Here is a 72,089-nt window from a genome sequence, read left to right as displayed (position 1 = left end):
TTCGCCGTACCATTAAAACATTATGTACCTTATTGAATTTGTCATAAAAAAAGAGAATGAAGTTGATCTACAGCTGCAGGTTTCAATGTCGTGACTGGCAGTCGAAGTATATAACTGCCATTTATGGATTCTGCATCAGTGGTAGCTCATTATTAGTGGGCCATTACAGACATGAACTTTATCACGACTGGGAAAAATCTCGTTACCGATGCAATCTTAGTTGTAATCCCAGTATTACAAGCGTCACCTTCATACAGAGCTTAAATAGCATCCACGGAAAATTGGACAGACATTGTTTTATCCCAAGCAACAACAAAAATGCGAAATGGTCATTTGTTCTTCTGGTGGGTTTGAGAGCAGATAAAAACAAACAACAACGAGAAAAAGCATTTCACTGCCAATTGCAAAAAAAAACATTTCCTACAAAAAATGATTCGCTGTCGCATGTCTTGATTAAAACTTCTAAATGTGAAAAAACGGTCAAATGCGCGATCAGCCAGATTGAAACAGATAGCACACGAGATAATAATAATATACCCAAAAATTTAACTTTTTTGTTTCCTCTTTTTCTCTTCCAGCTTTTTTCCTCCGGTGCGTTTTCGATGGTGTTCCTTTTTCCCACTATACAATTTTATTGCAGTTCTTCTTCTCTGTCATTATGGTGACACGTAAAAGCAATATTTTAGATAATTGTTTGTCAGCACGTTGTTATGTACGTATTCCCCATCAATCATAAAATCTTTCGTAAATAAGTTAAGACTTAGTGAACATTTTTATTTCATATTTTTGAGCTAAAAAACTATACATTTTTACTATAACTAAAACGAAAATTTCCTCCTGCTTTAATTTCCTTCATCAGATATATTATCTAATAACTAGCTTCCCTTTTCATCTTTCTTTCTCTATCTCCATTATAATAAAAATAATAATTATCGTTTACTTCTTTGTCCTTGTAAGAAAGCATTCTTCTGTCTGTCCTGTCCTCCTATCCGCTTCGGATATTCTCTATCAATCATTGGTCTGACGTTGAATTCTTTTGCCGCTCTTTTTTTTTCGCCGTTCCTTTTCGTCGACGCTTTTTTCCCATGCGCTTCCCTTTCCTGACCGTTACTTTTGAATTACATTTTTTTTCAGCTATTCCTCTTATGCCGCTTCGTGTGTCGTTTTCTCCGTCTTTTTAATAAGAATCAACCATTATAATCTTAATCTTATTCGTCTTCATTGAAAATTTAATTGAAGTAGTCTAACTACAAAAATGCGCTCAGACCTAATGATTGTAGGGACTGGCATCAAAATGAGGATTTCAATGCCATTGTAAAACTAACAATAAGATCTTTTTGTATACTTTTATTTCTTTTGCATCACTGCTGATTTTGCAGATATATAGTAACTTTATAGGATACCAGGAATGCAAAAATATATGAATTTTGTTTGGCTGTGGACTGTTTTGTTAATTTTTTTTCAATTTTAAATATTTTGGAGGTATAAATATTTTCTGTTTCCAAAAAATGTTTTACATTTTTGGATAACGTTATATGCAAATACATAAGAATCCTTGTAATCGATCATTGATAGGTATCCTAGAACGTTACAGCAATTGGTCGATATTAGCCAAATTTATAGGTCTGCAGGCACGTTGGTCATTTCTAGTCACGGCCAATGTATTCAACGCTAATGTTTCAAGCTTGGTTCCGATTCCAGCTCGGCCAAAAATACAGTGAACATGATTCTACTTTGATGGGTAAAGAATGAAACGAAATTATGTCGGCTTGAATCAAATATCGAGTATGTACCAAAGATTAACTGAGCTTCTCTCTAAACCAAATTTAAAATCTGTTCCCTTTTAGATCAATAGGAATGTCTTAATTTGGTTTTAAGCCTGATAAGTAAATAAAAAAAAGATTACCATAGAGGTTATTATTTTCCATCTTTTTTATTCAAGCATACATTAGGAATGAGTGGCATTAATGATATTGCACTTTTTCCTTATAATGTCACGTTGTCGGAGGAACTGTTTCCGGTAGTTGAGTATGGCAAAGGGTTGAATACCTCAACAGGTCTCGCGCTTTTCATTTGGATCCGCCATCTGAGGCGGCTTAGAACCTATTGAATTGTTCAACTATGCCTGCCTGGTGTTCTGGAGAAAACTTGAACAACTCCTCATTACAGGATGATTTGTATTTTGAGCTTTTCAATTCGAGTGCGCCTCCCGCTACCTTAACCATTTCTCTGGTAAAAGAAAACGAGACGGCATCATCACCCACCCAAATGACTGCCGCATTGGATGTAGAAGTTTCTTAGGCTGGAACAATATCCAGATCATCCACCACTGAAACGGCTACTTCTTCAACAACAGCCATCAAAAGAAATACGAATTGTTCTTATGGAGCGGAAGAAAAAAAACAAAAAAGAAAGATGATTACAAATGTTTAACTGGTAAATGGGTGTTTGCAAAAAATACAACCTCGACACACATTTAGAAACACATTTCCAAAGTCGAGTGAAACTTTTAGCTTGCACTGATTGCCATATGTCATGATCCTGTCACATCTTATGCCCCAAATATGCAATATGAGTAACCAGCTTTCAGACTCAATATGTATCATTGATCTGTCAGCTCTTTAAATCCTTTGTCATGATGCACATAAGCTAAGACTAACTTTTGTCATTGCTTATTCTTTTATTTAATTTCTTGTTTTTCTTTCTCTATAAATATAGCTGATAAATTTCACTTCTCCCAGTTTTCTTTATCAGATATATTTCATAATCATCTTCTCTTTTCTTTCCTCCCTTTTATTTTTAAATAAATAACCTGCTTCAGGAAGCTATTCATTCTCTGTCCTGTCCTGCCTGTCTCGTTCCTCCCTCGTTCCTGAAACCATATGCCATTTAATCGAAAGTCACATCTGACAAGACATGGCAAAACAGTACATAAGCAAAAAAAAGGTCATGTCTGTAACCACCACGCTACTCCGTTCACCCGAGCTGATAATATTAGAAAACACACTAAAAAGAAGGAAGCGAATAATTAATTGCTTCTTTTTTCACTTCTTATACGTTATTTTCTTTGCTCTTTTCCACTACACAATTTACGCCCTCACATTCTCCTTTTTTTCCAACTGTATGAAGATCCCCATCGCATCAATTAAACTACTTAAAAACACCGTAAGGATTGCGTTTATCTTATTTTTTGGTTTGAAGTCCTTATGATGTATTTGTAATGACAGTACCGGACTTAACTCAAAGTAGTAAAAATTTAAAATTATTTTGTTTAGATAAAGTGGTTTATTCATATTTCCTAGTGGGCATCTATTCTATAATGAATAATTTTCGTTAAAACGGACATTTTAAGAACTTAAAATTCCGACTTTTACACTGGTGATTTGCATATTTTTTGAAACAGGAATGTAATGTTGGGCGGGAATTGACATTCTCTGATCGTATGATGTTGATGAGAGATATATTTAGAGGGGATTCAGGCTGTAGCTTGAATAAATGTATGGTTTCTATCATATATTCTAACGGATCACGTCACAATAAAGTCGAAGTTTCTGATTTGGATCTTAGTTTAATCCCTTTTGAGTCAAACTGGCTTATTCTGCACTTTTGTAATGTGCCTGACGTGACACACTATTATTGATTGTAGATAGTATCAACTTTAAATATAAAATAAGATAACTTTTGTTTCTTCAATTCATTTCTGATATTTAGAATGATATTTCGAAACTAATTTATTTAGACTGCACTAAATCTTTAGTTTGATTAGCGTATAAGCTAAATCCTTAGTGTCAGCCTAAGTCTACATGACACTTTATTCTGAAAAGGCTAATAACGATTAAAAACTATAACAGGAAAGAACTATTGTTTTATTGTTGCTGTGTAATTTGTTACAAAACTTAATTGAGTTACACAGAAGATCTTTTAGCTAAGCTCAAATTCTTAACAGGAAACGAACTTATAGCGGGAAAATGTTTAACCAGGATATGTCTGATAGATTTTTATGATTATTTGCACTGTAAATCACCTCCCGGACATCTTTGTGTCTTCCCACTGTAAATGGCAAATTGTGTTTTGCCATGTTTAAAAAAAAGCTGTGTGAAAAGAAAAAAAATGGGCTTAATGGTTTATGAAGAATTCTCTAATAAAGAACATAACAAAGCCGGATTTTTAATACATGTTAAATTCATCAAGGAGATAGCGATTTCCTTTTTTTTGGAAATCGGAGCCAAAAATATTTCATTATAAAATAGATGCAGTGTACATAATTTTTTTGTTAGATTTTTCAGAGACAGATCCTCATCACCGAGAAAAAGGGCATGTAGCACGAAAGAGACCATGCTGAGATAATAGGAGCTATTAATGTGTTTGATTGACTCCTGCTCTTCACTATTATTATTCAAAGCTTGTCTTATCTGATTTATTCCAGGCAAAGATTCATTACCATCAGCTGTCACTGCACTTTCAATACATGAACTGAATGGACGAATCACATTTGCATATTGTCAGTAATCCTTAAAAAATAAATCGTTATTCTGGTCTTTCTCTGATTCGCTCTCTTTAAATTGAGAAAAATAAAGATTATTATTACCACCGTCATTAATATTAAAAGTTGCAGATCCGGGTAATAATTTATCGCTAAACAGATTTAATTAGCGTCTATTCTAAAAGTTGAACGTTTGTTATATATATCCTGAATCGAGATCATCATCTACAAGTACATCATAAGTTAAATGAGTTTCCATTATACCATCCATTGCCGTAAGGGGGGTTGATAGGTCCTTATTGTCATTGTCTTCAACGAAAGAATGAAAATAATGACCAACACTGGTAGTATTCCGTCTTCTACAGGAAAATACAACGCATTAGGTATTAATGAGGGATGATATAGTATTGCATATTTAATATTACCTTCTTAATTTTCTCTAATGTGCTCTTTTTTAAAACTATTATACTGCTTGGGTTGGTGCTTTTTGACATGTCTCAAAAATGATTCCAAACGTACATACTCAGATTTGCCACCACTTTAGCGACAGTCAGGCGTACTGCTACATCTTCTAATTTCTGATATACAGCTGTCAGTTATGAAACGAGTGCTGCCTTCAGTTTGATTATTTTGATTCGACATCGTTTAAAAATATGAAAAAAGCAAAAATAAAAGTTCAAAGTAACAAATTCTCTAAAAAAGTCTATAAGTACCCTAAAATTATGTGAAAGATATAAATTTTTTTTCTGCGATAACAGAGTCCAAAAAACTTGACATAATACATGCTTCTCTTCCTTATATTCTTTAGAAATTAAGTAATTTCTGTTATTTTGTTCTTTTCAAAGAAAGATTTACATGATTTGTAATAGATTTTTACTCTAATTATTTTAATCCTTCATATTTCGTCTCAAATTCTTCATGGCAGTGCATTAGTATTTTCCTTTATTTTTAAAGTAGTTCCTAACGAACGCGTTTTTGTATTTTAGGTTGATTCCCCTATGGAAGGTTTTATCCTCCATTTTTTAAAACTCAATACATTTTATATTTTCAAATTCATGAGTGGGTAAAAAGAATATATACAATAGTGGACTCCTGGAGAATTCCTCTGTTGTAAAGAACGTCATTTAAAACATTCTGTATGCTTGTTACATTAGAATTGCGTCTGTAATCATAAAATTACCAACCTCTAATTTGTAAGCACGACCGTAATTACCATATATTGTAGCAATTTGTGTAATTCAGCAGGCATAGCGAGCAATTTACTAGTTTTCTTTTCACATAACATGGCAATGATCCCTCGAGTAGGAGATCTGATTTGTAACGCATTAGGTCCAATGAACAGTATATTGTAAGGTAATGGACAAAATTTTGTAACATTAAGACATAGTTAGAATAATGTACCTTGGCGGTGATGGCGTCCATAAAGTAAAAAATAATATGTACCCAGAGGCATCGCAAAATGACGTCATAGAATACGCTCTTATCATTTGGATAGGAAGATATTAATTTTATTTTACAATGATACGCGATAAATCTTCTAATATAAATGGGTGCCGGCGTGTAATTTTATTTTTATTTTTCTTCAGGAATATTCATAATGGTCATAAACGACATCACTGATTTTCCTTGCAATGCGACATGGGTGGATGAGTTGTTTTTAGGAGTCGAATACGGAAAAGGGTCGACTAATTCAATAGGTCCGGCGCTTTCTTCTATAAAACTGCCATCCGAGGAGGAGCGTGATTTGCTGGATTATTTTTTCCTTCCTGCTTGGTCTCCGGGAGACTTCTTAGAAAATAGTTTGATGCGAAATCAAGGCTTATTTGATATTTTTAATTCTTCTTTGTCACCCCTACGGGCTACTGATGAACCAAAGATCAATGAGACGGCAGCGACAGTCAGTGAAATACCAGATAAAGAAACGCACGCATAAACAGCATCTACATCCACTCCGAAAAGAAAAGTAAACAAGTGTCTTCCTCGAAAACATTATGCAACAAAAACCAGAAAACAAGTGTGGGATAAAAATGCGCAATCTGCCAACATGTTTTCAGTAAGAAATTTAATTCAAATACACATTGGGAGAGCACACAACAAAAACAGAATCAAAAATCACCGACGTTCACATTGCAATATACTTTTCGATCGCAGCACATATATAAAATGACATAACGAGATTGTCCATCAACAGCTAAAACACATAATTGCACTTGTTACAAATCAAAATACACTCGGGCAGAAATTTAAAAAGCATGTCGCTAAAAAGCTTGCTGACATTTAGTTCTTATATTTTTTTGTTTTCCCTCCCCATTTTCGCTCTTCCTAATAAATAATTTTTTGTAAACGATGTTTTGAAGGACGTTACAAAACGTCATCATGTCGTGTCCTAAAAACGTAGTAGTAAAACCATAAATTTACTCGATAGACAATCACGACCGTAGTAGTCCTTACAAATTTCATTTTCATTACGCTATGAATTTTACATTGCTGGAATCGTTTTTTAATCCATCATCGGTATATGATTTTCCTAGTAGCGTAGATACGAGTAGTCCTATCTTTGATTTTTTTGTTGTTCGAGGTATACTTTTTATAAAGTTTAAATAACAGACGAATCATTTATACGATGTGATCAAATTATATGTCTGTCACAACATAATCGTAGAAAGAAGAGTAAAAAAAAAGAAACCTGTAGCATGTCTTCATTCCTAAATTTTCTCCTAATTCGACCATGGTACTTATGAAATGAGGTTACTGTCAGAATAATAAAAAAAATATATTTTTAGGCGAGCTCAAATAGAACTTGATATAACTACCAGATAGCTTCACAATGGAGAACTTGTCGTCAGCGACATACTTCCGCGCTATAGCAGCATTACGGACTATAATCGTAACATGATTATTTAATGGAGCGTGATAGTCTCGTGTTGCATTTTGAATCTAAATTGGTAATTAATCAGTATATAAGGGATTCATATAAGAACTTCCGCGTGTTTAAAAAACTAATAATTTTGACATTAGACAATTTTGTTTTTATAAAAAAAAAACACTGTAAAATGCAATTATGAAAACATTTACGTCAAAAAAGAAGAGCGATGTTAAAGTCAACTTTTATACCTAATGACTAGTTTTTTATTGATTTCAATGTTGAAAAAGTTAAAAAAAATAGCATCACCATCTAGTGAGTTAAAACTTGGCTTTACGAAGTAGATTAGAAATGGCAAAGAGAGAAATGACATCGGAACAGAATTTGTTTACGGAATGCATTTTTTGACAGTTATGTGAGAACTAGAGTTATCGTACCATGGTGGAGTACTCAATTCGAATGAACTTTTTTTTCGCCATTCCTCCATTTTTTTTTATATTTATAAAAAACCAACATGCTAAAGAGAAGTATAATCCTGTGTCAATATTCTTTGAAAATATCTGCCCCTTAAATTACCGCCATTTTCTGAATTTAATAGAAACATTTCCATGATAATGTCCAGACATTTTGCATTCTTATTCCCAATGGCTGCCGAAATTATTAAAATGGACATAAAAGACTGATAATTAAGACAAAATAAAAAATTTATTTTTTGAGCAAAAGCTCACGTACAACCAGAAAACCCAAAGTCCACCCCAACAGGCACGACAGAGTTAAACTCGGCGTAATGTGGCTTGCCCACCGCCCACGAAGAAAAGGAGCCACACAAACCACCTCCAAAAGCAACAGGAGCAACTGCAAAACCCACAGCAGACGCAGGTTCAACCTCGTCCAGGTCCATTTCATCTTCCAAAGAAGGCTCGACTGGACAAGGAGCAAAAGACAAAGAACCGGACAACAAAGCGCCACCAGCAGCAAAAGGCGCAAGGGCCCGAGCAACAGCAGCGGAAGGGGAAACGTCATTATCTTGTTCCAAGAGAGGAAACAAGAAAGAAGACGCCGAAAAGGTCAAAGACCAGAATGAGCCAACTCGAGGCACAACAGGATCAATTTCCATATTGTCATCTCCCAAAGAAGAACAAGAGAGAGACGAAGGAAAACTGTCGGCCGTAGAAGGCGAAACAGGAACAACGAAAGCAACTTCCGAGAGAGGCACAACAGGCACAACAGGAGCAACCGCACTACCTTCAGCAGAGACAGGTTCAACATCGTCAAGGTCTATTTCATCTGACAAACAAGGCTTGACAGGACGAGGAGACAAAGACAAGGAACCAGAAAACAAAGCGCCACCAGCAGCAAATGGCGCAAGGGCCCGAGCAACAGCAGCGGAAGGGGAAACGTCACTGTCTTGTTCCAAGAGAGGAAACAAGAAAGAAGAGGACGGCAAGGTCAAAGACCAGAAAGAGGGAACACCAGACACAACAGAATCAATTTCCATATTGTCTGCTCCCAAAGACAGACAGGAGATAGACGAACGCAAACTGTCTGCCAAAGAAGGCGAGACAGGCAAACATGCAGCAACGGGAGCAACAACGGGAGCAAAGGGAGCAACAACGGGAGCAACCCAGACATTTTCAAACGTAATTCTGTGAATGCTGAAATTAGAATCCATAATCATGTCATCATCTTGAATTTATGTATTACTTACTGGTCTGCGAAATGGTGGTAATCAGTCATATTTTTATAAAAAAAAGCAGTAAAAGAAGGGTTAAAAAAAATTTTTTTCTAACATCTAAACAACAAAAAAAAGTGACGGTTTTCATAGTAAAGCCACTGAAATATATTAGTCACAAAATCATAGTTTACAAAAATACACATAAATATAAGCCACAAGAAAATACACTTAAATATAAGCAACAAAAAATGTTCACCTAAGATTCAATTATCCTTTGAATAAACTTATTGAGTTCTGATAACACTCGTACTTTTTTTGCATACCGCTCGTAGCGGTTATGACTGTGTAAATACTTATTTTGACGGATAATAACCGGACTCTGTTAAATATACAAGTAGCTGGAACTCCCGCTTTGGCCGTCATCTATTGTAATGCTGGTACAATCTTATACAGTCTATTACCTTAACAGCCCCACCATCAATTTGCTGTAATAAAGTTAAAAACTGTGTCATCGTTATGCAGTAATTAATTTCATAGCCAGCCTATCTTAAACCAGTTATTACCATAATGCCCGGATGTATAGGATGGTGTCATTGGACAAAAATATATAGATGGGGACAAGATAATGACTGCATCTATGATAATTCAGATTATAGCTCAACTATGACTGGTTTGATATTCGTTATATGTTATAAAAGATCGAACATCATTCGCTTTGCGAATCAAGCTGATGAGGAATTGAATTTTAATAATGGATTAATTATAGCATATATTCGGACATGCTATAGAATCATAGGATGAAACTATAGAAAAAGTTGTATTCAAAAGGGTTTAATATTAGGATTTCTGGGATGCAATCCTTTTAATGTTGTACAAAAAAACATATACAAACTACGTATACTTACGCATTGGAAATAATAAACCTCACCTTTTTATGTGTCTTTTTTAGATCCTGCAATGATCACCGGAATTGCAAGAATATATCGTTTTGTACCCATAGTGCTCACGTTAAATATATTATACAAGTAAAAAGCAGCTTTACGTAGATATATTCACTAAAAAAAGCTAATGTCGCACTGATGATAGTGAGACAGAGTATCAGCAAGACGATTAAAAAACTAACAATCTTAAGGCGAACATACGTTTAATATTGCTGGTACCCAGCGTACATACAGTTGTGGACTACGGTTGTATTTAAGCCGAATCCACAAGGGTGCTTAAAGATGAGGGATAGCTCGGTAATTTATTTTTAAGACAATACGATATATAAGCCAGACAGTGTATTATAAGGCTTACCCTGAATAAAGTCAAAACCTAATCATAAAAGGCTATTTTACTATTATTAAATAGACGAAATTTAAGATGGTACAGTGAGTGGACAAAACTGTTCGAGTGTTTAGAAAATTTCAGTCCCATCTTTGTCAACAATGTGTAAACTCCTCGAAATAATTTCAAATTTTGACAGATACCAGTGCACGCGTTGCTACACCAGCAATAACGTTTTTGTATTTTTTGCGTCACAGGAACAGCGGATATTCTGGGTTTAAAACTGCTTATCACTCGAACAGTTATGTCCAGTGCTGAAATTTTTTAGAAAACCATAAAAATCTTTCGAAAAAACAGTCATATAAGCCCCAAAAAAAATTTTCAGACAGGTTTTGGTGGCTAGTCCACATATTATTTTTTTCTCTTTATTTTCGTAATATAAGACTTTACTCATTAAGATGACAAAAAGCATTTCTTTGACATTAAAAAACGAGATCATTAAATTACTAAACGACGGGCTTTCTTTTCGAGAAATAGCAAAAAAAGTGTCTGTTAGTTTGTCAACCATTGCAAAGATAAAAAAACAAGCTAATCTCGACATTCACAAAAAAATTGGTGGAGCACCTCGCAAGATTTCAACATCAACAGGTCGCTCATTGATTAGAGGCTTCAAAACAAATGTGAACAAGACTGTCAAGGATGCTGTTGAGGCTCTAAAAAAGGAAGAAGTGTTTGTCTGCGGAAGGACTGTTCGCCGCATGTTGAATTCGGCCGGGATGAAGGCTGAACATAAGCCTAAAGTACTGCCATTAACACCAAGCCGTAAAAAGGCGAGACTTTCTTGGGCCAAGGTCCACCAAAACTGGACTGTTGATGATTGGAAGAATGTTGTTTTTAGTGACGAAACGAAAATAAACCGTATTGGCTCTGACGGAGCTCAGTGGTTTTGGAATGCCACAGACGAAGAGATCCGAGATTGTCATCTCCAACATTTGTACAAGCATGGTGGTGGAAACATAATGTTGTGGGGTTGTTTTCTCTGGGAAGGTCCTGGATACATTGTTCGTATCGATAGTACTATGGACAGCAAGTTATACTGTGATATTTTGAGCGACGATCTAACGGCCAGTGTTAGTTACTACAATCGAAGTATCAAGGATGTCGTATTTCAGCAGGATAATGACCCAAAACATACCTCGAAAATGGCAAAAAACTGGTTTCAAAACAATGACGTACGCGTATTAGATTGGCCCTCATATTCCCCAGATCTAAATCCGATCGAGAATCTCTGGGCGATAATAAAAAAACGACTTTGCGCCTACGAAACGGCCCCAAAAAGCTTAACCGAGCTATTCGACCGGATCACCCAGGAATGGGACAAAATTGCCCCAAAGTTATGCCAAGACCTTGTAATATCTATGCCAAAAAGGATTGAAGCGGTTATCAACGCCAAAGGAGGAAGAACCAAATATTAGTCGTAAAATTTTCCATTGGACAAAACTGTTCGAGTGTCCACAAAATTTTATGTAATTTTCGTTACACCAAAAATGGGCCTGAGTTTAAATAAAACCAATTTTTATTTGTAATAGTCAATTAACTATTGTACGTAATTTTCGCGGATTTTTTGTATGCTATTACGATATGGAAATAAGAGAAAATGTAGCTTTTTAAAAACACTCGAACAGTTTTGTCCACTCACTGTAGCATTAACGTATAGGTAAATAATAACAAACAATTAATATAATTTACAAATGAATAGTACATATTCTTAATCGAAATCGGGTTATAACATGAAGCACATTGTTTGGTTTATTACAGACAATGTTCTAACAGCGTAAAACCTTCCCTCATTACTAAGTTTTTTACTGTTATGAATTCCCAAGTTGACGTAGTTTCTTATTTTGGGGGTGTATTAGGCATCCCCAGGAAGGCTAGTAGTGCCAAAATTAAAGTTATAACAATAATCTTTTACGCATCTATGAAAATGCTTGTCAGTCTTCCAAAGTTTTAAGACGGAATACTTATTTTACCAGTTTGTTTATAATAAAAAAAGTAGTCTGGAACAATGAAAAAAGTCCGGAGTAGTGACGCAAGTAAAAAAGATGCAGATCATTTTGTTAAGAAAGAGCCATCAAACGGAACTAAGACTAAAAAATACTAGACAACGCTTTGTGCCAACATAGAGGACAGATGAACTGTCATAAAAAAAAGGCAGGAAGACGATTTGTACGGAATAAGAGGCGTGGCATTTTTTACAATTCTTATATAGAATCATATGTAGGGCTGTTTTGGTCACCTCTTTCAAATATACACTATACAAGAGTACTGTTACCTGGCATACGAATGTGCCTATAATAAAAGATTATCATTTCAAAAAAAAAGATATTGGGAAATTCGAGAGATATAATAACGAATTAAGAATAAAAATAAGAAATTTGACGAAGTAAAAATTATCATACAAAAATGAACTAATGTCTGTATTATTCAATACATTGGGGTTTTTATATACATATTTAAGGCTGGATAAATGTCAATCATTTGAGTAAAACCTGCAAAATATATAATAGGCGTATTGTCAATTAATGATGGAGCATCTCAAGATACCTTCGAGAATCTTGTTATTGACGAGCGATCATATAATTCGATTGTATTATCTGGAATAAATGTATGACTGTTGTTTTCTATATACTGATAAGTAATCTATGCGTAGTAAATAGAGTGTAAAATAGCATGTATTTAATTTAAAGAATAATGTAATTATGACTTACAAAAAGGTTATCAATTAAAAACGTGACGTTGACGGATGCTTTGATCATTTGCGTATATGGCCATGGCGCTTTGATTATTTATAGACAGCACTGTTAGAGCTGCCTATCAGTCTGTATCGGCAGCAATAAATTAACATTCCCATCAATGCCAGTAACACTAGGGGCCGAAACCGCTATAGTCAAGGAAGCATTAATAGCAACGGTAATAGCATCAACCGAGAAAAATATTTTGCAAGCGCGTTAGGAAACGAAAGAAAAACAGAAGCGAACTACGGATTTGCCTTGGCAGTTTATCAACACGTCCTCTCATGAGAAAAAAATATACTACCACACGTCCCCTCATGAGATCAAAATATACTACCACACGTCCCCTCATGAGAACAAAATATACTACCACACGTCCCAAGTCATAATAAAGACCGTGAAAAACGATTTAAATGTACAGTCTAAAAGTACTGTTATGTTTACAAATGTGACACGAAGAGACATAGAGACAATAAACTCTTTGCCTCTTCATTTGGACTACGTGTATTCTCCCTGACGTTAGTTTTTTCTTTTACTGATTTCAGACGGGTAATTCTCTTCTTCTTCTTATGCTCTTCTTGTATGCCTAATTTTAATGCAGGAACAAAGTCATGTTTGGAATTTGTCATGATAAAGAAAGCTTGAGTAGCTTGTGATTTTGTACCCATCCATAAAATTGTTTAAAACGGTTCTATTGGTACGGTCTCCCATTCGAATATGAAACAACTTTCACACACATTTTTTGATCGCATTTTTACTTATCTCAAAAATATAGTTTTAAACATAGCGAACGAACAAAAATACGTCCAATATACAAATTTAAGGGATTTTTTGCATGTAGAGAAAGAATGCTTCACTACACTCATTGTTTTGACATTCACTTATTTATGGATCATTAGCTGCCATCTGGCTTCATTAACATTTCGCAATTGTGTTCAGGTCTATATACCGTTTGGGCCAGAAATCAGGCCTTTCGAAAGATAATTCAGATTTAATGACTCCTTTCCATAGATCTGCTAGTGATGTCTAGCACGGTAAGCAGTCAAAATATTACGTTGAGAAATAACAGTAGAACATTTTTCGGTGACTTCAAACGATGCCATATATGATGATTAAAAGTTGTTTCAGGACTTGACTACTTTTATTTATACTAGAGTAAGATTCGGAGCAGTTTACCAAATTACAAATGCTATAAATTTCCAGATTGGGTGATTCAAAGGAGTCGAATGACAAATCGGTTTATTTGCCTAGACTTTACAAATTAGGAAAAAGAATGAATGTCGAAACAGGTCCCATTCCGTAACATTTTCTGAACAACTAGAAGATTACGTTGCTTATAGTAGAATGTCACACCAAAAGGCGTAAGTACTGCGACAGACAAAATGCGGTATTTCAAAAAAATACTGTAAGAAATGTGGTTTCCAATATATTTGAGATCCGAACATCGTGCAATTACACTTTCAGCAAGACAAGGCATCATTCCATGCTGAAAATTAAAATCATTTTGACTAATTGACAGAGTTGTCTGTTTCGTTAATTATATCTGGACTTTCAAGTCGTTTAATAATAAGCAAAAAATAAGACCGCCAGGCTTTTATTATAAAAGGCCTTGAGTAATGCTTTGATATACTGAGTACGTGTCAGAAATCAAGTTGAAAGTCAGTTTCTCCTATCGTCCAATTGGAATGAGTTGACTTTGTTCTATACTGATAGGTAATAAAAGTTAACTAAAAGAGTAGCGCTATTTTTTTCCCTTTTTTTTCTTTTGTGTATTTTTTTTTTTTTTTTTTTAGCATTAGTTGTGTTGAGCATCATGGAGAATACTGAACTTTTTCGCAGTAATGTGGCGTTGTCGGAAGAGCTATTTCCAGGAGTCGGGTATGGTAAAGGGTTGAATGATTCGATTGGTCTTGCACTTTCTCGTTTGGAGCCACCATCCGAGGAGGTTCAGGGCCTGTTGGATTATTCAAACCTTCCTGCTTGGTCTCCTGATTCAATGTTTGAATTTTTTAACTTGAGTTCTGCACCTACTCAAGTTAAAATCGTATTGCCGGAAGAGGACCAAACAACCGGATTTTCAGAAAAAATTACGGATAGTTTGGACACACCACCGGTTGCCATCAGAGCAGTATTAGCGGCAGCAATCAACAAAACAGTCTCTTCCAGCTCAAAGGCTCAAAAGAGAAAATTCGTTTCTTCTTCCGGACCAGACGAACCAAAAAAGCGAAGCACAAGCAACGAATACAAGTGCTCAATTTGTGAACGGGTATTTCAAAAAAAGTACAATTTGGATACGCACGTCAAAACCCATGATAAAAACAGGGTAAAAAACTTCAGTTGTACTGATTGCGATATGTTGTTTGATAGAAAATCACATTTAAACAGACATACCAAAACAGTCCACCAGCAAAGAAAAGAACACATCTGCGGCCATTGTGGATCTCAATATACTCGATCCGAAAACCTCAGAAAGCATGTCGATAAGAACCATGGAAACAATTAATGTTTTTTTATATTTTTCCCCTTTTAATATTCCATACCTTTCGTTCTTTAACACTTTTCTCCTTCTTCGTTCCCCATTTCCCCCACCACTTTTATAATAATCCCCTTTGCTTGAATAAAATTTAAAATAACCCGAATATTCTGTGTTAACGTGTCCTTCGTTGGTCGGTAGTCATCCAAACACCAGCCTCACATTAGGCAAATAGTGGGTTTTAACTGTGAAAGGATTTGTATTCGGTTACTATCAATGAAGTTCGGCAAATTGTTCATGAGTTTTTTAGCCACAAAAATTAAGGAAAGAAATAAGAGACATCGAAAAAGCCCGTTAAAAAATTAGTTTTGTGGCCAACATTTGTTTCTTTTGAAGTAATCACATGGCACTGACGCTGGACAAAATATGCACAATTTCACAGCTCAGCTTAGTTTTTCTCCGCTCGTATTGCATACAAAACTGATCGGGCAGCAGACAAGATCTTCGTCACAGGCAACGTTAAATACATAATTTTTGTCTTGTACGGGGATCAGAAACAAATGATGTACATATTACTTTGATGCTCAAATTCAAACAAGATATTACAAAGCTTAAGAATTCCAATACCATAAGACTTAAGCTCATCAGCCAATAAACAATAAAATACGTTTGCTCACTAAAACGAAAAAACAAGATTAGAGATGCCGCCATTTCGTTTGACGTAAAGAAAAACGATGGAAACCCAGATGCTGTTTCAAATCCACCAGTATGAATGGCACAATATTTGCTGAGTTAAAGGGTAAAAATTGATTATAGTGCAAAGTGGATGCGATCAAACCGATTTTCAACTTTTTTTTACTTCAAATGTCCATGACCAAAACAATGATTCTTCCATATTTTGATACTAACCCTAGAAAAATGTTTTCGTAGTTAATATGACCACAAATATGAGTAAGGTTCCACAACTACCCCAAATTCATAACGTTGGGACACTAAATCGCGGTCTGTTCTCCGTACGTTAATCTCACGCCTATTAGCAATTTGCGTCATAAGGCTATTTGCAGTATTTAGTTTGCCCAAAGACAGCACAACAGGCTGCCCCAGTAATAGCAGCAGAAACATCGAAAGAGAAGATAGAATCAGCCAGTTGATAAACAGAATGGCCCGTCCTTGATTGGTTGTAAAGTGAAAAAAACGTACAAAACCTAAAACATTTTAAATCGCTTTTTGCGGCAACTAATAATTCTGCCATTGGGTTATCGAGACAGATATTCTGACATCGGATTCGAAAAGCGTAAATATCTATCGTTCCATGGAGTTGAACGCCGATTTTGACTGCAATTACGACTTTGAATGACCTAAAAACAGTTCTACCATCAAGGTCAAATATGTCTTGTTTGTTTAGACTTTGTCTCACGATGCATCCCCTAAATTAAAGTGCTTTCCAATGTTAGTTAAAAAAAAAACTAGAATAATTTGAGGCCTGAAATAATACGTTTAATATTCTTCTCAAACATTTTATTCACGAAAATTATAAGACCGAGGTTCACTTATCGTTAATGCTTTAATTCTAACAACTGTCCTCCTAGCTTGATATTTTATTCTTTTGCCGAAATTGTATTTGAGTACATAGATTCGGTAAGAGCTTGTGAAAGTAGCTAAATAAAAAAAAAGTATTCGGAAAAGTTTGAAATAAAGTTGGATGAGTTTCTTTTCTACCCAAGTAAGTTGGCAATCCTCGGAACCCTTGACTACAATTACTTAACAATTAAATCTTGGTGACTGTTGGGAAAGCCAAAAAATACATAACTTTAGTAAACCTACAAGGTATAAGGTGATAAAAATGTACGAAGTAATTTGTCATAGAAAGGGTTACATAATTTTTAGCGACATACATCAATCAATCCAAGAGGACCATAATTATATTTATTCCATGGATCAAAAATTGCGTTTTTCTCAACAAATCATCAGATTATACTACATAAATCCTATGAGATTCCAGATTAATTAATGAGCGTGCGATATCATCCGGACCAGCCATCCAGTAATCGTAAAGCAAATGGCATGACTTCAGAGCACAAACCATGCTTAACAGCTGGTCTCCAAATATATTTAATGTCTCTGTTATTTTGGCTTTGAAGCAGCGAATAGATTTATTTTGGCATTTGAGTTCTCATTCCATTATAAGATAACGCTCGTCAATGCCGACAAAAAACCCTGTTAGAGATGCCCGCATGCATATACAGTGAGTGGACAAAACTGTTAGAGTGTTTAGAAAGTTTCAGTCCCATCTTTGTCAACAATGTGTAAACTCGTCGAAATAATTTCAAATTTTGACAGATATGAGTGCAAGCGTTGCTACACCAGCAATAACGTTTTTGGATTTTTTGTGTCACAAAAACAGGGGAGATTCTGGGTTTAAAACTGCTTATCGCTCGAACAGTTCTGTCCAATGCTTAAATTTTTAGAAAACCATAAAAATCTTTCGAAAAAACAGTCATATAAGCCCCAAAAAAAATTTCAGACAGGTTTTGGTGGCTAGTCCATATGTTATTTTTTACTCTTTATTTTCGTAATATAAGACTTTACTCATTAATATGACAAAAAGCATTTCTTTGACATTAAAAAACGAGATCATTAAATTACTAAACGACGGGCTTTCCTTTCGAGAAATAACAAAAAAAGTGTCTGTTAGTTTGTCAACCATTGCAAAGATAAAAAAACAAGCTAATCTTGACATTCACAAAAAAATTGGTGGAGCACCTCCCAAGATTTCAACATCAACAGGCCCCTCATTGATTACAGGCTTCAAAACAAACGTGAACTAGACTGTCAAGGATGCTGTCGAGGCTCTAAAAAAGGAAGAATATTCTGTCTGCGGAAGGACTGTTCGCCGGATGTTGAATTCAGCCGGGATGAAAGCTGAACATAAGCCTAAAGTACTGCCATTAACACCAAGTCGTAAAAACGCGAGACTTTCTTGGCCAAGGTCCACCAAAACTGGACTGTTGATGATTGGAAGAATGTTGTTTTTAGTGACGAAACGAAAATAAACCGTATTGCCTCTGACGGGGCTCAGAGGTTTTGGAATGCCACAGACGAAGTGATCCGAGATTGTCATCTCCAACATTTGTACAAGCATGGCGGTGGAAACATAATGTTGTGGGGTTGTTTTCTCTGGGGAGGTCATTGATACATTGTTCGTATTAATAGTACAATGGACAGTAAGTTATACTGTGATACTTTGAGCGACGGTCTAACGACCAGTGTTAGTTACTGCAATCGAAATATCAAGGATGTCGTATTTCAGCAGGATAATGACCCAAAACATACCTCGAAAATGGCAACAAAATGGTTTCAAAACAATGACGTACGCGTGTTAGATTGGCCCTCATATTCCGCAGATCTAAACACGATCGAAAATCTCTGGGCCATAATAAAAAAACGATTTTGCGCCTACGAAACGGCCCCAAAAAGCTTAACCGAGCTATTCGACCGGATCACCCAGGAATGGATCAAAATTACCCCAAAGTTGTGTCAAGACCTTATAATATCTATGCCAAAAAGGATTAAAGCAGTTATCAAGGCCAAAGGAGGAAGAACCAAACATTAGTCGTAAAATTTACCATTGGACAAAACTGTTCGAGTGTCTATAAAATTTTATGTAATTTTTGTTACACCAAAAAATGGGTCAGAGTTTAAATAAAACCAATTTTTATTTGTAATAGTCAATTTACTATTGTACATAATTTTGGCCGTTTTTTTGTATGGTCATACGAAATCGAAATAAGTGGAAATTTGGCTTTTTAAAAACACTCAAACAGTTTTGTCCAGTCACTGTAGTGGGACTTTGCCGTAAGTTTGAAATTTGTTCAACCAAATGTACAAAGATATAAGATCTGGGTTCTATTGCGCTGAACATACGACTATTTTTTTAAGATTAACTATGTTATCGTGAATACAATAAAAATGTAAATGACAATCATTGGTTATGAACGAAACAAAAATTATTTTAAATGCCGACAAAGCACACAAAGGTACCCTATAGTCAGTATAAACGTCTAAGTTGGAATACGTCTGACGTGACGAAGAGGTAAAACTGAAATCTTAATGCTCTCAGCAGTTTTTGTGATAGAACTATACTAGAAGGTTTGATTCTTCGTCTGATTTTTCAAGAAACTAACTCATTGAGTTGGTATAGCTTATTTTTTTTTGAGATATTCTTTCGAAAAATTAAGAATGGACACTTGATTAACGGAGCCTTTCAAAGGTTTTTTTGCTACAGTTGTAACAAGAGCATTTGTCGTTTATTAAAGCACCGTTAATGACATTCTAAACGGAATTGATAAAACCGAGTTTTCTTGTAAAAGAGAATGCAGTTAGTTTGAATTTCATACTTGTTTTCTCAATGGAGATAAAAAACATTTCACATTCATATAGGACAAGTCATTGTATAGCATAGCCAAAAACGACCGATTTTGTAACCAGAAACAACTTTAAAACTGTCCTGGAAAGTTCAACATGACTTGAGCTGCCACTGTTTTACTATCCATTAGTGGACACTCTTGAGCCCTAATATCAACCAGCTATTCCTGCCTTGTGCTTTGAAGGCACCTCCCCACTAGCTTTAACGAAAGTAGCCATACACCATAATGCAGCAGATTTGCATTCGAAACAGAATCATCTACTACCACACCTGGTTAAACAACAATCAGGGGTACTGGTGTTATTGTAGAATATCAGCGAAGATTAAAAATAACAAAGAGAACGATCGATCTGCTTGAATGTTGATTTGCTTTCAAAAACATGGTTGCAATAGTATCGTTTTACACACTATCCAAATATGATCAAATTGAGCCAGTACCATGTTTGTGATCTTGAGTGTGAATGTAACCTTCATTTTAACCGTCAAAAAAATGAGATAGGCAACTAAATGATACTGTTCTTACATACCTTCTTGACTATATTCATGCTTTCTTATCATTCCTAATTTTTTTTACACATAACTTTGGGATAATGCGGAATAACATTAAAGAAAAATTAATGTTGCCGGAGGTAGTAATATTTACGTCAGTTATTTTCCTTCTTATTGTAATACAGTCAAGTTAAACCACGTCCTATTTAATTATGTTTATACCTTGTAAATACTGACTTCCCGTTACAAAGGTATTTTTTTTTGTTGACTTAAAGACTAGTGATTTTCGCGCATAGTAATTCACTATGACTTACAATTATATCCCCGAACACTATTACGGATATGTTTTACTCTCAATTATAGCCAGCCTGGAATCAGCCTTTGTGTATTTTGAAAAAGGAATAAGAAAGAAACCAATTTTTGCACATTTACTGTTATTATGCGTATTAAAATGTCAATCACTTAATCGTTTACCCTATACCTTTTTGGGAACTTTACAATATCTATTTGTAGCTGGACGACGTGTCTAGACAATATAAGACACTCTGCGTTTGTTGTGATAAACATATAATATACTAAAATGTTGTGATACCCATAATTAAATCATAGTAAGCTTCATTTTTTAGCGTTTGTTCGAAGGGGTATAATATTCCGGAACAAACACAACTTATTTGTGATATAAGAATCAATTCGCGGGTCATGATACTGTTATATCTTATGCCCCAAATATGCAATATGATTAACCAGCTTCCAGACTCATTATTTATCATTGATCCGTCAGCTCTTTAAATCCTTTGTCATGATCCACATAAACTATGACTAACTTTGGTCATTGCTTATTCTTTTATTTAATTTTATGTTTTCTTTCTCTATAAATACATATAGCTGATCAATTTCACTTCTCTCGTTTTTCTTTATCAGATATATTTCCTAATCATCTTCTCTTTTCTTTTACTATATCATTAAATAAATAACCTGCTTTCAAGAAGCGATTCATTGTCGGTCCTGCCCTTCCTGTCATGTTCCTCCCTCGTTCCTGACACGAGGACTCCGGATTTAACATCCTCTCAACTAAATTGTTATGCCGTTTTATGTCCATTCAAGAGGAAGAACAAAAGTAGTTCTTGCTTGGATCAAATCTGTTACCAGACGGTTTTCAAACGGACCGACACAACATCAAAAGCTTAAAATATTTTAAATTGCATTACCCTGTAGACTCAATGCGAATAAGAAAAACTTAATAAACTTACGATAGCCTACTCAATTCATTTCAAGTGATCGATAGAATAATAATTTTAATAATTTGCTTTTAAAAAACGAATGGGGATCGCCCGGTGGATTCATTCTAGACATGCGAATGGGATCTGTATCGTACAAATTCCTCCGTATATCCTTCACGATTTCCAAAAAAAAGTTCACTGATTTAATTCGGACAGCGGTTTCTTATCGGCCAATCGGAATTGACTGGTCTTTAATTATAGTTCTAGATTAGAAACAAAGCAGGGAAATTTTGTTATCCTCTTTTTCCCACTTTTTTCCCTAAAGTTTTTGGAATGAATAATAACGGTGGAATAGACTTTTCTCAAAATCAAGCTAACATCAGTATGGAGTTGTTCTGTAACGGCGAGTATGGCCATGGCTTGGATCAGTCAACTGTTCATGAGTTGCAATTATTGGATACTTCAATAATTAAGACTCTTGAGCAGTTGGCTGGAACAGCCATGCCTGCTCTGCCCGTTGCAGACAGCTCCTATAAGGCAACATCGCCAACCGCTGCAGCAATATCGTCTGTAACAGTGGATGATACAGCAACCCCGACGGTAGCAGCAATCAACCCCACAAGACAAAAAAGAAAAGCAACCTATGCCGCTCCCTCGGAAAACCAAGGCAATAAAAAACAAAAGAAAGAATTTGCTTGTTCGTTCTGCGATTTCGTTTGCAATCGTAAATATAATTTAGAAACTCACATGGTATTGCATAATCCAAATCGTAAAAAAAAATATCAATGTACCAACTGTGGTCGCGGTTTTGACCGCAAAGCAGACGTCAAGCGTCATATTAAAAATGTTCACAAGAAATAAAAAAATCTTCGCCATCCAGGCATCACTGACCCTTTTTTAACGATTCTGTCTCAATGAGTGTTTAATTTTTATTTAGCCTTGAAAGTAAAATAAAAAATAAAACAAAAAAAAAGATCATCAGCTACGATTTATTTTTTTCATTTTTTCGACTTTTTGGGGATCACCATATACACGATCGTTCTCCAATAGAAAAAACACGGAATCTTAACCAACGCCAGTATTACTTACGGTTTAGGATGTCAAATACGACAGTTGAAGGACAATAAAAAAGAAGTCATCGTCAGTCATACCAACCAGGTTATTGCATTACCCATTTAAGATGCCGTCATAAAAAATAATAGATATTAGTAGTTATGTATAAATTAATATCTGGCTGTAATCATTTGGCTAAATATTTGCTGTTTTACCATAGGGCTGACTACTAAATTTAGTGTGTCCACAATTGGGCGAAAGACTCTAATGGTAGCAATCAAGAGATTAACATTGTAAATATTAACAATCATTGGCACTTCTTAACTAACTATTGGAGTCGTGACAGCTGTCGTTTCTTAAATGGTAAGTAAAATGCAGTTTATTTTTTTACAGCATTATAACTATACTTACCGATTGGAATTAAAAGAGTATATGGTTTCCGTTCAATCTGTTTGTTTTCATGATTAGAATGGCCAATTTCGACATCTACGCATGTGTTTGAATGAAACAACAGTAATTCCGAATTTTGTAAAGGACTGAAAATTAGCAGATTAGCTGGAATTCGGGAATAGGAGTACCTTTTTGACAAATGGAATACTCGCAGCACCCACGTCATAAGGGACTACCATTCGGACAGTTTGTGCCATACTCGACCATCGTTTCAAGTTCTGTTAATTAAATGTCCAGCGAGGCTTAATAAGAGCCAAACGACTCCCAAATGTAGAAGAACTTAAAACTATACAAAAACCCAAACCTTAGGCTTAGCCCTTTTGACATGTGTAAGATGAGCTAATAAAAACCAAGATATCCATTGTGCCGATGTTGTATGGCAGCATTTTTTCACTTTGCAAAGATGACAAGGTGCAACGATATATTTTTGGGAAGTATGCAAAGGTTACAAAAAGGCTATTGTAAAGCAGGAAAAACTGTCATCCTTTCCAATTAGAGGCATATCCCGTGCGATAAAAGAAGGGTCGTGCTAATAAGAGGAACGATTTGCAGAATGCATTGTGTGATATTTGGATGATAAAGTGAATAATTTAACACAGGGTCTTTTGTCTAGCAGCGTACGATAAGCTAAAAAAACGCCTATTAAAAGAACGCGCGAAGAGGAGTTCATGTGACAAAAGCGCATTCCATACGTCCATAGTACACGTAAGGTTGATTTGTATGTACAGAAATACATCGAAGAAAAGTTATTAAATAATTTTTTTTACAAATATCTAGAAGCCATGCAAAGTCGATATCATGCACAATAGGTATATCCGTGGAGCCAATTAGTGTTATACAGGTGACCAAGAGGTTCGACATATTAACCAAAACAAAAACCGCATTTACGATAGCTACGTTCCCACTTAATGTTTTAAGAAGCATCGTTCTGCTCCCGGATCCATTTTAATGAACATGCATACCAAACAAAAAATAGTTAGTTTGCCGTTCACGAATCACATAAACATACGTGTAATTTTATCAAAAATAACTACCTAGAACATTACATATGCCGTATAGTACAAGCCCAAGAATTGTTGGAGCAGATTAGGCAATGGAAACAAAAATACTGGATAAATGGGTTGAACGACAATCAAAAACAAATTAAGACTAACGACAACGAACAATTAATAATTAACCGTGTGACTTGAATGAATAAAATGGCAAACAAACCCTTGCTGTGGAAAACGAACTCAATTTAAGACGCAAAGAAAAAAATTGGATTATGGACGAATTCGCTCTTCCATTCGAAGCGATGTGATGCTACATTTTATGTCGTCCAATGCCACTAAATGCTATACTGTGTTTAACAAACACAAAAAAAAAAAGGATTATCGACTGTTCTTACTACAATATTGGTTCCTTATATCTACATTCTTTACTTTCGATAAATTGGATTCTGTGGTTTAAAAAAAATTGAATTGAACAAAAAGCACTGACAGATGACAATATTGGGCTGGTTATAAACAAATTTATGACGACTGGTATTGCTTATTTCATCAATGGTCAACGTAAAGTGAATGGAACATCTGTGACTGGACAAGATCACTTGTAATTTGTACAATTTTTCTAGTTTATTGTACAATAGATAATCATGCGCAAAGTTGATAATACCGCAATTACATCGACGACGATGAATACATGTTGTTCTCGAGACAAGTATTTGCAACAAGCCGATTTAGAAACCTCGCATTTATGGCTATACCTATAACGATAGAATCCATAAAGTAATTATAAGTTCAACCATTACTAACACTTATATCCAAGTCTAGTGAATCAAATTGGCATCCTTTTGATGAATACTTGTTGAAACTATAAATATATCACCGAAAACACGATTTTGAAACGTTTTGTAGTGTGGTGATCCACCTACTGTTGTTACTAATCACACCATAAAACAATATTAAAATTAAATCTCACTTCATCACCCCATACATTATTACATCACAACACGAACTATTTTCTTATACATTATATCATATCCAACTACAAGCACTATTTTAGTGCTGTGTAACTTATCCATCAAACTAAATTCATAATCCGATTTCTCTTAACATATATAAATATGCAAACTGATAGTTAGAATAGAACCCTCTGAATCTTTGAATTTACTTTTACTCTTAAATAAAACTTATAAGCAGTCTCAAAGTATTTTATTGTTTTATCTCTATCCTCAACTATCACATTTTTTACTTTGAATTTTGCAAACATGTCAAACAACTCTGCTGCTACTTCTACCACCTCTGCTGGTTCTCCTCTTCCCTCTTTCGCTGGTTCTTCTCCTCTCTCTTTCTCTGAGAATGCCCATCCTATGGTCAACCCTGAACCCATGGAGGAAGACACTGACAGTACTCCTCAACAGGATACTACTCCTGCTGCACCTGCTCCTGTTGCTCTGGACTCTAAGGCCATCTTGAAGTCTGCCCATGACAACCTGGTCAAATTAGAAGAAAAATGCAACCAAGCATATGCTGCTTACTTGTCAAACCAACTTTTGGATGAAGCTAGTCCTGCCACCAAAGCTTCCTACCAGGATTATCTTTCGGTATTGAATTCGTACACTGATGCCAAGGATGCTTTGACAGCTTACCAGAAGATCAAGTCTCCAAATAAGGTTCAAGATGACAAGAATGCCTCTCGTGTTCCTAAGGATCTCCCTTTCCTCCAACTGACGTCCACTCCATTGGAAAGACCCAACTCTGAGTCTTTTGACTCTGTGTACGACTTCTGTGATCAGTTTCGTACTGTTCTTAAGGCCCATGCTTTAGATTTGAACGCTCACTGGGAACGACTCCTACCCATGAGTCTTAACAAGGATGATCGCAGCTGGTTTCTCGAAAATCTGGACAACAAGGATCTCACCTGGAAGCAAGCTGAAACAATGATCCTTGATCATTTTGATACCCCCTACCGCAAATTCCTATTGATGATTAATGTCAATCGTCTCCGTCAAGCCCCCAATGAATCTTGTCGTGCGTATGGTGCTCGTTTCCAAAAGCTGCGTCGACAAGCGGATATGAAGGATGGTGTCCAACTGGTACTGATGTTCTACTGTTCTTTGAGAGAGCAAGTGAGGGAGAAAACGTCTGGTGCTATTTCCTCTCAGTATGGTACGAAATTACCTTGTAAACTGGAGGACATGATCCAATTGGTTGTTGCCTCGACTCCGATTACCTTTCTTCCGGCTCCTCTGGTAGTTACTCTGTGGTTGGTTCCTCCTCGTCTACGTATGGCAATAAGGACAATGAGCGTTTCAACAAGAAACGCAGTTCCAGCCACTTCGGCTCTAATAAGGATTCTTCGGGATCTAAGAGACCTTTTACCTCGTCCTCTTCTGGTAAGAAACCTTGTTCCTTTTGTGGTAAGACCTGGTTCTATGGTCACCGCTGTGAAGAGTTTAAGCAAGCTCAAAGGAATAAGGTGTCAAGAATGGCAATGAGAGGTGGTGAGCCTTCCTCGTCTGTTGATGAAGATGAGAATATGGACCATAATGTGTCAATGGCGCGTTTAGCTCTTGATTGTAAGTCTGCAAATATAAAAGATGTAACAAGAGATTTTAAAAACATTGATACTGATACTATTACCTTTCCTATTACTATCGATAATTCTATTAGAACGTTCTCCTTATTTGATTGCGGCGCAAATTTTAGTTCGGTGGACTATGAGTTCTGTAGAAAAAATAATATTAAAATAAAGTTTATAAATCATGTTAGTAAAGACCAATTAAATAAGCATAATTTTTATAATTACTTCATTCGGTCTGCGGATAAGAATACTTTTGTAAAAAGGATTGGTACTTGTGAATTAAGCGTTGGTTGTAATAATAAAACTATAAAACGTGTCTTTGAGGTTATGAATCTTGCTCCTGAAAATAACAGTTATCAATTTAGTATTGGTACTGATTGTATGTCATTATTTGGAATCGGAATTTATGGTCTTCCTACCTCGTATGATGATCATGATTCCCAAGAAGCCGTTATTGAAGCTGACAAGCGTTATAACAATACGAGTGAACTTCTTGAATCAATTGAAGCTGAAAACAAATTAAAGGAAAATTGTCCAGCCTGTCCTCCTAATGAATACAAAGAAGCGTTAGATTACATTCAACCTGCTATTAAAGCCAATCAAGCAATCCCTAAAGGTTCATTCTGCACTATACCTGAAAGTGTTGTATCCTTGGATACTCCACCTAATGTAACCGCGTATAGAAAGCCTTATCCAGTCCCTCTTAAGATGGAAAGCATTGTAGACGACCAAGTAAAGGAATGGCTCGATAACGGTATTACTAAAATTGCCCCTGCTAATACAGAATGGAATACTCCGCTAACTGTAGTCAAGAAGACTGATGCTAAAGGACAAGTAAAAGGATATCGCGTCTGTCATGATCCCAGACATATTAATTGTTTGTTAAAATCTATTGACCGTATGCCCTTACCTATTATCAGTGAGCTTCTTGAGGATTTAAAGGGTGCAACTGTCTATTCAACCTTGGATCTTAAGTCTGCTTTTAACTCGTTAAAGTTAAATCCTAAAGATGCACATAAATTAAGCTTTACTTGGCGTGGTGTTCAATATCAACCTATAGGCACTGTTTTTGGCATTCGTCATGTTAGCTCACAATTTCAGAGAACAATGAGTATCGTATTAGAAGGTTTACCTTGTGTCCGATATTTCGTTGACGATATTGTTTGTGCAAGTAAATCCATTGAAGAACATAAAGAACATCTAAATATGCTGATAAAACGATTAACTGAAGTAAACCTGAAGTTGAATCCTGATAAGTGCTGTTTCTTTCAAAAGGAAATTTATCTTTTAGGATTTCGTGTAACTCCTTCTGGTGTCAGCGTTGACAGACGTAAACTTGTAAACGTGCTGGAATTCCCTCAACCCAAAATTGGAAAAGATATCATGCGTTATTGTGGTCTCATAAATTATTTCAGATCCTTAATCCCCAATGTTTCTGCTATAATGTCTCCACTTGACTCCTTACGAAATGAAAAATCACTTGATAAATTATGGAATGATAACCATCAGAAAGCTTTTGACAATTTGAAAAAAGCGCTTATAAGCGATACTGTATTAGCCTTTCCCGACATGAATGCTCCCTTCTCTATAAGTTGTGATGCCTCTCTATCTGGTATTGGTGCAGTTTTGTATCAAGAAATTAATGGTACAAAGAAATTTATTTCATTCGTCGCAAAGAGTTTATCTAAAAGTGAGCGTAAATATTCAGCTACGAAAAGAGAATTACTCGCATTAGTATTCTCGTTAAAGAAATTTCATAAGTATGTCTACGGATCTAAATTTACCTTATACACTGATCATAAAGCTTTAACCTATCTCCATACCCAAAAAATTGCCAATCTCATGATGATCTCATGGATGGATACCATCTTACAGTATGATTTTGACATCGTTCATTTGCCTGGTATATCCAATGTCTTACCCGACACGTTATCCAGACTCTTTGAGGACGATTATGCACTATCAAATGAACTGGGTGGGGATAAATTCATCATGCGAAATAGAGCAGCAATTATGGAACCATTACCTAGCGAAACCAGTGGTGAATACTTCACTCCTCCTACTCAACAAGAGCGTGACGAACTATTAAAACTTGAGCACGTTAAAGGACATTTCGGAGTCGAAGCCGTATTACATGCATTAAAACGTAAAGGCATTTTTTGGTCTAATTTAAAGAAGGATGCAAATGAGTTAATTAAGGCATGTGTTCCATGTCAACGACACAACATAGCACGAAAAGGTTACAATCCATTAAGACCTGTATTAGCTGCTCTTCCTGGTGACAGTTGGGGAATTGACTTGGCTGGTCCATTTGTAACATCTAGAAGAGGCAATCATTATCTGTTAGTCATGATAGATATAGCAACCAAATATTATGTGTTAAGAGCTATACCTGATAAGACGGCAGCGGTTGTTGCAAGTGTTGTGTTGGAAGTAATCTGCACCTTTGGCCCATTTAGAAAATTGCAAAGCGATAAGGCTACCGAATTCGTCAATAGGTGTATGTCATGCATAAAAAGCAATATTGGGTTTGACCATGCTTTGATCTCGCAGTATCATCCAAGATCTAATGGAGCTACTGAAAGAGCTGTGCAATCCGCTGTGAAAACCATAAAAAAGAAAATAAATGGAAATATTGCTGACTGGGATATAATGGTCGCGTCTACACAGTTGGAATTAAATTGCAAGTATAACAGTCGAACTAAAAGTACACCATTCTCGTTAATGTTCGGAAGGAATCCAAATGACTTTACAGATTATAAAAAGGAAACGGATAAAATAACCACGGAAAGAACAAATAAGGAATTACATAACAAAATAAAACTCATGAGAGAAATAGTGTACCCTGCAATCTATGAGCAGACAAAGAAAGTCACTGATAAACAAAAGGAAAAGTTTGATGCAAGCCACAAGTTAATTGACATTCCAGTTGGTGCAACAGTAATGATCTTAATTCAAGAAAAGCAAAATAAGCTATATCCTAACTATGAAGGATATTACACTGTTGTAAGAAAAACTTCTGCTGGCACATATGTATTAAGAAATGAAAAAGGATTTATTGAGCCTAGGAACTTCCCACCTTCAAACCTAAAAATTGTCTCCGATAAAATTATCCCTCAGGAACAATACTTCGAAGTGGAAGCCATAATAGGACATCGTAGAGATGATAATAATAAGCTGCAATATAGATGTAGATGGTTAGGTTACAATGAAGCTGATGATACTTGGGAACCTGAGGAAAACTTTACTGATCCAAAGTTCATCTCTGATTATTACAGAAGAATAGGTGAAGCCCCTGAAAGTATCAAAGCCATTAATAAAGCCAATAAACGTAAGTTGAATGAGATGAAGGATTTAAATCACAAAGTAAGCTCTCGCCCGGTAAAGAAAAATAAATCGACTAAAAATAAGAATGATCGTCAAAACTCTAAATAAAGAACAATTAAAAGATCTTCATAATTTTGTCGGTATTAGTCAATACCTGGGTGGGGATAATGTGGTGATCCACCTACTGTTGTTACTAATCACACCATAAAACAATATTAAAATTAAATCTCACTTCATCACCCCATACATTATTACATCACAACACGAACTATTTTCTTATACATTATATCATATCCAACTACAAGCACTATTTTAGTGCTGTGTAACTTATCCATCAAACTAAATTCATAATCCGATTTCTCTTAACATATATAAATATGCAAACTGATAGTTAGAATAGAACCCTCTGAATCTTTGAATTTACTTTTACTCTTAAATAAAACTTATAAGCAGTCTCAAAGTATTTTATTGTTTTATCTCTATCCTCAACTATCACATGTAGATAAAAGTAAGGGGTTGTTGTAAACCTATTTTTGTCAGTTAAGCATTGTGGATGGGGTTTCAAATTACATTGACGTTTCCATTATTTAACCGAAAAATCAATACCTCCTATGTAAGTCAATGGTTCGGATATCTCGGAACAGGAATTTCGTGAAATCAATTGTTTTGCAATACGCCATAAAGGCAGGTTTCTATTTTTAACTTTTTCTTTTTTTCCATAACTTCCATTATTTTTACTTCGTTTTTTCTTCTTTTTTTTTCTTCTTTTGCTATTTTTTTGCATAATTTCGTCCATGAACCACTACTAACTTTTGTACGTTATTGCCTTTGACAAAGTAGATTGGCAAGATGCTGGTTTACAGCTACAGGTGTGCATTTGTCTCCGGCCGTCAACTTACGTAGTTACTACCTTTCTATTACACATTAGTGGTAGATTCTAATTAGTTAGCCTTTTTAGCCATGAATCGTATCACGACTATATAAGACCCCGTTAGCGCTGCAATCTTAGTTGTAATTCCACAGTCACCGGTCATTCTTCATAAACAACAAAAATAGCATTCACGAAAAATGCAATGGAAAATGTTGTATCCCAAGCAATGGCAAAAAAGGAAAAGTGTAACTTCCTCATTTCACGGCTTTTAGAAAAGACGAAAACAAAAAAGAGAAAAAGCCCAACTTTACGAATTGCAATAACCTCATTTTTTTACCAAACCCATGCGTTGTCACATACGTTGATTAACAATCAAGAGGGTGGAAAACTTTCATAATGCACGATTTTCGACAGTGACTCAGATAGCACACTGCAATATAATAGCCCATACAAAAATAGTGCCTTTTTCTTTTTCTTTTTTCTCGCCCAGCTCGTATTCTGCCGTTCCATTTGGATGTCGATCCCTTTGCCACTGTCCCTTTTAATTAACAATTTTTCCGCTGTTAATGGCAAGAGCGAACTAGTTGACAGGACCAATAGAAACATACTTGAGTACAAGAACAGAAGTGTGATCGACAACTATTACATTTTTGATAAGAAACAGAAAGCGACAGCAAAAACGTACAGAGGGATATTTCATAATATATCTGATGAAGGGTAATCCGGAAAAGATAAAATTAGGCTATATTTAATTACATAAAAACATTGTATAGTTATTTAGATTAAAAATGGCAACTACAAAGTTTAATAAGTCATTACTTATTTGCGACATATTCGTTATGATCGATGGCTGACACGTAGATGAAAAGCTGCTGACAACGAACTACTTAAATTAAGGCATCTACGTAACATCATCATGACACTCAATCGTTGATCTGACGCTACTATCATCTGCATGTGTTTAACATGCCGTTCGTTTTCCTTAAGATCCCTTCGGGATGCCCTTTGTTTTTCAAAATGTTCTTCTTATCTCGTTTATTTTATCGGTTTTAATATCATCTTTATTGGGTTCAACCACTCTAATCTTAACGGTACTAAATGGCGATGAGAAATTACTAAACAGAACCAAATAACACATAGGCACGAAGATCTATATATTTTATCAACTGCCATCAAAAAAGCGAATTTAAATCCCTTTGTATGGCGTACAATATGAGCATTTTTAAATTGTTATTTCTTCTGCATCACTGCAGATTTTGTGGATATATAGTAACTTTATAGGATACCATGAAGGCAAAAAAATGTCAATTTTGTTTGGTTCTCAAATGTTCTGTTCAATTTTTTTTTTCTGTTTTAAATATTTCAGAAGTATTAAAATTTGCTTTCTCCAGAAAGTATTTTTTATTTCTGGAAGATGTTATATTGAAATATACAGGTACCCTCCTAATTGGTCAATCACAAGGAACTTTATAGTTATTTAGGCACGTTGCTAATTTGTAGTTATGGTCATCGCAGTCACCGCTAATGTTTAAAGCTGGATTTCAATTGGAGCGTGACCAAAATTATATTGAACTTGATTCTACTTTGATAGAAAATGAGTCAACTGGTTGTATTCCCGCTTGAATCAAATTCTGACTATGTCCCTAACACCAAATGAGCTTCTCCCTAAACCCCCTTAAAACACATTTTATCTTATCGGCCAATAGGAATGCATTAATTTGGTTTTAAGCCAGATAGTCAAACAAAAATCAGACTACCATCGATGTTATTATTTTTTATCTTTTTTAATAATATAAACATTAGGAATGAGTGGCATGAATGACTTTGTATTTTTCCTTGTAATGTTACGTTGTCGGAGGAACTGTTTCCGGGAGTGGATAAGGCAAAGGGTTGAATAACTCAATAGGCCTTGCGCTTTCTCATTTGGATCCACCATCTGAGGAGGCTCAGGACCTATTGGATTGTTCAACTCTGCCTGCTTGGTCTCCTGGAGACAACTTTGACAACTGCTCATTACATGATAATTTATATTTTGAACTTTTCGATTTGAGTGCCTCTCCCGTTCCGTTAACCAGTTCTCTAATAAAAGAGAACGAGACATCACCATCACCCACCAAAATGACTGAAGCGCTGCATGCAGTAAGGTCATCGGCTGCAGCAATATCCAAAACATCAACCTCTGCAACGGCTGCATCTTCAACAACAGTCATCATAAGAAAAAACGTTTCTTCTTCTGGAACGGAAGAAAACAAAAAACAAAAAAAACGATAATTACAAATGTTTAACTTGCGAAGGGGTGATTGCAAAAACATTCAACCTCGACACACATTTGCAAACACATTTACAAAGTCGAGTAAAACCTTTTGCTTGCGCTGACTGCCATATGTCTTTTAATCGAAAGTCACATCTGACAAGACATGGCAAAACACTACATGAGCAATCAAAAGATCATGTCTGTAACCGCTGCGCTACTCCGTTTACCCGGGTTGCAAATCTTCGAAAGCATGTTAAAAAGAAGCATGCGAGTAATTAATTGTTTTTTTCACTTCTGAACCCCATTTGTTTCTTTGCCGGTCCCTTGCTCCTTTCACTACACAATGTACCCGCTCCCTTTTTTTTTTTTACAATTGTATTAATATCCCCATTCCATCAATAAAGTGGTTAAAAACACAGTATGGATTAACATTAACGGTTTTTTTATTTGAAATTCGTATAACGCACATGTTGTGTCAGTTAAAGACTTAACGCAAAGAAGTAAATGTTTAAAAATCATTGGCTTATATAAAGTGATTTACATTAATTTTGTAACGGTTTGCGTGGCCCGTGAAACAACAATTCAATGGTCAGTGCCTTACACTATGAAATTCAACGTAAACATTTACATGATCGTCTATTATTTATTTTAGATTTAACATAGTTGTGTTGGAGAGTTAGGACTGCTTGATGTTAAAACAAAACATATAAATATATAGACAAAAGACAACCAAGCATCGTTACAATAAGAACTGAATATTCGTGCACTCACAAAAAACTTGATTCATATTCAAGAAATCTTTTCTTACGGCGAAGAGGTATATTATTGTTCAAAAATTAATTTATAATACGGGCATAATCCGAAATGCAAACGAACCGAACAAAATATACTTTATTAACCTGGTTCAACCCTTAGGACAATCTTTAATATTTTTATCAAATATAGAAATGCTTTGGACGTCACTGTCTAAAGAGCGGACAGGCGGGAAAGACGGAAAGAACTATACTTGTCTACAAGAACAGAGAAATAAAGGATAATTATTATATTTATTATAAGAAAGAGAGATGGAAAGAGAGATGGAAAGAGAGAGAGAGAAAGAAGGAAAGAGGAGTAAGGGCTACTAGATAATATATCTGATAAAGGGGAAGAAATAAGAGGGAAAGTTAGGTCACATTCAAAGTAAAAGGATCGTAACGTTAATTAGCTTTAAAATGAACAATGACAAAGTTGAGTAAGTCATTACATTTTTATGATAGAAACTTCTCGGTTGATGAGTGACACGTACATGACAAGGTGTTGTCCAAAAAATAGCTGAACGACTGTGTTAACGTTTACTTATAGGGTTCAGCAATCGATCAACGACTATTTTTTAATATATTCTCGTAACATGAGTCAACCATGGTACGGCATTCACAACCTCTTTGCTAGTTAGCGCTATGTAATGCTCCCTCAATGCATTTCTGGATCATTTGTTTGCCTGCATTACTCCTCGTCGTCTCCTACAAACGGTGAGTTAAAAACGTTTGGGTTATGGGAAGTCATTATGATTACACCTACCCCATAGTCATCTACCAAACATTGCATGTTGAAGGTTACAAATGAACAGTTCCATGTCAAATCAATGCTTTGGTGAAAGTCCAGTTAGGTCCGATTTACATGATTTCCTCTCTTGACTGTCTTTCTTTTCGTTAGATATGATCTATTACATGCAAGAGTACTTAAAAAACTACAAACACAATGCCTTCCAAAGACCGACTTTTCTTCCTGTTTATTTGGAAACATTCATTTCAGTAAACAATACGGAAGAATTTGCGGTACCTGACATATCCGCAGTCATTCACATTGTCATTTCAGTCATTCTGTAAGCGATTCATGGAAGCAATGAGTTTGAAATTACCGAGATGAACTATATATAGTATACTTGCTCCACTATAGCAAGTGCGACTACAATACAATTACAAAGACAACTCACACATTGAATCGCAAATTGAGCCCTGTACATTTTTGGTTTCAACATGACATGGCGACATTATCCCCATAACATGGCAGCTTTTCTCGTTAATTGACCCAGTGCTCATCCCACCGTCCGGTTAAAAACAAAACTTGGTCTCATATTAACTCGGTATTAAAATTTAATGCCTTAAAGTCTTATTTAAATCCTTCAAGAATCAGACGGCCATAGCCTTCAGAGGAAATATAAGTATGACGTAACATTTTTTTTTTGTATCGGCCAATAGGAACTAATTAATTTTATTGTGAGTGATAGGCATTTCATTTTCCCATGCATTCGTGTGCCGGCCGGTGCTTTTTTGTTCTCTTTTTCTTGAACAATATTCAAAATGAGCATTTACCACATTACTCCTATTCCTTGCAATGCTGAACTAGCGGATGAGTTTTTCCCCTTAGTCGAATACGGTAAAGGGTTCAGTACTTCAATTGGTCGAACACTTTCTCGTATGGAACTTTCATTGGAGGAGGTGCAGGACATGTTGGATTATTCTTCCGCTCCCGCTTGTCCTGTCGGAGGCCTCACTGAAACCAGTTCATTGCAAGATGAATCAATTTTTAGTTTTTCAACCCTTCTTTGCCGCCTGTGCCAGAGTTAAAACTTTTGGAAACTAACGGGCAGTGAGGAAACAAAAGAAGCCACATCTCCAAAACTGGGAGAGCTTGTACCAACATCAATGTAGGCTCCAGGAAACAAAAGAAAAACAATTTCGTGTTCTGATCCACAGGTCACCAAAAAATGAAAAACAACCACTGGATTCGTGTGCCTCATTTGTCAGCAAGTGTTTTCAAGAAAATACGTTTGGGATACCCATCCAGGAACCAATGATACAAATAAAGCCAAAAACAACCGTTCCGCAGATTGTAATATGTCTTTCGTTTGCGGCTAGCACTTAAAAAGACGTTACCAAACTGGCCATCAACCGATAAAAAAACAAAGCTGCAATCAATGCAAGTCAAAGTACCCTCGCGTGGATAACCTAAGAGAGCATATCGCAAAGATGTATACAATTAACCAGTTTTTTTATTTTTTCTCCCCTCTCCCTTTCGGTTACACTTTCCTAAATAAGTAACTTGTTAAATACAAATAATTTGTAACATATTCTAGTGTCTGCCTTTTTTTGTTTTATTTTATTTTCACTTCAAAGTATAACAATTATTCAATATACGATATTCACAAATTTTACAGCTCCTATATTAGCGTAAACTGGGACAGATAGGCTTTTCCCGTCATACCTAATTTTTAGAGTTTCCGAATACTACTCTTTGTACGCGCTCAACAAAATGTTTAGCATTTTAAATATTTTTTCCTTCATCGCAAACTGCGAGGTCTTTTTTGCGATTTTGCGTATATTTTTAATCCTAGGCTCTACCATTACACTAAAAAACGATTATATACGTCCACGTAATTTTTGGTGGTTTTTGTCGGCGCTTACAGGAATTTTTAGGAAAGAGTTTCTAAATATTTCATCTGCGATAAGACACATCCTCCATAATGACATCCAGTAAAAAAAGGGTATAAACCAAATAGCATTTCCAAGACAGCACTTAAATGACCATTTGACTTCGGACGGACACATGTGATAGCAAGGCGTCTTACAGCATCTCCAATTTGGTTGCTGGATCATTCAAACTAAATATCCATTATGAAACCTTTTGGGATCGTTATGAGGTTTCACCATTTTTTTAGTAATGATTTTCTTTTGTGTCGTATATCCGTTTGCAAACATAGAACGAGCGATCAGCCAATACATGGTGGCAGCTGGATACTAATTAATTACTGTTGGCAATAAACGATTCTACCTGGACCTCGGATGTAATCATTATATGCCTATCTGATAAGACCTGTTTAATAGCACTAGGATTTACATGTACTTTTTTGTCCTATCCCAAGCATAATATATACAAGTTCATCGATCATTACACATTGCGTCTGAGATTCGACTGCTAGCTTGGTATTTGACAAAATAATATGCTTGAAAGATAGTAAGTTTAAAATAGAGCTTAATCGGTGATAAAGATAGACTTTAAGAAATTTGGTTCTGCAAAACAATAGATTCTTTTTACATTGCACAACGTTCCTAAATCTCTCTGATTGAAGTATCTTTCCTGATTTTGGTATAGGTCTATACTTTGTTTCCTCCCTTTGGTTAGATAAAAACTACTGGGTTGAATTGTTTACAAGTACTGTTGTTTTATATAAGTAGATCGGGAGCACAAGTTTTATAAAAAATATGTAGTGTTACGATTCACTTGTTTTTTGAACTGATGCAACCGTTACTATAAAAGATGCATACTCGTTTATCAAGTATAATTGGCAGTAGAATAAATACGATTTTGATGATCATTTGAACATTGTCTTTCTAACGAATAAAATAACATCCCAGATATAGAATATGTTATCGAGACCTGTACATTTAGTTCTAAAAAAAATAGGTATTCATTAATCCATACACTTTTTTTATATACATTTTATCATTTGGATACATTTTACAACTGCTACGTAAATAAACCATTTATATTAATAGTTGTACCATTCTCTCCATGGGGATCTAATACATTAACGGAAATATTTATATTAGGTCCCTCTTTCGTATCATCCTTAATTTTATCCGACAATATTGTCTTCTCGATCAGTAACATCGTACGTTAATGGTGTAGCACTCGTATCCAACTGTCATGATCATGTTACATCTTATGCCACAAATATGGTTTATGAGTAACCAGCTTTCAGACTCAATATTTATCATTGATCTGTCAGCTATTTAAATCCTTTGTCATGATCCACATAAGCTATGACAAATTTTTTCATTGCTTATTATTTTATTTTGTTTCTTGTTTTTCTTTCTCTATAAATATAGCTGATAAATTTCACTTCTCCTAGTGTTCTTCATCAGATATATGTATTTCATGATCATCTTCTTTCTTTTCTACCTTTTATTCTTAAATAAAAAACCTGCTCCAAGAAGCTATTCGTTCTCTGTCCTGTCCTGCCTGTCTCGTTCCTCCCTCTTTCCTGACACCTACAGTCATTTTTATACAATTTAATTACGACAGATATGTAATCGTTAATACAGAAGTATGTACTCATGGTAGGCGTACGTTTATAGCAATATACAAGCGTATGCTGATAGGCAACATCCAAGGTCGATATGCTTTCGTTTTTTATTAATTTAAAGTTATAATTTTATTATTCTTAAGTGAGTCGTAACAAAATACCACAGCTGTTTACACCCAAAAAGGGTTGATCAGGTTTTCGACTTTTATCTTGAATGCACTTATTTTCATTTTGGGAAATAAAAAAGAACTGGATTTTCCATTTAAAAAATTCTACCTGAGAGGCCCTAATGAGTACTTACTAAAAATTACAGTCCGGAAACCAATAAAAAAGACAAAAAAAAAATTCTTATAAACAACTACTGTATTGACTACAGAATCTCATTTGAACAGAAATTCCAAATGACCAGATATAACCAAAAACCATCCCAAAATTCAAAGAGTATTGCTGTAGTTACTACGCCGAACAATACCCCGTCTGACAATCTTCCAAAGCAGATTGCAAAACCATGACAACAGTTTATTTCTTTTTCATTCGTTTGGATTCCTTTTTCTGCGTTTCCCCTTTCCCAGTGTTTAGAAATCTTCTCCGTGTAGATAAAGATTTGAAAAACCAGTTTTGATTGTTTTTTTTTGGGAATTGCATACATATACCTACTATCTTTTACTTGTGTCTATTACATACAATACTATGTGTAATACTATATCTGCGAATTGTTGATTCGATTAGGTCATTGAGTCATATTTTGGATTATTTTATTTGCAGCAATTAGTAAAGTATTCGAATAGTCCTGCCACCTATTAGGGTAGTCTTTCTAGACCGTTCTCTGATCTTTCTTTTTAATTTTATGTTCCAACTAGCAATGAAATTATTTTTGGATTGGTAATTTTTGGGACTCGTTTTATATTGATAGCAAAGTATCCCCAAGAAAAACAATTTTGTCGAAAATTATGTTATCCCTTGAAGCTATGATATATTTCGCCGTATTAATGCTTGCGTCCTATCAGATGACTGCATCAAAACGCTACACCGAAGGATTTATATTCAGGTTTAAGTCACACTTTATAGCAAGATTACAAATTTGATCACTCCCGGAATTCACCAACCGTTAACATGTAGATCGTAATAAAACATATAAAAAATTGCATACTTGCGCTGGTTTTCTACCATCACTCTAAATGTAATAATAAAAATGCCATTTGAAAGCTATCAAAAAAAGGCATATTAGTAGGAGGTTTTTATTTATGATTTCTGGATTAGGCCACGTCAATTTTTTGTTCCAGTATATCTCTTTTCTCATATGACGTGATTTTTGTGTGCAAAGCTTTAAATTACCGCACCTCTTATCTTCCAATCGGAATTTAGGAAAATATACTAATTTTTCTCAATAAGCAATAAGACCCGGAAACTTTTTTTCTCTTTTTTTCTCTCCTTTTTCCTTAAAGTTTTTGCAATGAACGACAACGAAATGTATTTTTCGGATGAACAAAGCAACATCATCAAAGACTTTTTCTGTACCGGTGAGTTTGATAGTGGACTGGATCAGTCAACTGGTCTTGTGCTACCACTGTTGGATATACCAACAGTGGCTGACACAGACCATTTGGCTGAGACCGCCATTCCTGCTCAGCCGGCTACTCACACCCTTGCTCCCACTGAGGTAAGGGCAACAGCACCTACAACTACAACCCCGTCAGCATCAGCCTTCGTAATAGCGACAGCCTCAACAGTCACCACCACAAATAAAAGGAAGGGGTCTTCTTCTGTTTCCTCGGAGGAACAACCCAGAAAAAAACAAAAAAATAAGTTTGCTTGTTCTTTCTGCAACTATGTTTGTAACAGAAAATACAACTTGCAAACTCATGCTGTATTACACAATCAAAATCGTGTAAAACAATACCAATGTACGGATTGTATTCGTGCTTTCGACCGTAAAGCGGACCTTAAGCGGCATAACACAAATGTCCATAAAAAATAATAAAGGATTTTTTTTTATTTATACCAATCTTATGTTTCTTCACACTTCTGTCTCTATTGATTTTCCTTCTTTATTTTGTCGTAAACCCAAAAATTAAGGTGGCAATAGCAAAAATATCATCTTCTGTATGTTTTCCTGGTATTACTTTTCGACGAAACGTTATGAGTATTGCCTCTGTTTTAAAAAAACCTGTTCGAGAGGTTTATCAACCATAGATCGTATAGTATATGAACAAAAAAATTGCATAATATGGATCTTGGACAATGTATTGTATTGCTTGCTGTCCCTTGCCAATATCTAAAATATGACGTTCGAGGGTGAACGAAGTCATAGTAAAAAAAACTTTGATTGTTAGCATTTCATAAAATCTTGCAATGAATAAAGATACTAACAATGATATAATGTCATCATTTCGTTAGACCGTCAATGTTGAGCAATTCGCTAACTTCAAGTTTTACGGCTTTTCTTAATGATGCTGATTATTCAATGATTGGTAGGAAAACAAATACAAATGTCCACAATTCTGTTCATTGCAATGTAGTAACTTACTAATGATGTCATGGAATGTTTTTTTTAAAAGGGTAGCTTAAACGCATAATGTTCTCACGAAACATATAAGCGGAAATAAAAGACAGAATTTACACCAAATATACTATTTGTTTTAACTGTTTCCTGTCTATTATATCACAATTGACCAAAGGCGACATTCCTGCAAAAGTTTTAATGTCAACATACTAATTCAAAGGTCAGCGAGGGAAAAAGTTATTAAAACAATCAGAGTTAGATAATATGAACATGACAAAAGTAAACGACTGTCCTTTTTTGTTTAAAAAGGTTTGGCACAACTGTCTCAAAGGAAAGGAATTGGTAATACAAGTACAACTAACGGACTTGACACTCAAAGGACCTAAAAAACGGAGTTTGGGCATTTGGCAAACGCTGTTCAAAAAATAAAAAAACTGTCAGGTATTCTGGAAAGTGTCGGGCCGTATCATCGTAATCTTTAATAATACACGAACTTACGCTGCATGTTTGAGAAATATCCATAGTTAATACAAAAACTTTATCAAGGAAAACAAACATTGAAGGCTTTGATTATCTCAATCTCACTTCATATTTTAATGCGGTTCGGAGTAATGTGAGCTTAGATAATATTCCAAAGTCTGGCCTATAACGTTAATTACAGGAGACGATATTACAACAGTATGAACCTATATCATTTTGAACGTAGGATCGGAATCATCGAAGAGTGACATAAGAGGGCCGGAAATTATTCCATTGCATTTGCCTTGCATCCTACATCACTGAATGCCTATAAATTAGAAAAATCAAAGCTTACTAATTACGAATAAGATACGTTTAACTTTGTGTCAGACTTAAACCCAGGGTACGTACAATCTTGTTTGGGTGTCTTGATATTCGGGGAGCATCTAGTCACTATTACAACACGGTTGGCAGGATTAGAATCCCAAATACAGTATCTACAAAGCTATCTTGGGTGCGAACAGCCCGAATAAATATGATGGCAGCCAAAATGACTGTAACACGGCATCTATTGTGGATGATCCATCAAGATGTAAGAGGCTAAAACAAATGACGTTGATGGAAGCTTTATATTTCTTGTCTCATATGTCCTTCGTGCTCTGCCTAATGCAGACAGCTCTGTTAATGCTACCTTTAAATCCATATCGTCAGCAGATACAGATACATCCACATCAATGCCAGTAACTCTAGAGGAGGCAGCTCTATCAATGAAGGACGCATTAATAGCAAAGGCAACAACATCGACCGAACGAAAGATTTTGGTTCCTTTTTAGAAAATCAAATAATAGCTGAAACCAACTATGGATTCTCCTGAGCAGTTTATCAGCCCGTGCGCCCATAAAATTGGCATATGATACGACATGTCGCAACCCCTGATCCAGACCTTGTAAAACCTTTTAAATACTCGATCTACAGTTACAACTATAATCGAAAATAAGACACGAAGAGGCCTAGAGACTATAAACTCTTTGTCTCTTCCTTTCTACTAGGTGCCTTCTCCTTGCCGCCTGCTCTTCGACTTTATTTTTCCTTTCCCGGAGGTTTTCTTCGCCTTCTTATAACGTTCTTCCATGCATAGTTTGATTGTAAGAAGTATGTATTTTTCGGAATGTAACATTACAAAGAAGGCTTGTGCTGCTTGTGTTGTTATAGCCTTTCCTAATAATTTTTAAAGTGGGTCTATTGGTAAGGCCTTATATTCGAAAATTGAATGACCTTCTCAAACATTGTTTTTTCGTATTTTTTTATCTCTGAGTTAAAGTATTTTATCTGGCAAATACAACAGGATACGGCGCAATATATAAATTTAACGGATATATGCATCGAAGGAATGAATTTTTCATCAACCTCATTCATTCAACAATCAGTCATTTCTGGATGGTTAGCTGCCATTTCCCTTCATTAACATTTTTTAATTATGTTATTGCCGATATACTAACTGCGCTACAAATCATTTTCTTCGAATAATAATTCGGAGTCAATGATTTCGTTCGAATGATTTCCTAGTGATGTCCTGCACTGTCTACGGCCAATCTATGACGTTTCAAAAAATAACCGTTTTGTCTCTTTCGGGACCACAAACGATGCCATATGTGAAGAATACAGTTTGCTTCATAGCTTCAGTGCCTTCATCTATAATAGAGTAAGAATCTGAGTCTTTTACCAAACTACAAGTGATGTAGACTTCGGGAAAGGGAGATTCGTAGGGGACGAATGACCAATTGGTTAATTTCCCTAAACTTTGCAAATTACGAATGGGAATAATTGACAAAATAGGTCTCTTTCCATAACCTTTTCTGCACAACTGGATCTTAACACTTGGGGTAGTAGAATGTGACCTCTGAAAAGGCCTAAATACAGCCACAAAAAAATTCAATAGTTTTAAAGATATAGGCTAAGAAACGAGATTTCATAGAATGAAGATTCCATAACATACAATTACTTTTCTAGAAAGGCGCGGCATCTTAACTTACTGAAAATTAACATGCTTCTGACCAATTATTCAGGTCATTTGTTTCGTTCGATATGTCTCGACTTTCTTTTCGTTTTATAATTAGCGGAAAATAAAACGGCTAGACTTTTATTTTGAAAGATCTTGAGTAATGCTGTGACATGTTGAGTACTTGCCAGAAAAAAACTTAAAAGTCAGTGTCTCTTATCTTCCAATCGGAATTTGATGATTTTGCTTCAGTGCTAATAGGTAGTAAGAGTTAAAATTTTAGAGCAGTAATATTTTCTTCCCTTTTTTCTTTCTTTTTCTCAGGATCAGTTGGAACGAGCATAATGGAGAACATTGAGGTTTTTCCCATTGATGAGGCGTTGTCGGACGCGCTTTTTCCAGGAGTCGAGTATGGCAAAGGGTTGAATAATTCGATAGGTTTTGCGCTTTCTCGTTTCGAACCACCAACTGAGGAAGTTCAAGACCTGTTGGATTATTCAACCCATCCTGCTTGGTCTCCTGGGGACCCCTCAGACGGCAGCGCACTTGAATACGATTCGATTTTTAAATTTTTTAACTTGTCTTCCGTACCGTCTCAAGTAGAATTTGTATTGGCAGAAGACGAAGAAATACGCGTGTCATCGGAAAGAAACACGGATGTACTGGACGATTTATCTGTTGAGGTTAGAGCAACATCAACAACAATCACCAATAAAATAGCCACGTCCAGCACAAAGGCCACAAAACGAAAATCCGACTCTTCTTCTCGACCAGAAGAACCAAAAAAACAAAAAACAGTTAATGGCTACCAATGCCCTATTTGTCAATGGGGTTTTCAAAAAAAATATAATTTAGATACTCACATCAAAACACATGACAAAAACAGGGTAAAAGGCTTCAGTTGTACTGATTGCAGTATGTCGTTTGCGAGAAAATCCCATTTAGCAAGACATACAACAACAGTACACGAGAAAACAAAATGTCACGTCTGCCTTCATTGTGGAAATCGATATACCCGGGCCAACAATCTGCGAAAGCATGTCGAGAAGAAGCACGCGAACAATTAATGCTTTTTTTTTCCGCTTTCTTTCGCCATTGTTTCGGTTTTTCATCCCTTTTCTTTTATATCTTTCCCCTTTTCCCGACCAATATTACAATTATTTCTTTGCTTAAATATAACTTACAAAATACATAAATATATCCTGTTAACTCACCTAGTTTGTAACTCCTCATAAAATATCCACGTCCCGACAGGTACACAGTTTTAAGTAATTGGGGATCAGTTGCAATTCTGCCAATTCCAAGAAAGATCGCCTAGGCTGCACAAGCTTATTACACACAAAGTTTAGAAAAAGATAGAAGAGATATCGCCAAAGCCATTTATAAATAAATTTTAGTAGTTAACATCTGTTTGTCTTCGCTAATCCTATAACAGTGTCTGCCGGCCAAATATTTACAATTTTGCAACTAAGCTTGGAATTCCTGCGCTCCTCTCCATACAAAAATGATTTGGCATTAGCCAAGAACATTGTCACAAGGAATCATAAAGTAATACTTGGTAACTAGCATCTGAACCAAAAACAAATGATTCATCAATTACTTTTATATTCCAAAAAACAAATTATAATAACAAGTTTATGAATTTGAGTAACGTAAGATTTCTCCTCATCCGTGACTAATCAATAGAATAAAGTTTTGGTATTAAAAAAAATAGATCAAGCCGTATCTTCTCACTAATGTAAAACGATGGAAAACCGGATGCTTTTAGAGATCCTCTATCTGAAATAGCAAAGTACTTGCTCAGTTAAAGTGTACCAGTTGATTGTAGTGCAAGTTGGAAGTGATACAGTGAGTGGACAAAACTGTTCGAGTGTTTAAAAAGTTTCAGTCCCATCTTTGTCAACAATGTGTAAACTCCTCGAAATAATTTCAAATTTTGACAGATATCAGTGCACGCGTTGCTACACCAGCAATAACGTTTTTGAATTTTTTGTGTCACAAGAACAGCGGATATTCTGGGTTTAAAACTGCTTATCACTCGAACAGTTATGTCCAATGCTGAAATTTTTTAGAAAACCGTAAAAATCTTTCGAAAAAACAGTCATATAAGCCCCAAAAAAAAATTTCAGACAGGTTTTGGTGCCTAGTACACATGTTATTTTTTTCTCTTTATTTTCGTAATACAAGACTTTACTCATTAAGATGACAAAAAGCATTTCTTTGACATTAAAAAAGGAGATCTTTAAATTACTAAACGACGGGCTTTCTTTTTGAGAAATAGCAAAAAAGTGTCTGTTAGTTTGTCAACCATGGCAAAAATAAAAAAACAAGATAATCTTGACATTCAAAAAAAATTGGTGGAGCATCTCGCAAGATTTCAACATCAACAGGCCGCTCATTGATTAGAGGCTTCAAAACAAATGTGAACAAGACTGTCAAGGATGCTGTCGAGGCTCTAAAAAAGGAAGAAATTTTGTCTGCGGAAGGACTGTTCGCGGCATGTGGAATTCAGCCAAGATGAAAGCTGAACATAAGCCTAAAGTACTGCTATTAACACCAAGCCGTAAAAAGGCGAGACTTTCTTGGGCCAAGGTCCACCAAAACTGGACTGTTGATGATTGGAAGAATGTTGTTTTTAGTGACGAAACGAAAATAAACCGTATTGGCTCTGACGGGGCTCAGTGGTTTTGGAATGGCACAGACGAAGAGATCCGAGATTGTCATCTTCAACATTTGTATAAGCATGGCGGTGGAAACATAATGTTGTGGGGTTGTTTTCTCTGGGAAGGTCCTGGATACATTGTTCGTATCGATAGTACTATGGATAGCAAGTGATACTGTGATATTTTGAGCGAAGATCTAACGGCCAGTGTTAGTTACTACAATCGAAATATCAAGGATGTCGTATTTCAGCAGGATAATGACCCAAAACATACCTCCAAAATGGCAACAAACTGGTTTCAAAACAATGATGTACGCGTGTTAGATTGGCCCTCATATTCCCCAGATCTAAATCCGATCGAGAATCTCTGGGCGATAATAAAAAAACGACTTTGCGCCTACGAAACGGCCCCAAAAAGCTTAATCGAGCTATTCGACCGGATCACCCAGGAATGGGACAAAATTACCCCAAAGTTGTGTCAAGACCTTATAATATCTATGCTAAAAAGGATTGAAGCGGTTATCAAGGCTAAAGGAGGAAAAACAAAATATTAGTCGTAAAATTTTCCATTGGACAAAACTGTTCGAGTGTCCATAACATTTTATGTAATTTTCGTTACACCAAAAATGGGACTGAGTTTAAATAAAACCAATTTTTATTTGTAATAGTCAATTTACTATTGTACGTAATTTTGGTGGATTTTTTGTATCCATTTATGATATCGAAATAAAAGGAAATGAAGCTTTTTAAAAACACTCGAACAGTTTTGTCCACTCACTGTATAACCGATTTTTATTTCTTGGATTGACAACGACCAAAATCATCACTCTTTGACTTTTTGACAACAACGCTAGGGAAATTCTTCTGTTGTTATTATAACCAAGAATACTCGTAAAGTACAAAAATTGCCCCGACCTAACAACGTTGGTGCATTCCATTTCTGAAGGCTATGCATACTTTTATCATAAACATATTTTTATTTTTGCATCATAAAGCTAGATGCAGTATTGAGTGATCCCCAATGTTAAAAAGTTAATCTTTTAACTTGTAGTTTTTTAGAAGTTACACATTTTTTATCTGTAGGGATAGGGAAATGTTAGACAACACACGACAACCTGCTTCGGTTGAAATATCTTTATAAGTTAAAATTTTGTAACACTCATAATTAAGACAGATCAGGGTTATTATTTTAGCGTTATTTTAAAAGTAGATAATAATCAGGAATTACTACGACCTTTTTGTGATATATAGATTAAGTGTAAATTCCGGTTTTAGATATCCTGCAACCTAATTATAACGGCGTTTTATACCATTGCAACTGCAAGGAAAGAATTGTTCTTGCTTGGATTGAATCTGATATAACACGATTTTCAAACGTACAGCGACAAAATCATAAGCTTAAAACAGTTTAAGTTCCATTAACCTGTAGACTCAATGCGAATAAGTTAAACTTAACTTGCTTATGATAGCCTACTCAGTTCATTTCAAGTCAATAGCAAAATAGTGATAACAATAATTTGTCTTAAATAAAACTAATGAATGTCGGTTGAATCCACTCCAGACATGCCAATGGGATCTGCATCGGACAGATTCCTCTGTTCATCCCTCACTATTTCCAAAAAAAAAATAGGCTACTGATTTTATTCCGACAGCGGTTTCTTATCGGCCAATCGGAATCGACTGGTCTTTAATTATCGTTCTACATTAGAAACAAAACATGAAAATTTTCCCTCCTCTTTTTCTCCCTTTTTTCACTAAAGTTTTTACAATGTACAATAACGGTGAAATCTTGTTTTCTGAAAATCAATGCGACATCAGTAAGGAGTTGATCTGTAGCGGCGAGTATGGACATGGCTTGGATCAGTCAACTGTTCATGAGTTGCAACTATTGGATATTTCAATAGTGAAGACTCTTGAGCAGTTGGCTGGAACAGCCATGCCTGCTCTACCCGCTGCAGACAACTCCTGTACGCCAATATTGCCTACAGCTACAGCATCATCCTCTGTAACATCAACAGATACAACAACAGCCACGGTAGCAGTAATTACCACCAAAACCAACAAAAGGAAAGCATCTTCTTCTGTTTCCTTGGAAACCGAACAAAAGAAAAAACAAAAAAAAGAATTTGCTTGTCCGTTTTGCAACTTTTTGAGTAATCGCAAATACAATTTGCAAACTCACATTGTATTACATGATCCCAATCGTGTAAAAAAATATCCTTGTGCCGAATGTGATCGCGGTTTCGACCGCAAATCAGATCTCAAGCGACATAACACAAATGTCCACAAAAAATAAAAACTTTTTCTATCTTCGGCTTGTTTACTATATATTCATGTTTGTGTCTTCATCACTTCTTATAAATTTTTCCGGTTAAAATAAAAATGAACAATAAAATAAGAAAAAAAGCATCTGCTACGATTTGGTTTATTTTTTATCTACGTCTGGGAGAAATCCGTATATAGAACATGTTTGCAGTAGAAGGTAGCACTGAGGGTTTAAAGGCCACCTGAATAACCTATGGTTTATGTTGTAAAACTTCGCAGTATAGGGATGTATCAAAACTTAAATCGTCGTCCGTGATACATACCACTTACATGAATAGCAAATGTAAAAAGGTATAAACAAAAAGAATTGAGATTAGCTGTTAAGTATTACATAGTATCTGTGATAAAAGGAAAGTCGTGAACAGCAAATTCTCTAATCAATTTACCAAATAATTTCAGTTTCCTATAAGACTAACTTGCAATTTCATTATCCCTATGTATGGTACAAAAAAATATAGGTAGTATTTAAAAAGTCACAATGTAAATAAAAACGTTTTTTGCCACGCCCTAATTAACTATTGAAATCGTGGCAATTGTCCTTTCTTAAATGGTGAAAAAAATGAAGATCATATCTACAAAGCATAATAACTAAATTAATAGATACAAACAATTGAACTACATGAGTTCCGCCCATTCTCTTTTTATTTAACAATCACAATAGCCGATTTCGACATTATTGCAAGAACTCAAATGAAAGCAGAGTAATTACGAGATGAACTTAGGGCCTAAAATACGAAGAGCAACTCGAGTTTGTTGTAAGGCGCACATCCTTTAATTGTGTAATATTCCCAACAACAACATCAGAAAGCACTATGTAGACTAGCCGTTTTTGGCAGATTCAGACATCCCTTCATGATCTGCTAATGAAATGTTCAGCGAGGCCTAATGTGAGCCAGCAACATGCATATGTAGTTTATGTTAATACAACATTGCAAAACATAGTCGTAACCCTTCTAATTGAGCCAGAGAAAATAAGAGAAACCAAAAATGTTGTTAAGACAATGTTTTATAATATCATACTTCCTTTTTGCAAAGGTGACAAGGTGCGAACATACATTTTCGAAAAATACTGAGAATCTTATAAAAAACATTTTGTCAAGTAGGAAAACAGTCATTTTTTCAATTTGAGGGGAGTCCTATTGTGCGATTAAAAGAGCATTATGATGATACGAGTTTCAACGTGAATAAGAAGAAATATATGTGGAACTTATTTTATGATTTGATGATCATAGTAAAGATATTTGACTTCAGAGTCCTCTGTCGGGTTAAGGACCATCGATCCGAAAAAGATATTTGATTTATTTGCAATGAGTTATGCCGGTGTAAAAAAACGGTTCCCGTCTGTGGATAGTAAAAGTGAGGTAGATGTGGATTTAAAGAAATACAGAGAAGAAACATTTCCGAATGCCTTGTTTACAAATATTTAGACTGCATAAAAATTCGAGGATCATGCAAAACAGGGATATTCATAGAGGCGCTTGACATTATACATAGAGCCAGTAAAGTCCTGAGAACAGCCCAAAATTACACATGCCCATTTACTAATGTTACATTAGCACTTTCAGAGTTTTAAAACGTCTCGTTCTGCTACTGGTCCGTTGTTAAAGAACATACCGTGACGGACAATTGAAACTCTCCGAACCTTTTTTTTTAATAAACTTGAACCATAACCTTATCCTTTTTGATTGCACTTTTATCCCCATTTTACTAAATGAAAGCTATTACAAATTACAGAATCATGAACAACATTATTATTCCAATCATAATGAACTTGGCCCCGTTGAATATGGACGTTTAGTCGGTGCATGGGAGTCGGGAGGATGGTTTGCGGAGATTGGCAGTCAGTTTCTTATCCCTAAAGAGACCGTTAGGGATGCTATAAATCTGCATACTAAAGCCAACTCCCCGTTGCCATCCATGAGAAACGGGGCTCAGAAGAACATTTCCATCGAACAGGAAACTCATTTAAGAATTGCCATCCGTCGCAATCCAGTTAACAACTATACTGATAATTGGAAGGCCGCGGTCACGACAGGTTTGGAGGTATCTTTGGCGACATACCGCAAATGCATCAAGGAAATGGGGTCTACCAATGTAAAATCGCTGAAGTACCCCTTCTTACGGATGTCCAAAAGAAAAAGAGACTTTTGTGGCGTGAGGATAAGGTGATTTGGTCTTCTAAACTGTGGGAGTTTGCAATTTATCTGATGAGCCGATGTTCAGACTTGGAAGAGGTACAACTGATGTCACAGTCATTAGAAAGCCGGGAGAAGGTCTGCAAGAGAGGTATAGAGTTGGAACATTGAAATTTGGCAATGGAGCAGAATTCGCTCTTTCATTCCAAGCAATGAGATATTATCTTTCATGTCGTTCAAACCAAGTTCTTTTTTCTGTTTTTAATAAACAAACGAAAGAAAGTATAATCCTGACTTTCACCTCATTCCAATTATACCAATATTAACAATCTTTGGTTTCCCCAATTGTTTTTCTGAGATTGTTTTCTTCAAAAAAAAAAAAAAAAGGAAAAAACTGATTGCAACAAACAGTAGAAATATATGAGAATACGGAGGAAGATCATAAATTGATACATGGCGACTGTTATTGCCCAGTTTCTAAATGGTCATCGTATAATGATTGGTACATCTTTAAATTAACAAAATTTAATGCAATTTGTATTATTAATTCCAGTTTATTGTGCAATCGCTAAACATGCGCTTAGTTCGTAATCTCAAAATACATGGACGAGCTTAACATCATTTAATCGTTACTGTGGTGACCTAGCAAGGCTATAGCCATATTAGAGCTAACAAAGGTTTATCCATGCTGATACCATTTGTGATATAAGCTTAACAATAAATGTCATAGTAAGAACTATAAGGATATTACATCACAAGTCTAATTTAGTACGTCTGAGAAATACTTAAAATTTAGTTTAAAGCAAAGAGAGTTAAGAAGACTTAACATTTATTAGAACAAGACTAAATTAGTGACTATGTTATAATCGTATACATTTTTGGTTAATCAATGATAACTTCAAGATAGCACTAGAGATATGAACACAGCAGACAGTCTTTTATATAAATACTCGTACATTTCATTTATTAATAAAGGACAATCTTATAAACAGTCTCAAACTACTCCTATAGTCTTTTTATAATTTTACTTTACCTTAAAACACAACAGTTACGATACGTATTTGAGTAGACCAGATTTTTGATGGATACTTATCCAAATGTTAAATATATCAGGGAAAAGCCGATTTTGAAACGTTTTTTATAGAAACGTAAAGGTTGTGATAGCCTTATGTCAATAACCTCTCAATAAGGCATTGTCTTTGGGGTAACAAATACATTGAGTCTTCTATTTAGTAACTAAAATAAAATCCCTCTTATTCAATGCAGCATTTGTGATATTTCGCTACAATAATTCGCCGAAATTTTTTGTCTTGCAATAGACAATAAAGGCAAATATATTTTCTCTACTTTTATTCTTTTCTTCTTTTTTTACCTCTATTGGTTTTTTTGCCTTTCCTTTTTCACCTTTTTTTCTTCTTCCTCTTTTTGTGCTGGTTTTCGGCATAATTTCTTCGGTGTACTGTTTCAAATTTGTACTTTATGGACTTTGCCATAAAAAAAACAAGGAAGCTGATTTACAGCTGCAGATTTAAATGATGTCTCTGGTACTCGAAGTACATAATTAACATTTATGAGTTCTTCAACGGTAGTCGCTCCTTATTAGTTGGCCATTGCAGCCTTGAATTTTATCACGACCGTAAAAAATTTCGGTACCGCTGCAATCTTATTTGTAATCCCAGTATAACCAGTCTCATTTGCATACAGAGAATCATTAACACCCACGGAAACTGCGACAGACTTTGTTCCAACGAAAACAACCGAAAAAAGAGAAAGGGACCTTTGTTCTTCTGGTGGTTTTTTACAGCAAAAAAAAAGAAAGAAAAAAGCAATACCCTGCCAGTTGTGAAAACTTTTTTTTTGTACAAAACCACTTCGCTGTCGCATGCCTTGATTAAAAACAATTCTGAAGGTGCAAAAAAGTTCAAATGCGATATCCGCCATATTGAAACTGATAGCACACGGGATAATAATAATGTACAAAAATAAATTAAGATTTGCGTTTCTTCTTTTTCTCTACCAGTTCTTATCCTGCTGTACCATTTTGATACAGTTCCTTTTTCTCACTATACAATTTTATGACAGTTTATCTTACATGTCATTATTGTGGCACGTAAATGAATTAGTTAAGACAATTCTTTGTCAGTACTCTGTCATCTACGTATCCGCCATCAATCATCAAATCTGTCACAAATAAGTCATGACATAGTAAACATTTTCAGTACTTATTTTTGAGTTAAAAAACTATACATTTCTTTTACTCTAAATAAAACCGAACTGTCCCTCTTCTTTCATCGTCATCAGATATATTATCTAGTAACTATCTATCCTCTTTTATTCTTTCTCTATCTATCTTCCTTATAATGATTATAATAATTATCAGTTACGTCTTTGTCCTTGTAAACAATTACTCGTCTGTCTGTCCTGTCAGTTACTGACAATCTCTGTCAATACTTGGTCGGACGCTGAATTTTTCTACCGCTCGTTTACCTCGCCGTTACTTTTTGTCACCACTATTTTCCCATTCGGTTCCCTTTCCTGACTGTCACTTTTGGAAGCTGTTTGTTTTTCAAGCTGCTCCTCTTATGTCTTTTCTTTTGTCGATTACCCTGTCTTTGATACTTAGCTCAACCCGACTACTCTTAACCTTATTCGGTATCATTGAAAAATTAATTGAAGGAAACTAACAACAAAACGTTGTCCAGACCTAATTATTATACGAATTGGCATCAAAATGCGGATTTGAATCCTATTGTAAGACTTACCATAGAAGCATTTTGAATATTGTTATTTCTTTCGCCATCACTGCAGATTCTGAAGATTTATAGTAGCTTTATAGGATACCATGAATGGACAAAAAAAATGTTAGTTTTGTTTGGCTCCGAAATTGTTTGTTCAATTTTTTTTCAATGTCAAATATTTTGGAAGTTCAAAAATATGCTGTTTCCAGAAAGTGTTTTTCAATTTTGGAAGACATTACAGGCAAATTCATATGTACCGTCGTAATTGGTCAATTATAGGTATTCTGAAAACTTCGAGAAATTAGTCAATAAAACTTAACTTCATAGGTATTTAGGCACTTTCGTAATTTATACTGATTGCAAATGTAGTCATAGCAAATCTTTTAAGCTGAGTCCCGATTAGAGCGTGAAAAAAATATAGTGAACCAGATTCTACTTTGACGGCTAACGAGTAAAATATATATATGCCCGCCTGAATCAAGTACTGAGGATGTCCCAAAGTCCAACAGAACCTTTCTCCAAAACCACCTTTAAAGTTACTGTCTGTAATAGCCCAGTAGGAATGGATTAATTTGGTTTTGAGCGCGATAGATAAATAAAAAGAAAACTACCAGCGAGGTTATTCTTTTCTTTCTTTCTTTTTTATTACGAATATTAAGCATGAACAGCATGAAGGACATCGAAAGTTTTTTATGTAATTTTGCGTATGGCAAAGTGCTAAATGACTCAATAGGTCTTGCGATTTCCCATTTGAATCCACTATCCGATTAGGCTCAGGACCTGTTGCAGTGTTCAACTTTGCATGCTTGGTATCCTAGAAACAACTTTGACGGCTGCTCGTTACAGGAAGGTTTATGTTTCGAGCATTTTGATTAAAGTTCCTCCCCGCACCGGTAGCCAGTTCTCTGGTAAAAGAAACCAAAACATGACGATCACCGACCCAAATGACTGCCGCGTTTCATTCAGTAATGTCATCGGCTGTAAAATCATCCATATCATCAACCACTAAACGGGCTACTTCTTCTCCAACAGCCATCTAAAGAAAAAATATATCTTCTTATGGAACGGAAAAAAGCAAAAAACAAAAAAATAAAGCTGGCTACAATCGCCGAACTTGTGAATGGGTGTTGGCAAAAAAATATAACTTCGACACACAATTGCAAAGACATTTCGAACGTCGATTAATACCTTTCGCCTGCAATGATTGCCATATGTTTTTTAATCACAGGTCACAACTGACAAGACTTAGGAAAACAGTTCATTGGCAATCAAAAAAATCATTTCGGCAACTACTGCGCTGCTTGTTTTGTACGAGTTAAAAAACGTAGAAAGAAAGTTAAAAAGAAGGATGAGGATAACGAATTGACTTTATTTGTTACCTTATTGCCCCTTTTTTTTTCTTTGTCAATTCCTTACTCTTTTCCTCTACACCATTAACCCCCTCCGTTGTTCGTTTTTTTAAAATTGTATAAACACCCCCATTGCATAAGTAAAATTCTATAAAAACACCATACTGATTACGTTTATCTTTTTTATTTTGTTAGAAGTTCTTATACATTATTTTTGCCAACAATTGGTCTGTTTTTTGAAAAACTTGGTCACCTTTAATTTCAATTGGTCACTTCTTTGAGCCTTCATTGGACACTTTTTGAGTTTCACTTTGTAACTTTTCCGAAGATCACTCGGTCACTTTTCTGGACTCCAATTGGTCATTTTTTTAAGACTCAATTGGCCACTTAATAAATTTATCTTGTAAACCGTTTATCGTAACTCTTAGTGTTGCTTCTTTTTTGATTTGAGTATGGATTCTTAAATAGCCTGTTAGAGCGAACATAAAGGAGGAAGTATATTTGACGATAAAGGCGATAACGCAAGAGCATATCACGATACGTCCTCGTACCATTTCAAAAAATTAACTGATCTTAAAACGCTTGTCAGAACAAACCTTCTTCGGAAATACAATCCATCGAAGAGTTTGATGTCGACATAAAAGTAGAAGCCAAAAAAAAAGGGAAAGTGAATAACACGGATACACAGAAAAGTAGGGTCTTAGTACATACTTCATTTATTATCTAGTTCGTCAAACCTGGTATAGTAAAAAAGGTAAACGAGGTATAATACGTTGAAATAATAACACTTCGTTCATGAAATAGGTCGGTCTTTGATCTCATTTGAAATATGTAATGCACGATCGGTATACTTAACAAGACCCTCAACGACTTTTCTTTTTTTAATCGTTTGCATTATCGTTTCTTGCTCTTGTAGGAATGTAAACAGATACGCCATAAGCTCAAACACTTCCATCCATGATACGCAATTATTGAAGGTATTTGGAACATCCGCATGCCGTACTTTGGTTTGCTTATAGCCGCCAATCCTGATAAAGTCCATTTCCGTGGTGGATACAGTAATTGTGGTGCAGATAAAATCATAAAACCGTAAAAAGTCTCGAAAACGAAGCAGCAGCGTGACGACGTACGAATGCTTTCAAAATTTCAATAAATTAACGCAAAGATTTGATTGTATCCTCCTGATGTTGTCCGATATTCTCCTGGGCGATATTTTGCTCGATCCTTACATAATGCGACGACTATATCCATTCATGTCGTAGCTTAGACCATCGTGATACTTAACAGTAGCAGTTCGTATCCATGAATAAGGATCAATTGTAAATTCAACGTGTTCTTTGATAGGAATTTCACACCATTGGAAACCAAGTAATTGCCTATGGTCGCTGAAAAATTGAAGGATTCGGATAACTATAACAATTTAATACGTATGTTCATACCTTGACTGGTAATACTCATGACTATGCCATTCGCTACAAACATCGGCTAAAACAAACAGAATCACTTTCATCAAGATTATAGGGTAGGTCGCAATATTACCTGGCTGTGCAAATGAACAAAGGAAACGAGGCAAGTTTGACAATTCCACATCCAAGGCCTGATTTAGCATATTGTAAAATGTTGGATATTGTTTCAAAGACACGATATTGGCTTGTCCACATTTTGCTGTCTTGCAAGTGGTTTTTGCTCTGACAATAAAAGCTCACTGTACGAATTAATGATGGTCGCAACAGGTCACAATGTCAAAAAATATCTGCTTGAACCTTTCGGCACCCTTGGTTGATGTAACGCTCTAGACCCATTGCGAAAGAAAACGAAGCATTTTCTAGTTTTAATAGAAATGCTAGCTACGTCGCTTTGGGTTTTGTGAATAGCCATATGCTTCTTTAACGATTCAAAACCAGAGTGGAATGTCCAGAGAGACAGGCAAACACGATACGGGACAGCAATTGGTGCGCTTTCAGTTATAATGATTATTCCATTTAATGACTTTGTTTTGTTGCCGTCTGTATCTTTAGGCGGCATTGACTTGTTTTGGATGGTTGAAATATGGCGACGTAAATCAAACAAACTTTCTAATTCTTTCAAACATACGTGACATGCATGTTTCATATAGATAATTCTCATGGTTAACAACAACTGTTTGGAATTGTCTTGAAAATCTGAAAATTAAAAAACAATTGTCGACGTTATTTGTATTTTGTTTTTACTTTAAGTAAAAAATAATGCTCAAATACCATTTAAGAAATTTGCACATAAATCAAGGTCAACCTTTTCACAGATAAACCTTCTATATTATATCCCCGCAAAAGAATTTAAAACACACCCACCCAGAGTAAACTGTGGTGGCCCAGAGACATAGCTCCTTTTCACAGTAGTCAGACTTCACACTATAAAATAATATTGTCATAATTTATGCATGAATGATGATAAATTATTGTAGTGAACTAAGTCTCTATATGTCACATCATATATTATCAACCCATGTTATAATATTGTTTCTCCTGCTATAGCAAGCTATTTAAAAAGAGTAATTTGTCTATCTTTTAATAAAGTAATCAATTCACAGTCTGGTCCTTTTACAAAGTTACAAATTTGATTTTTTAATTAATTTTTTTATTCGAAATAATCACAGATTCTTCACAAACAATTTTTTTTTTTGGCACGGTCAAAAGTGATGCCGATAAATAAATAGAGATTATTGAACTATCAATGTTTTTGCTCCCCCAAACCCTCCATCTCCCATTCTTGTAGGGGAATGTTTTGATCCAGCTTTGTGTACAAACAAATCTACAAAAAAACCTTTTGGTGTGTACCACCTATAATTATGGCTGACACGTAGATGACAAGGTGCTGACAAATAAATGGCTGAATGACTGCATGAACGCTTTTTTAGGGTCCAGCCATAAATCGGTAGTTAATTATGGATATATTCTCGTAGTATGCGTCGACCATGGTTGGGTATACACGACCTGTCTCCAAAATAGCGCTATTTAATCCTCCCTTAATGCATTTCTAGATTATTTGGTCGCTTATATTAGTTACCCTGCGCGTCCTTAAGAACGGTTTATTTAAAAAATTCGGGTTGTTCGTAGCGATTATGGTTATATAAACAGCATTGCCATGTACAGAACACTACGTGGTTTAAGGTTCCAAATAAACAATTCCTTGTCAAATACATGCTTTTTCAATACTTCATTAACATCTGATGTACGTTCTTTCCTCTTTTGGTTGTCTTTCTTTTCAGTATGTACGTTTCATCACATTCAGGAGTAATTACAAAATTGAAAACGCAAAGCCTCTAAAAGGTAGACATTCATCTAGGCTTAATGCTAAGTTTTCGGTTTATTGAACAATACGCTGAAACGTATAGTATTTGAAATTTCAACAGTTATGTACATTGTCCTTTCACCCATTCTATTACTGAATCTTTGTAGCATTGCGTTTGAAATTGCAGAGATTAACAATATTTAATAGACAGACGTATATATTTCAAGCACGACTACAATACAATCAACAGAAGACAACTCCCATGACGAATTCTAAATCGAGCTTTTACATTTTTCTCTTAAAATGACATGGCAACATTTCCACAATAAGATAACAGATTGTTCCCTTAATTATGCAAATGCTCATTCCACTGTCCGGCTATGAAAAAAACTTGGTCATTAAGTCGGTGTAAAAATGTAATCCGGTAAGTCTTAGTTAGATTTCCCAAAAATCAAAAGCACATATGCTCTGTAGGAGACAAAAATATGACGTAATAAAATATTTTCTTATCGGCCAATAGGAAAATATTAATTTTCTTTTAGCGTGATAGGCAATAAATTTTCTAATATATTTTTGTTCCGACGGGGGTTTTTTTTCGTTTTTCTTCAGGAATATTCAAAATGAGCAATAACGACATCACTGTTTTTCCTTGCAATGCCGAATTGGTGGATGAGTTGTTTCCAGGAGTCGAGTACGGTAAAGGGCTGAATAATTCAATAGGTCTTTTGCCTTCTCGTATGGAACTTCCATCCGAGGAGGTTCAGGACTTGTTGGATTATTCTTCCCTTCCTGCTTGGTCTCCTGGAGACTTCTCTGAAACCAGCTCACTGGCAGATAAATCGTTATTAGATTTTTTTAATGCTTCTTTGCCTTCCCTACGGGATAATACTGAACCAGAAAACAAGGATACGGGAGCAACCACCATAGGAGTTCCGAAAGAGCAAGAACAACCAATAACTGCATCAACATCAAAGGCGGAAAAGAAAAGAAAAGAAGTCTCTTCCTTGGAAACTCAATCCAACAAAAAGCAGAAAACAAGTGTGGGCTATGAATGCGAAATTTGCCAACATGTGTTCGCTAAAAAATATAACTTGGACACACATGTAAGAACACATAACAAAAACAGACTAAAAAATCACCAATGTTCACAGTGCAACATGTCTTTCGATCGCAGTTCGCATTTACAAAGACATAACAAGACTGTACATCAACAGTTAAAAACATACAGTTGCAATTATTGCGAATCAAAGTACACTCGCGCCGAAAATTTAAAAAAGCATGTTGCAAAAAAGCATGCGGATAATTAACTTTTTTTTCTTTTTTACTTCTCCCTTTTACTTTTCCCTAATAAATAATTTTTTGTAAATAATGTTTTTAAGGAGATTACAAAAACAGTCATTATGTGAACTCATATAAGCATGGTAGTAGATCCAACCAATGACTGTGTAGAAAATCATGACCGTATTAATTCTTAAACAAATTTCACTTTCATCACCCTTTAAATTACCCATTGCTGGGACATATTTTTTTTATCCTTCATAAGTACCTTTTTTCTCCCTTTAGAATACATAGGATCAATATTATGTTTGATTTTTTTGAAATTCGAGGAGTATTTTACGTACAGTTTAAATTAGATATCTACGAATTATAGGATACGACCCATTTCATGACTGTTACCGCAGAACGTTATCAGAAACTCTCTAAAGATAAGCTTATAGCATATCTTCATTACCAAATGTTTTCCTAATTCTACGATGGTATTTATGAAATGAGTATATTGTCAGCAAAAAAAAACCATGTATAGATTTGCCCAAGTTAGGGCTCTCACAAGCAGCAAAATTATTTTTTTAAAGATCCCGATTAAGGACTTTATTATTTTTTTTTTTTTGTGAAAGGTTACAATTTTGCCAAATAGATGAATAAAAATTAAATGGATATATATAGTCGATTAACAATAACATGGAATTTTCTCCAGTGCCAAAATTTTCGAAATATCCCAATAAAGGATTAAAATCCAACGACCTCAGAATCCTTCTATCAGATGAAAAATCAGCCAAATTGGGCTACTGAACTTACCAATGTTTTTGTTTTGGTTTTTTTGATAAAAGAGTTTTGTATGTGATCCTCTTCATTTTTCTTTACCAATTCTTAATTATCCAATTTATTTAACAAAATGCCTTTCCAAAAGTACACTACCGTTAACTTTGTCATATGGGATTCAGCAAGCACCAACGTTTTGATCGAGTTGTTTTCCGACTACGTTGTAAACGTGGGTGTTATTCGCTCACCTCAAACAAAGCTGAACTTGAACAAGCCAACGAAAGATGCTTTTAATGCCAGTGACGCTATCAACGGTAGAAGGGACTTTGCAGAGACGAATAACAAGTGGATTAGCCTCTGTGATACGTTCAGAACCAGACGAGACAATGCTAATTCTACTGGCAGTGCACCTCTTCAACACTGGGAGTTTCACGATCTGAAGGAACAGGCAACATCGAGAATGCAATAAAACTGTAGTGGAGACTTTGTTATCGGTAAAGTGTAGAAATGTCTGATTCCATAATCATATTTATATCATCATCAAGTCCAAATAAAATTTATTGCGATTCAGCAACTACTGTAACAATTTGAGATAGGTTCATTTTATTTTCTCTGGAAATAAAAAGTATATCGAAACAACAGAGTCCCTGAAAAATAATAACAGATAGGTTAGCATTTTGAGTGAACTTTATATTTTAATCGTTCAAAAAGGGTCATTAAAAAGCAACGTCATGGATTTTGGAAAAAGCTTTCTTTTGGACGTCTGAAGTAACCTTTCACAAAAAAAAAAAAAAAATAAAGAAGTCCTTAATCGGGATCTTTAAAAAATTAATTTTGTTGCTTGTGAGGACCCTTAAAGAACTATATGACATAGCTACAAGATAATTCCACATTGGGAACACGTCGTCAGCGACATACTTCCGCCCCATAACAGAATTCGGGAATTTAATGGTAACATGATAATGTATGGGACGGCAATATTTGCCTCTCGCCAGTTGAATGTTCATGCGTAAATAATAAGTATACAAAGGAATCATACAAGTACTTGTGCGTGCTTAAAAAACCTATTATTTTTGACACGAGACAATTTTGTTTTCGTAAAAAACCACGGTAAAATGCAAATAGAAAAACATTTACTTCAAAAAACAAGACTAAGGTCAAAGTAATTAATTTTGAACAATGACAAAGTTTTTTATTTAACTTAATGTTCAAAAAGTTGAAAAAAGCACCAACATCTAGTGACTTAATGTTTCGCTTTACGAAGTAGATTAGAAATGGCAAAGAGAGAAATGACATCGGAACAGAATTTGTTTACGGAATGCATTTTTTGACAGTTATTTGAGAACTAGAGTTATCGTACCATGGTGGAGTACTCAATTCGAATGAACTTTTTTTTCGCCATTCCTCCATTTTTCTTTATATTTATAAAAACCCAACATGCTAAAGAGAAGTATAATCCTGTGTCAATATTCTTCGAAAGTATCTGCCCCTTAGATTACCGTCATTTTCTAAGTCTAATAGTAACATTTCCATGATAATGTCCATACATTTTGCATTGTTATTCCCAATGGCTGCCGAAATTATTAAAATGGAAATAAAAGACTGATAATTAAGACAAAATAAAAAATTTATTTCTTGAGCAAACGCTCACGTACGACCAGAAAACCCAAAGTCGACCCCAACAGGCACGACAGACTTAAACTCGGCGTAATGTGGCTCGCCGGCCGCCCACAAAGAAGAGGAGCCACAAACACCACCTCCGAAAGGAACAGGAGCAACTGAACTACCCACAGCAGACGCAGGTTCAACCTCGTCAAGGTCCATTTCATCTGCCAAAGAAGGCTCGACAGGACAAAGGGACAAAGACAAGGAACCAGACAACAAAGCGCCACCAGCAGCAAAAGGCGCAAGGGCCCGAGCAACAGCAGCGGAAGGGGAAACGTCACTATCTTGTTCCAAGAGAGGAAACAAGAAAGAAGACGACGAAAAGGTCAAAGACCAGAAAGAACCAACTCCAGACATAACAGGATCAATTTCCATACTGTCACCTCCCAAAGAAGGACAAGAGAGAGACAAAGGCAAACAGCCGGCCGAAGAAGGCGAAAAAGGAAAAACGAAAGCAACGTCAGAGACACGCTCAACGGGAGCAACAGGATCAACCGCACTACCTACAGCAGTGACAGGGTTAACCTCCTCAAGGTCCATTTCACCTGCCAAAGCAGGCTCAGTAGGAAAAGGAGACAAAGGAACAGAACCAGACAACAAAGCGCCACCAGCAGCAAAAGGCGCAAGGGCCCGAGCAACAGCAGCGGAAGGGGAAACGTCATTATCTTGTTCCAAGAGAGGAAACAAGAAAGAAGACGACGAAAAGGTCAAAGACCAGAAAGAGTCAACACCAGACACAGCAGAATCAATTTCCATATCGTCTACTCCCAAAGACAGACAAGAGAAAGACGAAGGCAAACTGTCTGCCGAAGAATGCGAGACAGGTGCAACGAAAGCAACGGAAGAGACAGGAGCAACGGCAGCAACGGGAGAGACAAGCACAACGGGAGCAACGGGAGAGGAAGGCGCAACAGGAGCAACGGGAGAGACAGACACAACGGGAGCAACGGAAGCAACGGGAGCAACAAAAGCAACAGGTGCAACAGGAGCAACAGGAGCAACGACGGGAGCAACAGGAGCAACGACGGAAGCAACGGGAGCATCAACGGGAGCAGCCCAGACATTTTCAACTGCTCCGGCTTCTACCACAGCCAAAAAACCGACAGACGAAGAATTTCCGGCCAGCCAAGCTTCGGTTATTGCTTGACAAACTAAAGCCCAGCGCTCAACATCAACCCGATCAGTTATAAAACCCAGTACTTCGGATTCCGTACAAGAGGGCCAAGAGAACGAATCAACCATACATTTACCTCTTTCTTGGCGGGGAGAAGCAGCGACCGAGAAGCCCAAAGCAGTGCACCCAGCACCAAAAGAGCGAGCGCAGTCCAGAGACAAACAAACCGTGTTCATACGGGGGGAGAAAGAGAAACAGGGGCCGGCAGAAGGGAGAAAAAACAATCTCCAGTTTGCTCTACAACCGAAGGCGAAATGGTGGGGGCAGGACAAGCAGGAGCCCAGCAAATGTCATCAATGCTTTCTTTGTTGTTGATGTTGTTGTTTTTTTTGTTGTTGTTGTTGTTGGTGTTGTTGTCATTGTTGTCGCTATTGTTTTGAATAGTGTTGCTTTCGTTCGGGAAGGCAACAGAAGGAAGACAGCGAAGTAAAAAAGCAGATGCTTTTTCCCGGAAAAACAATTTGACCGCTTGCATCACGAAGCAAACAAGGCAGGACAAGAAGAAGATAAAGTTTGACATTTCAAACGAAATTCTGTGAATGGTGAAATTACAATTCATAATCATGTCATCATTTTGAATTTATGTATTACTTACTGGTCTGCGAAATGGTAATCAGTCATTTAAAAATAAAAAAAGCAGATAAAGAAGGATTAAAAAAAAAATTTCTAACATCTAAACTAAAAAAAAGTGACGATTTTCGTAGAAACGTCACTGAAATATATTAGTCACAAAATTATAGTTTACAAAAAAATACACCTAAATATAAGCCACAAGAAAATACACTTAAATATAAGCAACATAAAATGTTCACCTAAGATTCAATTATCCTTCGAATAAACTTATTGAGTTCTGATAACACTCGTACTTTTTTTGAAAACCCCTCGTACCGGTTATGACTGTGTAAATACTTATTTTGACGGATCATAACAGGACTCTGTTAAATATACAAATAGATGGGACTCCGGCTTTGGCCCGCCATTTATTATAATGCGGGCACAATTGCATACCGTCTAATACCTTAACCAATCCACCGTCAATTTGTTGTAATAAAGTTCAAAACAGTACCATGTTCATGCAGTAATAATTTAATAAGCAGCCTATCTTAGACCAATTATAACCATAATGCCCGGATGTATAGCATGGTGTCATTGGACTAAACTTTATGGATGGGGACATGATAATGACTGCGTCTTTGATGATTCAGATTATAGCTCAACTATGACTGAATTGATATTCGTTATATGTTATAAAAGATCGAACATCATTCGCTTTACGAATCAAGATGACGAGGATTTTATTTTTAATAATGGATTAATTGTAGCATATATTCGGATATGCTGTACAATCATGGGATGAAATTATAGAAAAACATGAACTCAAATGGGTTTAATATTAGGATTTCGGGGATGTAAACCTTTTTATGATGTAAAAAAAACACAAACTACATATACTTACGCATTTCAAATAATAAACCTTACGTTGTCATGTGCTTTTTTAGGATCCTGTAATTATCAGGGGAAGTGAACGAGTGTATCGTTTTGTATCCATCGTGTTCACGTTAAATACACTAAACAAGTAATAAGCAGCGTTGCGTAGATATGGTTACTAAAGAAAGCTAATGGTGCATTAAAGATAGTGGGACAGAGACTCATCAGCAGGACTACAAAACTAACAATCATGAGGCGAGCATACGTTTATAGTTCCTGGCAGTCATCCCATATAAATTTCGGGGCTACGGTAATATTTAAGCGGAATGGAAAACGGGGCTAGAAGATGACGGTTAGCTCGGCAATATATTTTAAAGACAACATGTTTTATAAGCGAGACAGCGTCGTATAACGCTGACCCTGAATAAAGTCGCAAAGTAGTCAAAAGAGGCAGTTATATGATCAATAAATAGGCGGGAATTAAGATGGTAGCAGTAAAGTATAACCAACTAAAAACAAACATTTAATAGGATTAACTGAATCTGTGGTACTTATACTTTAACGATATCGGGCTGTAAAAGCAATAGCATTGTTTATTTCATTATAGATAAAGATTTCGCAGCCTAAAACCTTTCTTCGTTACTAGATTTTCTATTTTTACCTATTCTCATGTTGACCCAACCCCTTATATTTGTGGTGTATTAGGGAACCATACCTATGCCAGACGTGCCAGAACTACAGCCGTAAACAGAGTTTTTCAGGCATCTATAAAAGCTGCTTGTCAGTCTTTAGCATTTTTAGGAAGGAATGCTTATCTTGTTCCGTTTGTTTATATTAAAACCAAATTACTCTGAAAGAGAGAGAAGAATCGGTCATTTCTTTAAGAGAGATGCATCAAACGGGATTAAGACCAAGAAAAAGGAGACAATGCATTATACCAGAGTAGAGAAAGAAGACCTGTAGTAGAAACTAAGGCAGGAAGACGATTAGTATGGCATCAGAGGCGTGGCATTTTTTAAGATTCTTACCATAGGGTTATATGTAGGCCTTGGCTGGTCAACTCTTTCAAATAGGCGCTATGCAAGATATAATTTTAGCTGGCATTTTAACACTACTATAATAAAAGGTTATCAATTACCAAAAAAAAAAAAAAAAAAAAAAAAAAAAGGAAAAAAAAAGATCATAAAAGAGTTAGAATTGTGGAAATCGCTGAAGATTTATAAAATAAAAACAAGACAATTATCAAAATTGCAAAAATGAACTAAAACTTTATTAAACAATAAAAGGGGGTCTTTATATACACATTATTTCAGATATTGATCACAGATGGGCTGATGACGGTTGTGGGTAGATTCATCCAGACAATACTCGGATGTAATGACCCCATATAGAAAGGCTATAATGAGATGTCAATAAAAATAACAATAACATTCATTCTTAAACTGTGTATGTCTTGTAGCACAATATTCAGGGGAAAATGTAGTTCTTAATTCAGATAGCTGTGGCATCTCAATGTGGCTGATGTAACCTTTATATGTTTTCATATCAATGTTATTGTTTAAATTTATGTCTTATACTTGTATGAAGGATGATATGAGATCAAGCCTGTAAATAAAGTAAATGTTCAGTATTTAATATAACAGTATCAATAAGAATTATATTTAGGATTATCAAATGGAAGGTAAGAAGTGTAGATAGAGTCATATATTAAGTATAAAGCCTCGATCACGACAAGAATAAAAAAAAAAGAAGGATGAAAGGATTAAACTTTTTTTAACCGTGACAAATTTATTATGTGTAAAAATTATTCTAATTATGAATGCAGATCCAAACTGAAATAATATTGTTCTTTACGCTTCTTTTCAACATAACATAACAAATAACACGACAACTAACATAACTTATACAGTAGTGCTAAAAACTGTCTCACAAAAACTAAAATTAATATCATATGGCGAAAAACAATGATACGGATTCCAAATTTTAAGGAGGTGTTGTTAATGACAGTTAATGATTTATCTTGGTAATTTGAGCTATGCTATTTAAGGCAACATGTAAACAATCACAAAAATGTTACTTCTAGGTCAAAAGAAGAGGAACGATGTTTACTTTAATATTTTGTATAACCACCTTTTGCTTTAATAACTGCCTCGATTCTTTTGGGAATACTTTTGTAATATCTTTGCATATCCTCCAAAGTGAAGCCATTCCATTCCTTTTTGAAGCGGTCACACAATCCATCTATATTCCTTGGCTTAGTCAAATAGCTGTCTAAAATAACTTTTATGTGGTGTCAAAGGTGTTCGATGGGGTTCAAGTCGGGACTATTGGGTGGCCAGTCTCGAATATAGTTGATTTTATTTGTTTCCAACCATTGCTTTGTAAATTTGGAGGTGTGCTTGGGATCTCCGTCTTGTTGGAAAAACACATCCGTACCGCTTAATCAGTAATAATCAATTGTGTCCTTGTATGTTGTGCCCAGAATTTGAGTATACAGCTCGGAATTCATTGGGTACTCCACTATGCAGCATGCGTAGCCTACTCCAAGTGATGTCATACATCGCCAGACCATTATAGAGCCGCAAGCACCTTTCAATCTTGTTTGAATATTATGAGGCTGCAATAAGTCATCTTTATGTTTCCAAGTAATTTGAGCTCCATCAGATCCCCATCTGTTTACTTTTGTCTAGTCCGAGTCGATAACCTTTTTCCAATCATTTACTTTCCAGTCTTTATGTTCTTTAGCCCAACGAAATCTTTTTTTTTCTATTGACATTGCTAATGAATGGTTTTTTTTTCTTGAATGATGATTTACGATCAAGAGATCTCATTCAGTAAGTGGTCGAAGAATAGCCGTAATTGTAACCAATCTCTTGCAAATACTTCTGAACATCCTTAGCTGTAGCTAGATAACCCCTTCGAACTTTAAAACTAAGTACTTGTTTGGTTCTCTTAGGAATCAGACTTGGTCGGCCACCATTACATTGCGATCAGGACCATTCACATTTTTCATTCGAATAATTTAAGCTCGGGATACTCCTGTTGCTTCAACTATTTGCTTAGTTGTTTTTCCACTAGCAATAAGGGACTTCACGTTGTTTCGGGTGTCTTGGCTAAGTTTTTTAGGCATTGCAAGTAGAAATAATACGAAAATAACAGTAAAACAATGCTGGGGGAAAACACGTTTTTTAGATGGGATTTTTATAGCATATGGCTACCGAAGTCCCAATTGGATGAAAAAAAAAGTTTGGGGCAAAGCCGGGATTTGGAAGCCAGAAGAAGTGTCCGTAAAACCCCATACCCAAAAACAATTTCCTCTGAAAAAGACATTTTCTATGTTTGTAGTGCATGTAACTCTGGCAAAAACGTTTAACTACTGTGTAACGTGTTAATAACATCCCTCTTCTAGGAGCATTTTTAATTTTTTTAAATACTGTAGTTATTGGGGATGTTATCGTCGATGTAAGTTTTGTGAGACAGTTTTTTGTACTACTGTAGCTCAAACCGTACTCCAGTGGTGAGATCAGCTCAGATTGCAGCATCTACATTTATGGCACCTTCTCGAAGACGCACTGGTAATGACCTACGAATGCATGTCCCGATGTTCGTATTGATGAACATGGATGAATCAAATGACGTGTTGTTGATAGAAAATAAACTGATCCCCCAAAAATTAGACGAATTACACCTATCTCACTATTATAGAAAAACAGTACCACCTTGAGTAAAAAAACTTACTTAAACCAAGTAAAAGCGGAAGAATGGGCGAATAGCCATCTGGGAGTAAACATCCGTTCAAATCTGTACAGAAAGCCATTCATTAGTGAGTATCCGTTCATTTTGGGTAAATAAACAACGGTACACAAAATATAAAATTGCTTTATTTATTGAAAAAGGGTAAATATCCATCCATGGGTAACTGTTCGTTCATTTCGAGTAAAATATAAAGGATGCACAAAAATGCAATCTTTTTTGTCCGTTCCATTTACCTGCAGCAGACGAGTTTCCGTCTATGGGCGAGTACTTACTCCCATTCGGTTAAAAACAATTACTTTATCCGATCCATTCACCTGCAGCAGACGAGCATTCTTCTATGGGCAAATACTTACTCACATTGAGTAATTAAAAATCACTTCATCAGTTCCACTTTCCTGCAGCAGACGAGCATTCGTCTATGGGCGGGTACTTACCCACATTGAGTAGATAAAAATTCCGATCCAAACCTTAAAATTACTCATTTATTCCATTTACCAGAAGCAGACGAACATCCGTCTATTAGCGAATACTTACTCATTTGAGTAATAAAAATCAATGAACACCCTACAACCTAAAAATTGCCCGAATTATCTCAGTTATTGAGAAATTCGAGAGTGATAATGGCGAATTAAGAATAAAATGTAAAATTTAACAAAGTGAAATTATCAAACTGCAAAAATAAACTAAAGCTTTATTAAACAAATAAAAGGGGGTCTTTATATACACATTATTTCAGACATTGATCACAGATGGGCTGATGACGGTTATGGGTAGATTTATCCAGATAATACTCGAATGTAATGATCCCATATAGAAAGACCATAATGAGATGTCAATAACAATAACAATAACATTCATTCTTAAACTGTGTATGTCTTGTAGCACAACATTCAGGGGAAAATGTAGTTCTTATTAAAGATAGCTGTGGCACCTCAACGTGGCTGATGTAACCTTCATATGTTTTCATATTATGTTGTTATTTAAATGTATGCCTTATACTTGTATGAAGGATGATATGAGATCAAGCCTGTACATAAAGTAAATGATCAGTATTTAATATAAAGTACCAATAAGAATTATATTTAGGATTATCAAATGGAAGATTTAAGAAGTGTAGATAGAGTCATATATTAAGTGTATAGCTTCGATCACGACAGTTATCTTAACTGGATAAGCATTCGTCTATGACTATCATGTTACTCATTTGCTTAAAATTAAATAAGCAAACAGAACATCCAACAGTAAAGGTCGCCTATCCCATTAACAATGGTACGGTGTATATCCGTCTGTGGATAATTAAGAACTCATAAAAAAAGAATAGCTGGCGTCGTCTAAAAAAATTGTGAACGGGAGATTTATTGATTAACAAAGGTTGGATATTTTTCCTGCTGTTTTCTTCATGTCCCCATCAAAGCTAGTAGACGGTAAAATGACAAATAGAGAACTAGAATCTTGGAATGTTACTTTCTTTCTATTCACTTGAATGTGTCACCATTTTCAGTAATCCCACAACTGTCACAATGTCCGCAACGTTAATGACAACTGTTTTTTTTTTCTTCGTTATTTTCGTAGGGTACAAGGGCTATGCGGGGCAGCGGAATGTCTGTTCATGAGTTCAAGTACTGCGTAAAAACTGGATTTTGCATCAAATGCGTATTCCAAAAAAATAACAGCCTACCCACAACCAGTTAGTCACCTGTGAAATTTGGCCTCGGCTAATTATAGCATTGTTAGTTTGCCTTTGAGGAAATGGCTAAAATTTACATTCTCGTCTGATGATTCGAATGGAACAGAACATGCTAACAACCATGTTTTGCAACAGACTTTGATAACCCCTGTTTGCAGACGGCAGAGGAATATACGTTGTCGTATTGGGGTACGATTCACTTAAAAATAATTAAGCAAATCGTTTAAATAAATAAACTATGAAGTTAAAACAACCTTCGATGTTGCATACCAGCATACGCATGTATACAGCTATACAACCTCTACTACTTCGAGTACATACTTCTATATCAAAGACTGCATGATCGGCCTAAATACGATATACGAATGACATTTAGATACAGAATGTTATACGACTGAGTTACCATATCACCGATCGAGAAGAGAATCTTCTCAGATCAAATCAAGAATATTAAGAAAACGAAACTTAATATTAATAGTTCTCTCAATGGATTAGCTACCCAGAGAGAGTAGAACAGCTATTAATATAATTGGTTCATTTACTTATATATTGGTATAATTAAACTGCTGATAAAGAGTATAAAAAAATAGTGTATAAACTAATGGATACCTATCTTCTACAACCAAATATACAAACAACGCTAAGACATTTTAAATTTGGGATCGTATTTTATTAATTACAAAGATAATAAATAAATGATCAACTATTATGTTCTATTAGCAACTGCACTTGACAAACAAGTATGCATCTTTCACAGTAACCGTTCCATGATCTGATAAATAAGTGTCTTGCAAGACTAAAGATTTATTACAATACTTATGCTCGGGATCCACTGATATGGGACAACGTTAACTGGAAACAATTCTAACGAGTGGTATCCATTTAAGCTAAGGCGGGAAACAAAGTATAGATCTATTCCAAAACCAGAAAAGTTGACTCATCATTAAAACTCAGGAGAGTTGTGCAACATAAAAAGGATAAATTATTTTATAGCAGCATCGTTCTTTTAGTCTATTTTAATCTCCGATAAAGATATACTTTTATCTCATTACTTTTCTATTGTAATATTTTGTCAAATACCACACAGGGTGTTCCGTACGACAAATCTTATCTGGTACAGAAATGAATAGAATTGACATAAAAAAAGTCTCTAGCACAGATCTGTCGGTATGTACCGTAATAAGATCCAGTGAAACTGAGATTACTTTAGTGAATCCTTGCCAGCATAAAAAAAAATTTCAATTTTGATTCGACAGTTAACGAAGATATATAACGATGACATGTTAAAATCAAGCTTTTATTTGGTATAAGTAGTCCTCAAATTATTGTCTTAACAACTTGGTGAAAAATACAACAAAGAAAATAATCTATAATAATAATTATTAACGGGATTGCAAAATAACGTGTTTCTATTAAATATAAATATAAAGAGTTCTTTTATACACATTAAACATAATTATAACTGTGAACGGAAAAACTACCATCGTGGGTAAAATGAGTGAAGCTGATTTAATGCAAGAAGGTACCCCTGAATCTGAGGCTGTTTCAAAAAGGAGCGTGTGATTCCCGACCTAGAGGAAGAAGAAGAAGTCAAGCTCATTGAAACAGTACTTGCCATTGCTGTTACCATGGCTAAAAGATATGTTGTCATTTTTAGTACTCCTTGTAAGGCTGAAAAAACGCCCGGAAAATAATTCTTGACCGATCACATCCTAAATTATCGCGTCACTCGTGACGCTTATCGCTCGAGAATGATGCCTTTAATGGATGTTGATCCGGCTACCAGTATAATTGAAAATGCAATTTTTGAGTAAAAACGTAAATCGGATTTTATGATTAAGCGTATTGCATCTCGGGAGGCCAGTATGAACCCTAGGAGTGAAGATACGCTTGACTATTGTAATGACCCACTAAAGGCTTCCATTGTAATTGACTTGTCGAAAGTACCAAAGTTGCATCTTGCTTCTTTCGAAAATTCGCATGCTACATCTGAAGTATTATTCGAATCCATGGAACATTTTGTTCAAGAATTTGAAATGACAATCAATGCATCCAGAAATCAAATCAAAGATGTATGGAGATTGTGTATCCGTGTTGCAATCCCCTTCAAGTTTACCGCTTGGTCTAATGAGTATGCCGTATCATGCACTAATTGGGAGAAGGCTAAAGAGGTATTGACGAAGAAATTTGGTAATCTTCGCTCGAAGGAAGCCCATTGTATCAAGCTGTTCAATTTACGTATGACGAACAACCAGACGCTGATTGAATATAGGAATGAGTTTATTAACCTGGTCGATACTGCTGAATTCAACAAGGATGTCAAAATTCATGTGCTTTTGTACCTTGCGCGTTTATTGAAACCATCCAGACAGCATATCTCCGCCGCTGTAGAAGCAAGAAAGCAAGTAGACCCGCAACACCAATTCTCCATTAACCAATTGTGTGGCATTGGTAGAGAACCTTTCTGTGATGAACTTGTTTTATAGAAAGTACACGGACCTGGTAATCAGGCTGTGGTGATCTGCTATATTGTTGCTACATTAAGTAAATCTATATCTATGACATCAATACATTAAGAATGATTAAGGAATCAATTACCCAATATAGATAGTTAGTACTATCATATCA

At 35.5% G+C, this 72,089-nt stretch overlaps 15 protein-coding genes across 15 annotated transcripts in view; 11 read left to right on the top strand and 4 right to left on the bottom strand.

The window, feature by feature from the left end:
• Nucleotides 1-736, top strand: part of EV154DRAFT_481875 (uncharacterized protein) — a gene marked incomplete at both ends in the record, with an annotated part of 1,404 nt that extends 668 nt beyond the window's left edge. The window contains 2 exons of the mRNA XM_051598430.1: nt 54-468; nt 579-736. Of these exons, the coding sequence (XP_051457163.1) occupies nt 54-468; nt 579-736 (573 nt within the window). The remainder of the gene's footprint in view (nt 1-53; nt 469-578) is intronic.
• Nucleotides 737-6,080: 5,344 nt separating this feature from the next.
• On the top strand, nt 6,081-6,416 carry EV154DRAFT_481874 (uncharacterized protein; the record flags this gene model as incomplete). Its single annotated transcript, XM_051598429.1, has 1 exon — nt 6,081-6,416. The coding sequence occupies one exon, from the start codon at nt 6,081-6,083 to the stop codon at nt 6,414-6,416; it is 336 nt and encodes a 111-aa protein (XP_051457162.1).
• Nucleotides 6,417-8,070: 1,654 nt separating this feature from the next.
• Nucleotides 8,071-9,024, bottom strand: EV154DRAFT_481873 (uncharacterized protein; the record flags this gene model as incomplete). Its single annotated transcript, XM_051598428.1, has 1 exon — nt 8,071-9,024. One exon carries the CDS (start codon nt 9,022-9,024, stop codon nt 8,071-8,073), a length of 954 nt encoding a protein of 317 aa, XP_051457161.1.
• A 6,276-nt stretch (nt 9,025-15,300) lies between these two features.
• On the top strand, nt 15,301-15,576 carry EV154DRAFT_409256 (uncharacterized protein; the record flags this gene model as incomplete). The annotated part of the gene is made up of 1 exon (XM_051595358.1): nt 15,301-15,576. A coding segment is annotated over one exon (276 nt), but the record flags the coding sequence as incomplete, so codon positions are not given.
• A 6,444-nt stretch (nt 15,577-22,020) lies between these two features.
• Nucleotides 22,021-22,548, top strand: EV154DRAFT_564013 (uncharacterized protein; the record flags this gene model as incomplete). The annotated part of the gene is made up of 1 exon (XM_051605814.1): nt 22,021-22,548. The coding sequence occupies one exon, from the start codon at nt 22,021-22,023 to the stop codon at nt 22,546-22,548; it is 528 nt and encodes a 175-aa protein (XP_051457159.1).
• A 10,691-nt stretch (nt 22,549-33,239) lies between these two features.
• EV154DRAFT_421532 (uncharacterized protein) lies at nt 33,240-33,485 on the top strand (the record flags this gene model as incomplete). The annotated part of the gene is made up of 1 exon (XM_051596035.1): nt 33,240-33,485. A coding segment is annotated over one exon (246 nt), but the record flags the coding sequence as incomplete, so codon positions are not given.
• A 6,239-nt stretch (nt 33,486-39,724) lies between these two features.
• EV154DRAFT_564009 (uncharacterized protein) lies at nt 39,725-42,066 on the top strand (the record flags this gene model as incomplete). The annotated part of the gene is made up of 3 exons (XM_051605813.1): nt 39,725-39,931; nt 41,714-41,825; nt 41,906-42,066. The coding sequence occupies 3 exons, from the start codon at nt 39,725-39,727 to the stop codon at nt 42,064-42,066; spliced, it is 480 nt and encodes a 159-aa protein (XP_051457157.1).
• A 770-nt stretch (nt 42,067-42,836) lies between these two features.
• EV154DRAFT_481866 (uncharacterized protein) lies at nt 42,837-43,279 on the bottom strand (the record flags this gene model as incomplete). The annotated part of the gene is made up of 2 exons (XM_051598427.1): nt 42,837-43,143; nt 43,236-43,279. The coding sequence occupies 2 exons, from the start codon at nt 43,277-43,279 to the stop codon at nt 42,837-42,839; spliced, it is 351 nt and encodes a 116-aa protein (XP_051457156.1).
• A 678-nt stretch (nt 43,280-43,957) lies between these two features.
• Nucleotides 43,958-44,275, top strand: EV154DRAFT_390890 (uncharacterized protein; the record flags this gene model as incomplete). Its single annotated transcript, XM_051595109.1, has 1 exon — nt 43,958-44,275. A coding segment is annotated over one exon (318 nt), but the record flags the coding sequence as incomplete, so codon positions are not given.
• Nucleotides 44,276-47,662: 3,387 nt separating this feature from the next.
• EV154DRAFT_481864 (uncharacterized protein) lies at nt 47,663-48,190 on the top strand (the record flags this gene model as incomplete). The annotated part of the gene is made up of 1 exon (XM_051598426.1): nt 47,663-48,190. One exon carries the CDS (start codon nt 47,663-47,665, stop codon nt 48,188-48,190), a length of 528 nt encoding a protein of 175 aa, XP_051457154.1.
• A 299-nt stretch (nt 48,191-48,489) lies between these two features.
• EV154DRAFT_481863 (uncharacterized protein) lies at nt 48,490-50,388 on the top strand (the record flags this gene model as incomplete). Its single annotated transcript, XM_051598425.1, has 4 exons — nt 48,490-48,510; nt 48,820-48,920; nt 49,457-49,580; nt 49,954-50,388. The coding sequence occupies 4 exons, from the start codon at nt 48,490-48,492 to the stop codon at nt 50,386-50,388; spliced, it is 681 nt and encodes a 226-aa protein (XP_051457153.1).
• Nucleotides 50,389-55,234: 4,846 nt separating this feature from the next.
• On the bottom strand, nt 55,235-56,568 carry EV154DRAFT_481862 (uncharacterized protein; the record flags this gene model as incomplete). The annotated part of the gene is made up of 4 exons (XM_051598424.1): nt 55,235-55,469; nt 55,671-55,826; nt 55,881-56,142; nt 56,205-56,568. 4 exons carry the CDS (start codon nt 56,566-56,568, stop codon nt 55,235-55,237), a joined length of 1,017 nt encoding a protein of 338 aa, XP_051457152.1.
• Nucleotides 56,569-58,448: 1,880 nt separating this feature from the next.
• On the top strand, nt 58,449-59,018 carry EV154DRAFT_421556 (uncharacterized protein; the record flags this gene model as incomplete). Its single annotated transcript, XM_051596038.1, has 1 exon — nt 58,449-59,018. The coding sequence occupies one exon, from the start codon at nt 58,449-58,451 to the stop codon at nt 59,016-59,018; it is 570 nt and encodes a 189-aa protein (XP_051457151.1).
• Nucleotides 59,019-59,530: 512 nt separating this feature from the next.
• Nucleotides 59,531-60,600, top strand: EV154DRAFT_552055 (uncharacterized protein). The gene has a single exon (XM_051605025.1). The coding sequence runs from the start codon at nt 59,885-59,887 to the stop codon at nt 60,218-60,220; it is 336 nt and encodes a 111-aa protein (XP_051457150.1). The 5' UTR covers nt 59,531-59,884; the 3' UTR covers nt 60,221-60,600.
• A 591-nt stretch (nt 60,601-61,191) lies between these two features.
• EV154DRAFT_481859 (uncharacterized protein) lies at nt 61,192-62,766 on the bottom strand (the record flags this gene model as incomplete). Its single annotated transcript, XM_051598423.1, has 2 exons — nt 61,192-61,322; nt 61,407-62,766. 2 exons carry the CDS (start codon nt 62,764-62,766, stop codon nt 61,192-61,194), a joined length of 1,491 nt encoding a protein of 496 aa, XP_051457149.1.
• Nucleotides 62,767-72,089: the final 9,323 nt, after the last annotated feature.

This window comes from Mucor mucedo (assembly GCF_025094135.1).
Source record: "Mucor mucedo strain NRRL 3635 chromosome Unknown EV154scaffold_51, whole genome shotgun sequence".
NCBI classification, from domain to species: Eukaryota; Fungi; Mucoromycota; class Mucoromycetes; order Mucorales; family Mucoraceae; genus Mucor; species Mucor mucedo.
This window is presented reverse-complemented; position numbering and strand designations above follow the sequence as displayed.

Coding starts and splice junctions, on each gene's coding strand:
- EV154DRAFT_552055 (XM_051605025.1), top strand. CDS start 59,885: ATGCCTTTCCAAAAGTACACTACCGTTAACTTTGTCATATGGGATTCA.